Below are 63,096 nucleotides of genomic sequence, written 5' to 3'. Positions count from 1 at the left end.
CTAGGAAATATGTTTTAGGCGGGAAAAGTTGGAGTTTCGCATATTTCATTTAGTAAATAGGGGATTCATATCCAAACCAAAACCAAATGTTTCAGATCGGATATTCGATCTAAACTTAACTTTCGGATCGGATCTCCAAAAATTCAAATCGAATATCGGATCGGTTTGGAGAATCGGTTTTTTTACTCAGCCATACGTTCCATGTATATTTTGTATGGTTTCTTTTTCGGTTGAGCCCTCATTGTTAATTAGGCCCAAATTACAATTGATGAGGTGACTGATACAAAGAACATCGGACAATTTATGTCGGCGCTTTCAAGTAGGAGGCCCAAACAATGTATTTCACAGGCTACAAACTATAACAAGATATTCATTCATATGCTAATTTGGGCCCTGTTTACGAAGAATTATTATGCTTCACAAATTACTAGATAAGACCATTCTGTTATTCAACCTGTTAAACGTTGTTGATAATTTGTAATGACTTTCCTAATCTACCCTCACTCTAAACCTCTCATCTATTAACCTCTATTTTTCAAGTACGATATTTCCGTCACCACTGCTTCAATTCCGCCACCAAATTCAAGGAATCGACGACGCAAGTAATCAAAACTAGTTTAATTTTTTTAAAATTTGTAATTACTTAGTAGATTTCGGTGGTTTAGAATAGAATCGTTATTATTAGAACGGATTAGTGATTATCGATTACCGCGCCCATAATTAATCTAAGTCGAAACATAATTTTTTTTTTCCAGACAAAATGTTTTTTCGTTCAGACAAAAAAATTCTTCGTCCAGTCAAAAAAAAAATGACCGGGAATTTTGTTTTTCTCCCGGTCTGGACGAAGAAATTTTCCGCCTGGACGAAAAATTTTCCGTCTGGACAAAAAAATTCTTCGTCCAGGCCCTTTTTCGACACATTTTTTTTTTTAAAAAAAAAAGTTGATAATTTCCGTCTTAGATTAGTTTTGGGCGCGAGGATCGATAATCACTAATCCGTTCGTCAAATCATAAACTTAAAACGTAAACATATCTCTTGAACATTGTTACTAACTTGATCATTCTTACCGTCATTAGTCGATATGATTAAAACCATTTTAATCGAAAATTTCGTAAATTAAATATGATTTTTTCCTGAAAAACCGTCTTTTTTTTGTTTTAGAAAGATTTTAGAGAGAGATAAGGGGGAGTTAATGGGGGCAATATTGGAAAGATGTGTTAATAGTCGACGATAATTGGTAAAAGTGTCGATGATATTTAACACAACTCGTTTTGACATTTTGCACGAAATGCCCAATATTTTCATCCGAAAACTTTAAGAGACCACAACTCGTGTTTACAAGTTCAGAAAGTGACTATTTTTTTCCAAACCGATCCTCTTTCCGAGAACTACGATTTGTAAAAACAAAAAATTGTCGTGTTTGAATCATATGGGCTAGTACTTGTTCTAGCACTCCGCTTTGACTTGAACTCGGAAGACAAACGAATCAAGTGTGCAATAAACGCGCCTAACCAATATAAGAAATATCAAATGTCGTAAATGTAGTACCCAATACATATATGATACCGAAAGAAGGTCGTTCATAATGAATTAACAAGAGCACGACCGCTACCGGCCAAACACCAACACAAATGTATGAGCGAGATGCCCGACATCACTAAAGATTGAATTGTGTACCAAAAGAACGCATACAAAACTCCAAAATCTCTTATAAAAAAGAATCATGGCCAAATGTATAGTCGTACCAAATTGTTTCGAAAAAGACACCAACGCCATGAACAAAACAATGTCTTACCTTGATATAAAAGAGTCACGAACACTACTAACATGCCTACACAAAGGCAACATTAATCCAAGTCGAAACCAAAAGACAATGTTCTAAGTGAGCACAAATCACCCATCTTAGGTACCAATGTTAGACTAGAAAGTCCGACCCGACAGCTGCAAAGAACGAACTCACGTCAAAGTTCCAATTATCCCTTACGAGGTCCTAACAATTCTTTTTCAAGATCCTAAACAGCTACACATGGAGTCCAAATCGCCCTACTACAAGGGGCGTAAATCGCCTCACCGAGGCTTAAAAACAGATGTTGGTAGCTTATCTTGAGGATCCAATAACTTGATTTGTACAAGAGCAAAACTCAACCTTACCATCAACACTACCATCCTTAAACAAATAACACAGCAAACCCAACAATAACATGTCAACTTTCAACTTTTCGCTCCCAACATATTTTCTCCCTCAACAACTCAAATAACTCCTAAAATACAATGCGGAAGTAGAAGAACCCAAGTTAGAACCTTGGATTCTAATACCCATTGTTGTAACAAAGGCGTCTTGTTACCCAATAGTACATTAATAGTGGTGATAAGAACATAATAATACTTTGTAACAAATAACAAGTAAAGTTGACGCACATATAATGGTTCACCAGCAAAGTCATTGGTTACGTCCAACCGAGAAAGACTACAAATTCACTATAGTGGAGATAATAGAATGATAGTAGATCGGGATACACGCGCTCAATAGCTAACAAACTAGAGCGAGAAGTACTACCCAAATTAGATAAACCAACAAATTAGTAATCTCAAGGGATAAAAGAAACAATCTTAAGATTGAGTTCTACCTGGAAAGAAGTCAACAACGAAATGAAGGACAAATGATCTTGAGCCACCAAGATTTGAACAAACTCCAACGATCTACAAATGCAATCGAACAACAACCAATTATATCGTCCTGTAACAAATTGAGACATCCTCCCACAAGGAAACCTCACAATCGTCTCTCATAAGATTTTACTCACCAATTATATACATCACTCTTAATATAGCTCTATTCCACCCTAAAAATGAGATATGTGGTAACCATGAAATAAAGACTGATCAAATACATATGTTTCATAAACAAAATCAAAGACCAAAAACAAAGCAAACCGAATTCTATTGGGAGACAATTGTTAGGTCATTCAAATCCTAACAGTGACACCATATCGAAGTTATTTTTGTAACGTATTAAAAGAACAAAATATTAAACTAATACATGTTTTTTTAAGAATAATACGGATATATTTTCCAAATTACCCCATTTAAATTAAACTCCCACTTTAGTTGATTTATACTCATCCATGTTGTTTGTCTCACGCATTTTATATATGAGTTATGAGCTTACGATGAATTAAACTCATGTTTATTACTTTCCAAAAATTATGATTATCATAATCATACCTCGGTTATATGTCTTGAACTAAATAGTTTCAAATCTAAATCACGATTATGAATATTCAACGACTTCTACCAATACTATTAAATAACAATTGCATATAAATAAGATTTAAATTTTTGAAAGGAGAGGGGGTGGGGTGACACTTATCAATTATCATATTTGATCTAAATCTTAATTACTTTTCTATTTGCTCGATAATGTAGACATCAATACATGCAACTAGTTCATAAATCAACTAGGAATGGACATGACAAAAGTAACAATGGGCTAAAAATAGCTAAAACGTGAATGAATAAAGATTAAGTTATGCATAAACAACTAAACATGCATAATGGACAACGTGGATGCACCTATGGACTGTCAATCGCCCTCAGCTTTCACATGATCGAAGAAGCTTAGCTCATTTACGACTCCCTAACATCACTTAAACTCAATTGTGTACGTCCGACTTATCTCAAAATTAAGATAAATACTACGTACAACCACTAACAAATCCCACTATATGTCGTACAACTGTAGACTTAGTATCACATTAGTAAATGCAGTTGATCTGAAGACGATCTTACACTGATATAATATAAAACAGATAAAAGAATGGCTACAAAAGCCAAATAAATACGATTATATTCGTTTTACATGAATTTTTGTGTAAAGCTACCTAACCCTCCTGAGTTTAGTAGGACCCTTTTAATTTTATTTTTTTTAAAAAAATCTCGGGCGGAAATGTAGGATAGTCCAAATTTAACATTTGATATATTTTGACAATCCGATAAGGTGTCATCAAGTGGTACCAAATCTCAGATACCGTTATGTAGGTCCACCACATTCTGGTGGTCTTTTACATAGTGTACGTGAAAGAGTGGTATCAAAATTGTGTATTACTCGATGACATCATCTCATTTTCCTGTATAAATATGCAAATTATTAATACAAAAACTCCATTTAATGACAAAATGTATGTTGAAGCTAAAATTTCATCTAAAACTAGTTTTAGTCCCGTGCAAAAAAATGCACAGATTTGTCTTCAATGTTCCAATGTACAAAATAAGTTGTAGGCTCTGTTTGGTAAATAACGGATTAATATTAACAGAAGCAGATTTAACTAGCATAATGATTTAGCACGTTTGACTAGCAGATTTATTTAGTAGAATTGTTTTAGAGGTGTTTGGTAATTGACAGTTTTAGATTAGCAGATTGTTTAGATCTTTTGTAAAATGACAAATAAGGATATGAATAAATTATTTATTAAATATATAAAAGAAAGGTTAATATTTTTCAAGGGGATAAAGAAGACAATTTTTCTTCTTTCTAGGAGTGAGTGGTGGGAGAATTAGGGCTTGCCTGGAATTCATGGAATAATCTGAGGGTAAATTTTAATTGGATGATAATTACCGGAGAACTTAATTACTTGGGTAATGAATTCATTGATGACAGGTTTGGTATATAAGGGTAATGATTACTGAGTAGATATTTTACTCCCTTAATCATTACCCGGGGGGAGGGTGAGTAATGTATTACCTTTTCATGAGGGTAATAGATCCAAGACTTGAATATTACTCTCATGCTAAACATGGAAAATGCAACTTACCTATCACTCCCTTATACATTCCCCAGCCCTTCTTTTACCCACAATCCAAGCAAGCTCTTAATAGTGAAATAAGGAGAGAGGGAAATTAAATCTTGGTGCTTGAGAAATTAATTCTTTTTTTCTCCCTAATTTTCAGGGATCAATCAGAAGCCTTAAAATGTTTTGGCTTTTATATATAGTAAAGGGATTGTTCATATTTTGTTAGAAAACTTTAGTGATAACTTTTTATTAAAAAATTACCACATTTTATTGTTAATGGATAACATTTTCGCCGTCTTAACGAAAACTTGTTGTTTTAAAAATAGAAAAGATTATCCTTTCCACCAATCTAATAAAATATTATATATATAATAATATTTTTGTAAAGAAATTTAATTGGGTTTTCACAAATATATAATCGGAAAAAAAAAATCCAAGAAATTGGGCTCCTTTCAAGCTTAGGCCCTATACTACTGCCCCTTTAAACCAAGCCTAAAGTTACTTTATACAGAATCCATTTTTGAAATAATGGTCAAAAATAAAATATTTGTCGTTTTGGGTCGGGTTTGAAAATATTTGTCAAAATGGTGTCCACGTAGGCTCGGGATTTCTGGACCTAAAACACGCCACTACCAATGGCGTGTTTATAATGAGTACGGAAAGAAACTTCATTAAAAAATGGACTAAAACAAACACGTCATTGGGAATGGCGGGTTTCGGAGGGGAAACACGCCACCCCTAATGGCGTGTCTTATGTAATTTATTTATTTATTTATTTATTTATTTATTTTTTAAGTTCAGTCAGTTGAGGAAAAAAATTGTTGTAAAGACACGCCACTACTAATGGCGTGTTTCCTTCACAAACACGCCATTAGTAGTGACGTGTTTCAGGTCTAGAAATCTCGAGCCTATGTGGACACCATTTTGACAAATATTTTCAAAACCGACCCAAAACGACAAATATTTTATTTTTGACCATTATTTCAAAAATGGACTCCTTTATACAAGAATTTGTGTGTTTCTACTTTATACTACATACGAGTATATACTGTATAATCATCTGAAAGTGGTATGAAGAGGCAAGAAAACATTACTACTTGAAGTTGATCAATTTAGATAATAGATTTAAGGATGTTCCTTGAAATATAACAATTGAATTGTCCATAATATTTTAGATCAATGTAAAGATTCATGTACTACGTTTGCAATAGGCTAGATTTAAAACACATTTTATTATAATTTTAGAATTGATTATTTGTCTCTACAAAAGAGACAGAGATACACCGTAATTATAGCCTGCCCATATGGTTGATTTGCTTCTGATTTGCATTGCATTCCTAATTAATATGTACTTTTGTACTTATATTTCTTAGCTTCCTAGTCATTTAATCTAATTAGCTCCATGTGATTCAACACCACCTTGCACTAAGAGTTGCCACTTGCCACTGATTTGGTCGTCAAATTGGGTGGACACCCAAAAAAATATTGTTCATTAAAAGTATTCCTAAGAGAAAATCAATTACAAGTATTTGATAAAAAGTGAACCAAATTGAGGCTCCGTTTAGCACGACATTTCAGGTAGCTTATTTGACCAAAGTAGCTTATTTAACCAAAATTTCAGTTACCTGATTTTTTTGCAAGTGTTTGGCAAGTAGCTTATTTGGTCAAATAAGGTAGCTGAAATGAAATGCTACCTCAGGTAGCATTTGAGAAATCAGGTACCTGAAATGACTTATTTTCCATTTTTAGCCCTTTTTTCTATAATATTAAATAATTTTCATATCCTTTTACGTCATTTTACCAAAATCAGCTATCTTTTCAGCTAGTTTGTCAAACACATTTTTATATAATCAGTTATCTTATCAGCTCCTAATTTTCACTACTTTATCGATTTACCTTTTCGGTTTGATTCCTTTTCGGCCAAACTACCTTTTTTCGTAGTTTTGCCAAACAGAGCCTTGTGGTGAATCAAATTGTTCATCAAAAGTATTCCTAAAATAGAAAAGATAAACAATTGATTGAGACACAGCCCAATGTAAAATAGGCAAACAAATAACCGGGATTGAAGGCAGTGATGGAGGTACCCCGGTGGTTGAGACTTTTGAAATTTTCAGTTAAAGTTTTTGAATTTTTTTCCAAGTGTATTTTATATTATTACTGATTCGCCCCTTCTTAAAATATTTCGTCTTTTTGGACTAAAATCCTGACTCCGCCACCGAGGGAGTACTGAATAAGAGTGACAATGAAGTATGTACGAAGATCTAATAAGGTGCCTTGCTTGAATTGAATCCATAATCCATGCATTAGTAATTCTTTATCACTAATTGGACCATCACATTAGTAATTGTTTATCATTAATTGGACCATCACAATGACATAGACATAATTACTTACTTGAAAGATTCATGCATGTCTTTCGGTATTTAGACCCATAATAATATTACGTAAGTACGATTTTACTAATTGACTGAACTATAGTCACTGAAGATTATTGATCGTCTAATTGAAATTGGTTACTCCAATAACAAACTAATCATACTTAAAGTTGGTAATTACATTTGTAACACGACAACATTATTATTGTCTCAAAGGCTGACTTTAGTTGCTTCTTACTTGAGGTAACATGTGTTTGCGTAATTTTAGCAACTATATATTTACATGTCAAAAAGTCGGTTAGAAAGCAGCCACTCTCGCTTGTGACTTCTCACAATCCTCTCTCTCACTTTACTCTGTTACTTGCCATTATTTTAATCGGTCTGAGAGCTTACAAGCTTGTGATCGTCACAAGTTTATGACCGTCACAAATGAAAATTTGTAGTTAGAAAATGTCTTGAATTTGTTAAGTTATTGCGAACGACCCAAAATATGGGGGCTCGTATTGTTTGAACTTGTTAAATGTTAGGAGATACTAATTGTCCTTGGATCCCTTTGAAGGCAAAGTCGATCTGTTGTAGAGGAGCGTTTGATACATATGACTAGGGATGACGATGGTTAAGGTTTTATAAAACCCATACACGTATTTGTATTCTCATGATGTACTCATATACCTGAGTCATACCTATCAAGGTCTGAAATTTATAGATCCATACATATAATTAGGGATGGCGATGGTTAGAGTTTTATAAAACCCATACACATATTCATGTTCTCATGATTGTACTCATACCTGACTCATACTCATCAAGGTCTGAAATTTATAGACCCATACCCAACTCTAATGGGTCTGGCTAGGTTCTCGATCTACCCACAGGGCCGGCCCTAAGGTCTGCTTGGTGGGTTTTTTGACAAGGGCCCATATCAGATAGGGGCCCAATTGCAGAACTAGAAGTCCACTATGTAGGCTATAGTCTGAGTCCTTTTGTCAATTAGAATTATTACATGTAGAACTCACAATTAGGAAAGTAGTCTAGTGATAACCATCTCACCAAATTGTAGATTGTCTTGTGTTTTATCATTCATGGCTACTTTTCATAATTTTTTTTAAGAACTTTACTGAATAACTAAAATGGAGTAATAATATATAGTCGAATTTTCCTATTGTACACATATGTAGATTTTAAGTTTTAACCATCTTGTAAAGGTCGCCACTTGAATATAAAAAAAGTATTGGTGCAACACACACGTTCTTTAATTAATCAATGTCGCTAAAGATTTAATTGTATTGGAAAATGACACGTGAATTACTTGAACAAAATTTTTAAAGGGACCCTATTTTGCAATTTTGTTTAGGGCCTCAAAATGTACAAGACCGGCCTGTCTACCCATAGGTAATCTCATTTAATTTATCATACCTTTTTTAACTTAAAATCACTAAAAAAACAAGTTAGTTAATTAGTGATAGAAGAATCCCTAGCAAAAAGAGTAAATCACTACTCTTAACTGAACTGAATAAAGTTGAACTGAAATTACGTCTAAAGAACATGGCCTTAGTGTTACAATACTACTTCCTTTAAACTTGCTCCAAGTCTCTAACACATTCAAAACTGTGTGCTAATTAGCTCCTTGAAATGGAAATTAAATTTGAAACATAATTAAGAAATGTCACATCAACCATAATAGAAGGTTTAGTTTAGTGGTATACTTAATAATCAATGATAATATTTGTAGAGTAAGGATGATAATGAAAGTGAAGTATGCATTGTCTCAAAATGGAAGAAGAAATTGATTCTAGCTTTTGTAGTTCCAGCAGCTATTTATGAACATCCCATCCCTTTTTTCCCTTCTAATTATAATATTATTTGTACTCGTGTTATGGCTACTTACGTCTAATTATTTTGCATTTTGGGTAAATATAATTGATAATAGGATCGATGACGTTCTTAGTGCAATCGATAGGGACCTCTTTTTGCTTTATATAAATCGGTTTTTCTAATTATAATTATAAATTTGTTCCTTATGAAATGGGGTTTTTACTTTATAATTATCGATTTCTGCTTCATATATAACGGTTTATCTAATTATACACTCTCTTGGAAAGTCCATAGCTCATATCTAACTCTAGTTTCCTTCATGTCTAAAATACCTTCCAAGATACGAAAATTACACATAAGACATAACTAAAGCTCTAAAATAACAGTTGGTCTTACTTGTGACGGGTACTATCCATCACAAGTTGAAGACGGATAATAATGGAAGTTAATCTTTGAAATGGTGAAAAATATAGTAAAACGGGAGGTATTTATGAAACAGTCAAAGAGTGAGAAATGAAAGGTTATGAGGAGAGTTTCTCTCCATTTCCTAAAAAGAAATGGAGAGGCCATTTCCTTTCGGTGTTCCAGATCGTATTCTGGTATTATCGAATGACTCAAAATTTATGTGTAAAAATAAAGGGATAATAAGGTTTGGTGGGAAAAATATTATTAAATGTGCAAGAGAGGAAATGGAGAGGAAATGGAGAGAAAGAAATGGAGATGATCCATTTTCGTATTTTAGAGACCGGGGGAATGTAATGAGGACTCTCTCCCTTTCCTAAAAGAAATGGAGGGTCCATTTCTTTTTAATGGACAAGATTTCATTTGGGAACGATCCAACGATTCGGGTTTTATCACGATAAATAAAGGAAAAAGGTAATAAATAGAGAAGTGCAATATAAATTACATTGTGAGAGGGAAATGGACTCTCCATTTCTTTTAGGAAATGGAGAGGATCCATACTCGGGGGAATGTACGTATTCAAGGCACAATAATATTGAAGTAAATTTTAGTTATATTACCCTTACTCTACCTATATTTAGGGAAGGTATAACGTCACTCCGAAATTACTAATGTCTTTCATTATTGTGAGACGGTCAATATACTAACATGCTCTTAGACTTAACTTGTATTGTTGTGTCATTAACAATTAGTATAGTGACAATATCATTTCCATATATTTATCTATTCCATACATTATGATTTTCACATCACACATAATTACGCGCACGAAGAATAACATCTAGAAAAATCGAAAAAATATTAACTCAAAATAAGTACTCTCTTCGTCCCGGTGAGAAATTATTTCCATTTTGGGATATATTAGTGAATAGTTATCTATTTTCATTTTTGGCATATTTTTATGGGCTCTTTTCCAGGCGTGAGTGGAATAATATATTTTGTATGGTCTAAATCACTCGTCTTTATTTCCTTAATTTTTGTGCCAAAAACAATAGATAACTATTAATCGGGACGGAGGGAGTAATTCGTAACATTATCTGCATGAGCTTTCCTCCTCTTATTGTCAGAGAATAATTAGGAGATAACTAATAATTCTTTGTATTATTTAGTCAATATTCTTTGCATTATATTAGGAAGTAAATCTCATGTAATTAGGTAACAATAATCATCTAACCTAGCTCTTCTCTTCTATAAGTAATCTGATTGTATGGCTTGTAAATCATCACTTTCAATAATAATCTACACATTTCACATGATATCGGGAGAAAGCTTTGATCTCCCTACCAAACCCTAAACCAAAATCGTGCTATTCGATCCCCAACATTGTCGGGAAATACTATTCCTAATCAAGCCGAGCCAAATAAGCCACTCGTTTTTGTTAACATTCACACCATCATCAAATTCGATCGATCTAACTACCAACAATCACTAGTAGAAAAACCCCCTACGGTGGCGGTTATAAATGACCTTTTGTGGCGGTTTTTAGAGATTTAGGGTGCGTCGTTTATCGCGGCGTCGTATAAACTTTACGGCGGTTGTAGATGGTTGTACAACCGTCATTATAGCTCTCCTATAGTGGCGGTTCTTATACAAAACCGCCATTATAGACATATATCATACGACGGTTGTTAGACAAGAACCGCCACTGTAACTCATCTATAGTGGCGGTTATTGTAAGAAAACCGCCACCATAGATATTTCAATGAACACTTTAATTATCTATGTGGCGGTTTTTAACTTAAGAACCGCCACCATTGATTTATCTATAGTGGCGGTTTTACTTAAGAACCGTCACTATAGCTCGTGGCGTTTCTAACTTAGAACCGCCGCCATAGATAGGTATTTAAAAAAAAAATTGCTACCTAAATTTCTGTACCAACCTCCCATAAATTTGACACTCCAATATTGAAATGAACAAACAATACATACACAAGAATGCAACCAACTACCCGAAAACTTTCATATCATCCGGCAGAACAATAATGTCCATGTTAAAAAATTTTACATCCAAGTGTATAAATAATCGCATACACATCTTATTTAATAGACTAATCAACATTTACATATACATTTGGTAGCCTACACCCCTTTAACATTCTTTGTCTCATCAATTGACACTCTTACTCTTAAATCTGCAATGATACGGTAAACAAAACCCATAGTAAGAAAATCAAACTAAGCATTATTAAATCAACGTCTAGCGTTGTTGCTAAAAATCAAACAATGAAAAAAAGGGTACCTATATAAATAAATATATATATAAAGAAAGAACAAGATAAAAAGCTCAAAAGTTTGAATTATAGCACCACATACCATATATATTTCATGTCAGAATAAAATGAAAAATGAATGCCTAGTCTCAGACTTGGTTTCTAGCTTTTACTAGAACAACAATGAACTCCACAACTGGAAAAAAATGGACAGATTAGAACAATTAATCGAACAATGCTCACTTGGTAGAATAATATATTAAAACGGAAGGAAAAAGAGTAATTCAAATTCAAATTTTAACAAAAACTTTGATCAAAATATGCAAGAATAAATCTTTCACCATTAGCCATGGACCGTGTTACTCCAAGCACTTGCTCTGATTAAGATAATTGTGCTCGTTGGCCATTCTTATGTTCAATTTACCTGCACTGAAAATGACATTCAAATGATGCTGATAACTACCAAGATCTTTTAGCGAATGACATTAATGTTAGGCTGGATAGTGAAAAAATGGAATATCAAAATAATAAGGTGAGATTTGAGAGTTGACACTTGATACACATTACTAAGAGATAGAGTGTAAACACATGAAAACCAACGACGACTAAATGCTCATGGTCAGAATACTCTATTACACACACGTGAACAAAACTGTAGGCTTAAAATTTATGAAGTAAAGTAAGAAGTGAAGGAAGTAATCACCTGTATGTAGTAATATAGTTCTGAAAACATTGTCCAGGACTTCCATTAATGCTACAGAGAAGTGTAGCAGCTGATGCCACGTGAGTCGGGAAGGCTTCCTGAAACCACAAAAAAGCCTTACAACTCTAATAACCTCTAAATTTGGCATATGCCTATGAACACTGACCACAACACTGACAGTCATAAGGCTATGTAGATAAATCTTTCAACAGGTAATAATATGAATATTCCACCAACTGAAATTTTTCTACTTTCGTTAAAAAAATCCCCTTCTTCGATGGACATTATTCTACGGATAGCAAAAATTGTCACGTAACAAGATTAGTAAAAAGTGATGGCAATTTGAACTTGGAAATAAAGATGTTGAAAAAGGCAAGTACATCGAGATATAGAGCGGGAGGGGCATGCCTATGAACTTAATTGAAATGGATCTCGCATGGTAACAAACCAAATCGACACGAAGGTGGGAAAATATACGACATGGTAGTGGGCTCAAAGACAGATCTCTGTGATAAGAAACCAAATCATCCATGTTCTCATTCAATTCATTGCAAATTCCTTAGATTGGTAAAATTAGTGCCTTAATAGACTGGCTTGAAAGCCTTAATACTTGAAAAAATAATACAAGGCTTCAGGAAGATTCGGTAAAACAAGAGTATACATAAGACAGAATCCATGTCGTCTAGCACAACAAAGATTGTGAACATGCTTAATATAAAAATGGTAACATAAATCAGCAACATAAATCTGGGGAGGGGAGAAATTAAACCAGCAACTAATACTTTTCAGATCTACACAAAAGCACAACCTTCATACAAAAGCCCCAAAAATTTTGTATCAACCCAAAGATACTACAAAGAAGATCGCATTTGCTCGGGGTTCTCTAAATCACGACTCGTTAAGAGCGAATTCTATCCCGTCGTTTGCTAAAAAATACATATTAGCACATATTCTACAAGACCGGATCGTGAACTGGTAAAGACGTATTCACAAACCAATGATTATGTATCTTAGTATTTCCAATATCCATAATTTTTTTCAGTTAGAAGGAAACCAAAAGAAAGGGTCCAAAATTAAATGGTTTCTCATTGAATTTAATCATCCAGTATCTAAACAATGAATTAAAGGGAATTTGCAAAACTTTTTCATCAAGAATTCACAAGGGTTTAATCTTTCTTTGAGGAGGAGGGGAGAGGGGCTAAGCTTCATATGCCATTAAAAAAAACAAAGAATTACTAAACACAAGAATATAGGGGAGGGAAATTCAGATACTGAGAAGGCCGCACCTGATGTTCTGCAGACATCTTATCGAATTCATCAATGCAACATAGTCCACGGTCTGCAAGTACCACATCACCTATAGGAAGCAGATGCTAGCATTCAGAGCAAGCATACTTTGATGTCCAATAAAAATTTGAATAAAAGAATACGAGTCTCAAAGTAGAAGCCATAGACAGTGTTAACACTATTCACGGATTTAAAAATATTGACTTCCTGATTTACTCAATTACATAACGCGATTACATGACTAGTACTTAAGCTTAATGCTGCATCAGATAAACATTTATAAGAGTTTCTGTGGTACAAGAGAATAATACAAACAAAGTCAAAGAAAAATATACTAGATGATCCATCAAAGGAAGCCTTAGCCTTACCTCTCTCATAGTCTCATGTAGTCAATAATTTTCCACAAATGTGTTGGAAAACGGAACCTGCTTTCAGTCAGAGGACATAGCTTAGATAGGAATTTGTTACGATCTAGGACTTAGTTGTCTACCCAAAATAGGAGAGCTTTAACTGTTTAGGTGTATCACGCCAGTCAAAATATGCAAGATTGAAGACTTCGTTATGCAAAATATTACTTGTACTATCTCCCATCCCAGGAAAAACAATTAGAATGAACACTATTACATGGTTAGACGTATTCAATTACTCTTCCAACATACTACATTAGTACCGCAGTTGCTCGGGGTTCTCTAAATCGCGAATCATTGAGCGAATTCTATCCTGTCGTTTGCTGAATATACATGTTAACACATATTTTACAAGACCGGATCGTGAATGGGTAAGGGCGAATTCACAGCGAATCGAGTAACTCGCCAATCAGGATACAAAATCCCCAATTTTAATAACCATAATTCAAAAAAATATTAAATTACAATCTGAAATTTACAATAATTACATAATAAATCAACAAAACACTTCCTAAACTATACTAATTATCATAAAACAACATATAAAACACAAATTAAAAACAAAAATAGCTTTATAAAAGAAGAATACTAACCTTTAAATCAAGGGTAGTGACTGGTAGTGATTTAACGGCTTGGATGGCAGGTGGGTCGATGATAACTGAAAACAAAAGGATGAAATAAAATGGTGATTAATTAGCCGAAATCGATTAAACCATAAAATCGATGAAATAAAGTATGTGACTAACCTAATGACAAGGAGTTTACAGCGGCGTAATGGTGTCGAGGGCGGCTAAAGGAAAGGATGTTTTGGTTGCTGGAGTTGAATTGTGAGGGGATTGTGAGGTTTTGGCGGTTGGAATGAAGAAGACGACGAAGGAATGAACTTCTCAATACTGAGTATAATGTCAAGGGTTTTTCGAGTTTTTTTTTTTTTTTTTTTTTTTTTTTTTTTTTTTGTTTTTTTTGCTATTAAAGTCGGTTTTAATTAAAAACCGACACAAAAACATATTATGGCGGTTTTTTAGCACAAAAATTTGTAACTTTGTATTAACTTTTAGCGTCATTCTTAACGTCGGTTGTTAATAGAACCGTCACAATTGACCTATGGTGGCGTTTCCTATTTCGAACCGCCATAAAAAGCTTATGTTATCACGTCGGTTCTTACTTAAACCGCCACTATAGACCTCCTACATACATCAAAATTTCCTTCCCGCCAATTTATTCGGCTTTTCGCGTCGTTTCTATTAGAACCGCCATGATAGCTGCGTCGTGATAGGGGGGTTTTCTACTAGTGAATGGCGACTACAATTTGAATCGTTATTACAAGGCTATGATCTATCCTCCTTCATTGATGGTACCGCTCCTCCGTCTAAGTTTCTTGCAGAAAAAGACAAGGCTCCCGTCCCCAATCCGGCGTACAACACTTGGTTTTGGCAAGACAAGTTACTTTTAGGTGTCGTGGCAAGCACCCTCACCCCCATCCATCAGCCATATCCTTAACCGATTAACCACCACAAGGGAAGCGTGGGATGCTCTCGCTTCATCTTATGCCCTTCCCTCTCGTGGCCACATCAAACAACTCCGTCATAAACTCAAACACAACGCCAAAGGCACTTCTTCCATCACCGATTATATGAACAAAATCAAGGCAACCATTGATTAACTTGCTCTCCTCGGCACTATCATCTCCCAAGAAGATGTCACGGATCAAATTATTAACGGCTTGGAATCGTCTTATCAAGCCGTCATTGATGCGGTCAACGCTCGTGACACTCCTATAACCTTTCGGGAATTATATGAGAAATTAATTCGTCGTGAACTTACCATCCAACAAACCAACGACTCCACCTCAAACACCGCCTTCACCCACATGGCCCACCTCACCTACACCCGCTCCTCGCCTGCTCCACCCCACTCTACCCCTCGCCAAACCACTCCTCAACCAGCCACTACAACCGTTAACCAGAAGCGCAAAAATCCGTTACGGGGCAAGTGTCAATGATGTCATATTCAAGGGCATACTCTGTCTTACTGCCCCATCTTTAAAGCTCTCTACCCCGACATCCAGGTTCCTCGCTATACTCGTACACCCTCTGCCCAAGACCAAGCCAACCCTACTGTTCTTGAACCTCAACCCATGCTCTCCTCTTGGTTGCTTGCAACTGTGCTTCGCATCACATCACGGCATACCTCGCTAATCTCTCCCTCCATTATCCTTATGATGGAACCAATGAGATCGTGATTGGTGACGATTCTGGTCTCCCTATTTCCATCACCGGTTCGGCCTCTCTTCCTTATTCTTCTTCCTCTTCGTTTCATTTAAAACAAGTTTTACATGTCCCGCAAATGCACAAAAATATAATTTCAGTCTCTAAATTTTGTGCCGATAATAATGTTTATATAAACTTCACTTCTGACTCTTTTGTTGTGAAGGACTTTAATACCGGTGCATCAATCTTCACGGGACCAGCCAAGCACAGGGTATACTACTGGCCGTTGTCGTCATTTCCGCAAGTTCAAACCATTGCCCTCAAAGATACGGATTTTCATCATCGCTTTGGACATCCACATTTATCTGTTTTAAAGCATTGTTTCTTGTTTTAATGCTTAAGACTATTGTTTCCAATAATGAATGCAATACGTGCCATATTTACAAAAGTCACAAGTTACCTTTCGATGTTTCGTCTCTCAATACTCAATTTCCGCCTGCAGTTATTTTTAGTGACTTGTGGACCTCACTAGTTCACTCATTTGATCAATACAAATACTACGTAATTTTTGTTAACCATTTTAGAAAATTTACGTGGTTATTTCCTCTTAAAAAGGAATCCGACACACATCGCATTTTCTTAAATTTTTGTGCCTTTGTTGAGAAACAATTTTCTTGTCTTATACTCACACTTTATTCGAATAATGGTTGTGAATTTGAAAAATTAAAACCCGACCTTGTATCAACCGGGATACAACATCTAACTTCACCGCCACACACCCTCGAACATAATAAAGACGACATCGTCACACCGTAGATACCGGACTTACGCTTCTCTCGCACTCCTCCATGCCCCTAGCCTATTTTTCTCTTGCCTTTCAAACTGCAGTTTATCTCATAAATCGCATGCCCACCCCAAAACTCCATAATCAATCTCCATATTTCCGTCTCTTTCACACGTACCCAAAATACACCAACTTTCATAACTTTGGCAGTGTGTGCTATCCCTGGATCCGTCCCTACACTCACCATAAATTAGACCCTCCCTCTATAACATGTGTGTTCGTTGGATACTCTCAATCACAACATGCATACCTTTGTCTTGATCCCACCACAAACCGTATATACAATTCTCGTCACGTTCGTTTTGTCGAGACCACATATCCCTTTCCACTCCTCTCTGCTGCACAACTCATCCCCAGCACTTCCTACCTACGAATCTTGGTAGTGTCCATTCCCCTGCTCTCTTCTGCCTCACAACCTCTCCAACCCGACACCTCACCCTCCTCGCCACCTCGTACCCCACTTACCTCCCTACGACAACTCCCATGTCCTCCCCAGACGCTCCTGTCATCACCCCTACCTCTCCTCCCACAGCTCCTGTCACATCCCCATATCCCTCACCCTCACTTGAACCACAACCACGTCCACCCCCGCTCATCCCCATGTCATACGATCCTCGAACAACATTTACAAATCCATCGACAAGCTCAACCTTGTTGCCCAACTCACCTCTACCGAACCCAAAACTACCAAACAAGCTCTTATTAACCCAACTTGGAGAGCTTCCATGGAAGCCCGATTCTCCGTGCTTCAAGCCAATGGCAGATGGGAGCTCGTCCCTCCTTCCCCTGATCAAAACATCGTGGGTTGTAAATGGATTTTCTGCACCAAATACAACACCGATGGCACCATTCACAAACATAAAGCTAGACTTGTTGCCAAAGTCTTTCACCAGCGACCTGGCCTTGATTACAATGAAACCTTTAGCCCCGTTATCAAACCTACCACGGTCCGATTGTTGCTAAGTCTTGTCGTCTCCAAGAACTAGCCACTTGGACAACTTGACATTAATGACGCTTTTCTTCAAGGCACTCTCACTAACACGGTCTATATGGCTCATGAACCTCCGAGATTTGCATATCTGTCAACCCGTCTCATGTATGTCATCTTAAAAAGGCCATTTATGGCCTGAAGCAAGCCTCCCGGGCATGGTATAATGAGCTCCGGTCATTCCTTCTTAGCACGGGTTTTACGAATTCTGTCTCTGATACATCCTTATTTATTCTTTATGGATCTTACAACTTGTTTGTCCTTATATACGTTGATGATATTGTTGTTACAGGATCGTGTGCCGCTCGTGTTAACTCATTCATTGCATCCCTTGCTAGTCAGTTCTCATTAAAGGATCTCGGTCCTCTTGCTTATTTTTTGGGTGTTGAAGTACAACCATATTCGCAAGGTCTCTTCCTCAACCAACGTAAGTACACCAGCGATCTCCTTTCTCGAGCCAACATGTCTAAGGCCAAACCAGCCTCCACTCCCATGGATGCTACAACCAAACTCAGTCTCCGTGATAATGCTCCTCATGACAATCCAACTGAGTATCGTGCCCTTGTTGATGGACTCCAATACCTCTCTCTAACACTGTAACACCATCATATATCAAAGTGTCTTACTAAGGACCACCTTAGCATATAAGAGTGCTATCATCTTGGTTGCCCGAGATAGTACGCATCATAGTAACAATAAAGAAACAAACTTAAATAAAAGAATGTGATAAAGTTTACAAGTCTCAAAAACAACTCCAAAAGAACAACTGAACCAAAAGTAATAAGGTAATCCAATGTCGGCTAAAACACGTGACGACTCGGTGATGACAACGCTCATCTATGCCTCGCGAGTTATCCCATCAATCATCAAGAATCATCACCTGCTAAGCCAACTGCTCACCATCCCCGAATGGATCACCACAGTTTTGAAAACATAAAACGGGGTCAGTCAACTGTATAACCAAATCAATATATGCAGCGGAAACAATATAACAATACAACAGTCGATCTTCAACTCCAACAATCATCAATCACTGACTACACACTGAAGTGTGTATCCCTGCCACATTACCCATCGCAACAGGTAACCCACACCGCTAGTGCAGGACCGCAACCTTGCCCACCAAATCCCCGCTCATCGCAACGAGCGATCTCAGCTCCTTAATGTGCACACCCCCTTGTGACGGGAGTCACAAGGGGCGAACATGGGTATGGAACCATCTCCCGACATTAGTTCCACAACAATCATCCAACAACAATACCAACCAACCAATCTCCATCAATTCAAACGATCACATGGCAACAATCAATCATAAATAATCAATTAAATTATACAGCCAACTGAGTAGGAAACCCTACCTTATTTGCAATCCAAACAATCACAGCAGCAAATCAGAAAGGCTCCTCTATGAACTCGTCACCTATACACACATCAATCAATCAAAATCTACCCTAAACCCCCCAATAAATCTGATTAGGGTTTAACAACAATAACACTATGACCATAAAGACAAAAGTATGATGCTTGCCGATGAATCGACGCGAAATAACGATGTAAAAAACCCCCTTAAATCCGGCTTTATCAATGATTAGAGAAGTTGTACGTAGTTTAGGTATTAAAAGAATGATTAGAAAATGATTAAGAACTGATAAGACGTCTCTTTATATACTTCCCCAATCATTATAATCAAAATTGCGGATAAAACCCAGTTAGACCAGCAACTCGACCGAGTAAGCCCAACTCGACCGAGTACCAACATACTCGATCGAGTTCTGACGTTCCAGAACTCAACCTTAACACACCCGGCAGCCAACTCGGCCGAGTAAGCCCTACTCGACCGAGTTACCCATGATCAGAAATCTATGGTATTACAGACACGGCACCAGGCGTGGTTGAACCATCTACGATGAAGAGATCACTGACATCGCCTTCACCGTCAGTAAGCTTTCTCAATATATGCATCAACCAATTCAATGGTGTGTCATTGGTCTGCATTTAAGAGGCTGATTTGTTACCTTGTTGGCACTGTCTCTCATGGTATTGTGATTCATCGTGACTCTCCTCCAAGTCTACACGCTTACACGGACTCCGATTGGGCTGACAATCAGGATGATCTCACTTCAACTGGTGCTTACATTGTTTATCTTGGTCGAACACCCATCTCATGGAGGTCTAATAAGCATTGAACTTACTGTTGCTCGTTCTTTTACGGAAGCAGAATATCGTTCCATAGTCAATGTCACTACCGAACTCACTTGGCTTGGTCATTTACTCACGGGGCTCTGTGTCGTGCTCTCATCTGCTTCCGTGGTCAATTGTGACAACCTTGGTGATACTAACCTCGGTGTTAATCCCGTCTTTCATTCTCAAATGAAACATGTTGCCTTGGACTATCATTTTATTCGGGAAAAAGTTCAATCTCGCTTCGTGCGAGTGGTTCCTAGACGCTCTCACCAAAGCTCTCCCTCATCCTCGCTTTGATATGTTGATGTCCAAGATAGGACTCTCTACTCGGCCGTCCATCTTGCGGGGGGATGTTAGAGAATAATTAGGAGATAACTAATTACTATTTATATTATTTAGTCAATATTCTTTGCATTATACTAGGAAGTAAATCCCTTGTAATTGTAATTAGGTAACAATAATCATCTAACCTACCTCTTCTCTTGTATAAGTAATCTGGCTTATAAATCATCACTTTCAATAATATCAATTTACACATTTCACACTTACTTCTTCCATACGTAAATTATACTCGACTCAGTAAGTGTTAGTAACGCAGTAACGCAATAACGCAAAGGAATAGTGTGAAATTTATTAGTTATGTTCATCCCCTCGAACACATCCACATACATGTTGATATGCACAATTAGTACACAAAAACTAGTGTGTGCTTCGATAAATACTAGGGCACTAAACAAACAAAGCAGTCGTAAGCTGCTCAAACACTAGTTTGGTCTAAAAAAGGTCTAAAAGTGAAGAGAGAGTCACGATGAAAATTATGATTGCCTCTAATAAAAGAGTAAAGATCAAGTTTTATAATACTTTCTTACTTAACTTTTCCGATTTCTTTCCGTTGGAATATAATCTCACATGTGAGTGTTCCACGAGAAAAAAGATTGTATCACTTTATAACCAATGAGGCTATTCCTTTCTATTAACAATTGGTTTTAGGATGATTCTTTCTTGTGTTATTGAGTGGCCTGTCTCTCCTTCATTCGGGTGTGACCCGACCCGTTTACATGTTCTAAACTTTCAAGGAAATTTGTTAATAACTTTCTTATGTGAATAATATTCAATGAAATTTGTTTTAATTTGTTTTAAGTTTTATTGAAGCAATAATTTTAAATAGGATTATATTACAAACGGAATGTAATGACAAATTCATACATAGTAATTTCATGCTTTCCAAAATAAGAAAGTGTCACGAAAATTAACTACAAAAAATTCAATAAAATTACATTACTTGTATACGTGACACAAATATACTTACTTATTGATTAGAATATATTAAAAGACGAAGAAAAAGTATACTATTAACATCCAATTAGTCTTGCTTATAACCGTTGTAAATTATAACAAAGGGGTGTATCAGCCTATCACCTCGAAAAAAAGTGTTGGTTGGGATGAATTTATACCTCCGTTGTAAATTATTCTTATTTACAACGGATGTAAACAAGAATTTGTGATTAACATCCATTTTATGAAAAACTTATTACTCCGTAATTTGTGTGTTCTAGTTTTAGGGGTTGTTTGGTTGATTAAGGAACTTAATTTTCCTAGGAAAATACAATTCATGGGAATTAAGTTCCCTCATCCAATTCAGGTGAATTTCGGAAAAGTGTTTGGTTGCTCATGTAGGAATTAAATTTCACAGGAACTTCCAATGACCAAGGGGGGAGTAAGTAAGCAACTTTCCATATCATGTAGGCATTGGAAGTTTTTGGGAAGTTCTAATTCCTACATTTTCTAAAATTTATGGCAACCAAACAATCCATGTTTTTCAAAATCATGGGATTTCCAATGCCTATTGTTCCGGGTGTAATTCCAGAGCAAGTATTGTTACCACCCGTGGCTTGTAGAATAATGTCTTTGGTTGAACCCCTCTCGCTCCTATCGCCTCTCTCGGCCTTTCCTGCAACAATGAACGAACTGAGGGCTTGGCTTTGTGCCAAGCGTACTCACTCCGACGCCCAAGTCAGTGAACTTAGAGGTATAAGTTGTATACTAATTGGCTAGGAATGTATTGTAGAGAGATAAGGGAGATATTACCAGATGAATAGTGTATTTTAGGTTAAGTTGTGGGATCCTTTCCTCAATGAAGGTTGAGGAGTATTTATAGGCTTTCACCTTTTGTCGCGTAGTGGCCAAGTGGCCAAGTGGCTTATCAGGTGGAAAGACCGTTCTACCCTCGGCCGATGGACCTACGGCAGGCCGGCAGAGGGTCTTGGATGTGAGTACGCGGACATGTGCCCCGGCTGGCGGGTTGCCATGCCGAGACCTGGCTAGCGGGCCGATGGGCTGCATCGGCTAGGCGGTCTAAGTCGTTGACTTGCTGTGGATATCTTTGTCCTTGCTCAGTGTGTTGACTTGGTCAGCGGTGCAGAATATGCCCCATCACCTATGTTTTCTAAGTGACAATCAAACGACCCATTAATATATGAATGTGGAGGTTTCACATACTTTTAAGTTTACTTTTCTCCATTGCATTAAAATATTTTCGTAGCCAAAATACATTAAGAAAAATGCTGAAAATTTGTGAAAATAAGTTGAGCTTATAGAGTTATAGGATTATACTATGTATATATTATTACACAAAATCTCATTGAAGACGGCACGTATCCGTCACTTTGAAGTGACGGATACCATTTCCTCTCACAAATGACCCAAATAGAGGAGAGAGTGAAGCACATGAGGGTGCCCCCACCTTGTCCCCCCTGTCCGTTTTGTGAGTGGCATTACCCGTCACTTGCTCCGACCCGTCTTCAGCAAGACTAACTGTTATTATTAATCGAGTTTTAAGTACGACTAGTTAAATCAACCCAAGTTGAGTGACTATCATTCATACAATTATATGGGAAATTGACAATATGTTATGTCTAGGTAAAGAAGTTTAGTTTTTATATTTATGTATTTAACAAATCTCCTAGAAACATTTAAAAACTCAAATGGACTGTTTGATTGAGTATGATTCTTGCATCCTTATTTATCAACAAAGATCAGATGAAGAAATTCATGGTGTACATCAATTATTAAACGTAAACAATTGTAAACAAGTATAGGCATTAGCCGACAGTAGTGGGTCCAAAAATTGCCATGACTAAAGCCGACAAAGACTCATGATATACCCTTCAATTTGATTCTAATTTAATTAAATTAGTTTTCATCTTTGAAACATTCATGCTAAGCTAATTTATCTAAATGTCATCTACTCATCTTCCTCCCACTTTCAATCCTATAATAGGTTATCGAGAACAAGAGTTAGCTTAAGTGATAAAAGCTCTCTTATCTCAATTATGAATATTGGAGTTCGATTCTCATCCGCGACATAGCCGCTTATATGAACCCAAAAAAAAGAAAAAAAAATCCTATAATAGGTTATTCCAATCAACTGCTAATAAAATTTCATTAAAAATATGCATGTACGTAATTTTTTGTCGGTTTTTTCTTTTACTTTTGATATTATTAACTGTGGAATCTATTATTACTATTGTAGACGTGTACAGTATAAGGACTAAGGTTTCCCCTCGAGTCACTTTTGGCCCGGTCCGCATGCAGCCTAGCCCAACCCGCCCCCTATCCAGGCCGTTCCGGGTCCCGGATATTAAACCCGAACCGCCCTCAACCTGGAACTGCCCTAAGCTCGCCTTAAGCCCGCTGCTTAGGTCACTTTTCGCCTGAGTCGGTTCCAGGTCCCCCTAGCCCGATCCTCCCCCAAACCAGCTCGGCTCGGTCCGCCCGTTTCACCACCCTAACGTGGAGTATATTCTAAAACACGTATTTTGAAAATTTTCGAATTACTTTTATTATCAAATCATAACCATTTAATAATATTGACTTGAAAATAATATTATTATCAAGCTATTTTACAAGACTTTTTTCAATATTTTAATTGATCATTTGTCTCCAATTATTTCCATTTTTGGAACCCTAAAAACTATCCAATATGTCTTTCTTCCTTACCTCATTGCTTCCATTATAAATTGCATGCATTCCTCTCATAATCTCATCCTCATTAATCACAACCACTACTTCACTATCCCTTAGCTTAATCATTCCAAACAACATACATAGCCCCATCCTTAATTAATATCATCCATCTTGTACGTTACCATACATGGAGTTTGAGCTTAACACTTCTCTTTATCTAAGCACTTCATCAACTACATCATCCAATAATAATGAATTTATCAACCTTAACCTTGTTTTAGATCGTTCATCCTCATCCTCATCATCATCCTCGACCAGGACTCCTTTAGAGTCGAGAGTGTTCTCTTGCACTTATTGCAAGAGAAAGTTCTTTAGTTCTCAAGCTTTAGGAGGCCATCAAAATGCACACAAAGTCGAGCGGACCTTGGCTAAGAAGAGTCGAGAGCAACTTCGTGCGATTACTAAGCCTCACTCGAGCCATGCTGGTTCGAGTGAGGACGATCAAGAGATTGAACACCTCGATTTGTCTCTGAGGCTCTAAATATTTTGGTGCATGAGTGAAAGTCATGAGTATGTTAGTGAGTACCTTAGCATGGAAGATCTATTATCCTGAGCTTCGTTAATGTTGTGGACAAAGTAAGCTTCAGCTTAATTAGTTGGTAAAGTCATGAGATCGGGTGATGTTCATGACATGGGTTCAAATCCAGTCAGCATCAAAATCGCCTTTGTGGCTCCGTTCAGACCAAAAAAATAACATTGCTCAAATGTTTATTATTCTAGAGATGCCATAATATAGATGTGCAAATATATGTGCACCAATCATATACAAAAAAAAAATATTTATTTATCCATCACTTATATTCTCTGTCCTTGAGTTCAGTAACATTGTTTTGCTATTCTCTCAAATATGGTATGAAAATTATAATTGTGATAAATATGAGATGTTAACATTACTCATATTTGGAAAATACAAATTGTAAATGAAAATAATTTACAACGAGAGTATAAAACGAAACAATATAAATGACATGGAGGCAATAATTTAAAAGTATATTAGACGGCTACGTCCATGTCATTTTACCAACTAAGGTAAAAATAATGCAATGTAATAATATTCATATTTAACTTATCTAGAGAAACTAGTTTTAATCTTATAATTTTAAATCAGTTGTATTTTATATGTTGAATTAGTTATACTCTGTATTTATTAGTATTAACATCGTCGCCTGATCATTAAAGTAAAATTTCACCATGACAACGATGAAGCAATGAAGGCGAGGGTGACAGGTGCGCCAATGAGGAAAAGGAGGAAAAACTCCGACTGGAAATATACGGGAGAGGGATCAGTGTCGACAATGATAAATGATGTGACAGGTCCCATGCTCGACAATATTCGCAAGCGAGCAGAGAGGGCAAAGCGGAGAGAGGAGGATTCAGATGGATCACATCTCAACTATCCAATCTCTCAAGAGTTGTTGGTTTGGAGTTTGGACATTGAATCTGTTCATACTACTTGAAGACAGCAGACATAAGATTGTCTATTTGTAATGTTGATTGTGCAAATGAGTGGATAGATAGATCTGCTTCTGTAAAGTATGATTGTGCATTTCTCAAACATGTCGGATCCGTTTTCGTGTCACCAATTGACAGACCACCAAACCTGATACGGAGTACATGTTTTTCTTCTCCTACGTAACCCCTGCTGAACTTGTCTAACCATCCATTTCGACCAACTTAACCCGTATAGCTCATTAGTCATTTTACATAAGGTTACGAATCCTTTATACTGGCATTTTAGCAGTGTTCGACATATGCGAAATTTGTTTTCCTTGGATGGTTAGCTTAGAAGTTCCTACCACGGTTCATAGAGTCAAGAACCTGAACAACCAGCAAATTCATATTCATCCGCCCCGTTCCACTACGACTTGTTGACGGATACACAGAAAACCAACATATGAATATCATCCCTCCGTGATTATACGTACTAAACTCACAGATATCTGTTAATCCGTAAATTCATGAGAGAAAACGGAAGAATGCATTCAGAAAAGAAGGGAATACAGGGTGAGAATATCAGGTTTTCAGCTAGAATTTCTCCCTAGATCTCAAGGCTACATAAAAATAGTGCTCTGCTATCATGAGTGATTCAAGGGAAGGAGGGAAAGGATTTTAGAAATAACAGGTTTCTGAAATACAATACACTGCACAGGAGAGACTGTACAAAAACAAAATAAAATAAAATAAAATCGTCTCTATATGTCCGCTAACTCACAGTGATAAACAGGAAAGGCCAGGCCTGAATGGAGCTTACACTCAGAAGTACGTCAACTCAGTCATCCAACTCAACAAGTTGAGCACGCCTCTCGGCCGCTTTTTTCCTGATAAAAAATCCCCACCTCATGGCCGCCTTGATCTTCAGCCAACCAACAACTGCTTTACCAGGGCGTGCCCGATCCTCCTCATAAGTATTACCGTATGTAGAAGGTGTCGGAATGAAGAAATTGTCTTCAGGCATAGTCCCATGACCTCCCATACTGAAGATTCTCAGAAGTTGCTGCATATCATCACTCTCAAGCAACTCATGACTTCTATTACGAATATCGTCCTCGGTAAACGGGTTTTGCGACCAATCATCGTAAGGGTTGATATTGGGTGGTTGTGATGGTTGCATGAGTTGAAACCCGGAAGAAGAGGGCTGGGGAGGTCCGAGGGCTAACCCTCCTTCCCTGTTATTGCTTACAGGGAGAAGAGGATGATGTGTATTGCCGAGGAGTTCTTGCTGGGAGAACGAGGTTTGGTCAAACTGATTTTGTGGGTTGGAATTCATATGGTGTGACTGATTAGCGAATCTTCCGGCTAGATTATCATTGTAACCTGAAGCTGAAAATCAAATGCATTGTTAGGAACTTAAGAGTGCAATGACGCAAAAGGCTATTTACCAATTTTAACAAGCAGAATATTTATGCGAGCGTCAAGATACCAATCATTCGATGCAATTCTCGATGTATAGTTCACTTGGGACCTTGGAAACAACCTATATGTGTTGTTAACACTAGGGTAAGGTTCCATACACGAAAGTACGAAATCCCTTTACTGTTTCGTTTGCAGAAGCCCTCTAGACTTAAAGGTAGTGGTGTTAAAATAGCATCAAAATGAAACCAATTAAAACGAGTTTCGCCATCAGCCAAGACAAACATCTCCTTTTCTTTCCTCAGCTTTACCATTGGTCAATTCATCTTACAAGATCACATATTTGCCGAGTGCATAGGCTTAATACTATGACATTCAACTATGAAATCTTATTCTATCTGACCATTTAATGAAGAGTTACTTTTTAACTCCCGACATTTTATATTTCTCATTTAAAAAATTCCTACCTTGGTAAAACAAATTTCAAAACTCCCAACTTTTACGAACATTATTTTCAAATCTCCAACAAAAACCCATTTTCACCAAAATAAATGACATTTTCCAGCAAATAAGAATCATAAATGGTCGTTCCCTCGTATCAAGACAAAAAAAAACTACTTTACATCAGGGTTACCGGATTCGCAATTCGTTCAATTCGCTTTCTTAATTCTAATTCGCGATTCGCTCAATTTAGCGAATTCAATTCGGTGGCGAATTACATTATTTTAAAATTCGGTAATTCGTCGAATCCAATTCGCAAAAGGATTATCCATTTATATCAACAAAGCTAAAAAAAAATCATCTTCCTGTCAGAAATCAAAATCAAATTAAAGCTAAATCTACAATAGTGAATCAAATCATTGTGCTTGGCTTCAAAGTTCAAACTTCAAAATAACAAGGTATCTTGTCTATATTTCAATTTTTCCTGATTTTTTTTTGTTTTTAGCATAATCATATAATTCGCTCATCTCAGCGAATTGGGACGAATTAAGATGAAAATGAATTGCGAATTAATTCGTTCGAATTAATTCGCAATTCGGATGGGGACGAGCGAATTAGGTAACCCTGCTTTACATGATCGATATTCGTCAAAAAAATGTCTTATTTGGACTAAAAAGTAGCTTTGGATAGCAGATTTGAAGTAAATGTTTAGAAAATGTACGTGTCTTTTTTAAGGAAAAAAAATAGAAAAGGTGGCAGGAAATTATCAATAGATTCTTTAACCAAAAAAATACACAAATAGTAACACCCCTTCACACTTCTTTTGGTTCCAAATCCAAGTTGTCGCAGAAAACTGTATCTAACCCCGTTTTCAGCAAAATTAGCTGATTGGAAACTGACAAAGGGAGGCAGTTGGAGGAGAGGCATGAACTGCGGTCAGGGTTAGGGCAGCGTTGCTGGTAGACAGGTAGAGTTAAGCTGTTAGGGTAGGGGAAGGTTGTGGCCGCACTGGCCGGATGTGGATGATGATCGCAGTGGGGGGGTAATGTTGATTGTCGATACAAGTGTATCTTGTGGCTCTCAATAGCCCCTACCCGTGTCTATTTACATTCCATTTAGGGCCTTCATTTTTTTTAGTGGAATAAATAAATAAATTTTGTGTTGACTGAATAAGAATAGACACTTGATTCATGATTCACTAAAAATTAGGAAGGGAGTTCCACAGTGAAGAGTAGATGTCTGGGAGTGATAGAGACACTTGATTCACATAAACCCTTTGGCTAGGGGATTTTGGAGGGAAAGGGAGGGGAGGGATTTGGAGGGCAACTATCTCCTTTGTTTGGATGGCAAAATTGAGATAGAAGCGTTTGGAGGCGAGGGAAAATGGATCCCTCCAATTCCCTCTTCTAAGCCAAATTATTTCCCCTTTAGCCAAGGAAAGATTTGGAGTTCCTCTCTCCCTTCCCCTCCCTTTCTTACCTTCCCTTTTGCTTCTCTCTTTCCCCCTCCCCTCCCCTTCCCACCATTTTTTGTATCCAAACAAGGCCTAAGAGTGTGTTTGCATACATTATTGAGAAGGAAAGGAAGGGGAGCGGGATAGGGGTAAAGAAAAAGGAGGGATGTGAAGGGGAAGGGGAATGGGAATGGAGTAGGTCTGTTTCGTTGCAATTTCCCTCCAAATCTTTCCTATGTTAAGAGGGGTTATGATTTGCCTTGGAGGAGGGCAAATTGATCCCTCCATTTACTTCCCTCTTCATTTCCATCCTACCTTATTTGCTAAACAAACAAGGGAGATTGTATCCGTCTTTCTCCCTCCCCTCCCTTTCCCACTAAACCCTTCCATGCAAATAAGGCCTAAATCATCAAGAACTACTCTTATTTGTCAATTTAGAATGTATTATTTTCCGTATCAACACATACTCCAAAAACTTATTTTCAGCTCTGCAATTCAATTAAAAAATTAAAATAAACAATTACCTGGAGGTGCAGCAACACTATTCTCCACCAACTGCTGCTCAGCAAGGGCTGGAACGGGCAACCGGGAAAGAGACAACTGATTATCCATTACGGCATTCGGATAGCCTATAGAATTCATTGGAACTTCATTCTGAGATGAACGTGTCCTTCGAGTTTGCTTGGAATTTATAAGGGCCTTGCCATCATACTCTATGACCTGATGCCAGTTGTCATACGCTTTCTTCACAAGAGTATCAACATAAACCTGGATGTAAATTAGCCCCGTTAAAATTCATGTACAATGGCACGAGTGCTTCAATTCATCAGGCTCCAGGTGTTCCACACATGACTCTTATCCTACTAAAAAATTCCACCTCCGTCCAACTTTTTTGTCCATTTGACTTTTGATGTCCACTAATGTTCCCTTTAACCATTAATTTTTCCAAAACATACATAAAGACAAGGTAAAATATGCATTTATCCTAACCATTATATCTTACTGTTTTCAAAAGCTTATATCTGTTGTGAATGTGACAACATCAATCACATCATTTAACCACCAAGTCAAATGAGGTTGATATAAATAGGTAGAGGGAATAATCGATATATACTCCCTCCGTCTTATGACAAGGTTCACATCCCTATTGGTATAGAATTCAATACGAAGTTATGAGGTCATATGCAAGTGGGAACTAAATAATGATGGGTAGGCAAGTGGAACAAATTGAGCGATATTTCTTGTAAAATAGTGAGAAAGGGTATGCAAGTAGACATAAAAGAGTGACATATCTTGTAAGTATAAAGTGTTTCATTAAGATAGAGCTGTCCAACAAATTACTTGAAAAGGAATAAAGCAAAGTCTGGAACCTTATTACGAGACTGCACAAGATAGTGTCAACCTGATTGTGAGACACAGCGACTATTTAGGAGAGTTTATGCCAATTTTTAAATTGTACGAGTACAAAAAATGTCGAGACTATCTAGGTTTAGTCAACTTCTCTATCACAGGTATCACCTTGTGCCTCCAGTCTATAGTGTAACAAATAAATCTGCAGGAGAGACGGTAATAATTTTGAAAGAGGTAGACAAACCTTCTGGCTCTCAGTTAGAGTATCAGCAGTAAGATATTGGTCTCCAGCAATGAGGCCACTTAGTTCATATATATTGTTGAATGCCACACCAACATTTCTGGTATCATCGGAATAGTAAACATACAGTTTCCCGCTAAGAACACATGTCTTTGCATGCTCCATGAGAGCCTCCCACATCCTATTAGACATGCCACTTCCAAGAATCTAAGAAAATGAAAACATTATATCAGAAAAAAGCAACTATATGATGGATAGAAGATTCAAGTACGACAAATAATAACATCAAGCATCACAAGAATATACTGACATTTCTTAGTTTTTGTGAATCTTTAACAGCAAGACGAAGAAAATCTTCCACGACATAAATTCCAGCAGTATTCAGCCTCTTGTGGAAAGATCCATCTTTCCCAATCTTCTCCAATCTCCACACTTCATCAGTCAATGCTGGCGGATAGTGCTTCTTGTATACTGAAAAGGAAAAGAAGAAAGTGTAGATTGTAATACTACCTTGACGGCTCGACCTCATATTTATTGTCCACAATTTACTATGGTGGTCAACTGGTGTCAACTTTGACCATTAATTTCTCCAAACTTATGTAGAGATACAATGGAAAAAATTTCAAGTTTGATTAATTTATCCAAACAACTATTTCCCCATGTCATCATTTGAAAAAAGTGTAAATATTGGACATTTGTGGTAAAATTATCAGTTAAAAGCGACATCCTTTTGATCAAATGGGGACAATATAAAGGGAGGGAGGGAGTGTTCACCATTAAGTTAACAAAAAAAAAAGCATGCAAAAAGAGTTATGACATTAACACACATACATTCCCCTCTGTGATCCTTGACAGTGAAGGCTTCTGTTTTTGCCTCCCGTATACGCACACCTTCACAATATCCCGGGGCCACCTTCAACCCCAGCCTAAACTTCCTGCTTCTTATCCAACTTGAATTATCAGTAAATGTAAGTTCACCAAGTGTCCCTACGCCCTCTTTAAGAGTCACCTGCAACTACGAAAGATGTCTAAGGTTCGAATCCTCCCATCCCCAGATATTGTAGTGCCCTTGTGGCTCATTTGATACCAAAAAAAAAAAAAGAGTCACCTGCAACTCCCCAGTTAAAAGTGGTCTTTTCCCTTCACGTTCTTTGACTACGTGGCTTTCAAACTCTTCCTGAGACCAATCTTCATCATCTTCGTTGTTAAAATCACCTTCAAGAACGACAACATCAAGCTTTATGGAGGACTCAGGACCAGATGTGACCACATGACCTGTAGTGGCATCGATTAATACAACATGGATGGTAGCACCCTGTTCTCCTTCAACTTTGCCTCCAGTAAACAAAGGGAGTGATAATTTGGATTTAAACTGCAGCTGCAAGTTCCTTCCATCTGAGCCTTCAATTCGCTTTGGTGAAGCCCTGATATTTAGTGCAAATAGAATATTACTCCTTGTATTTCCTCTTTTGTTAGGATAGCAACGCACAGTTAATAGAGCAGCGATCTTGAGGACAAATAACTTGAAATGTAAGTACACGTCATGTAAATATGATGTGCACTCGAAGTAACAGATCAGAAAACAGTGATCTCAAAAATCATAAATGTTATCCAAAAGAAGGATATGAATTTTTTTTTTTTTTTTTTTGTAGAGTTGTAGAGAGTTATGCAACAAGGAGTCTTCCAAGTAAAAGGGCGCAAAAAACTCTATTAGATCTAAAAGATGACAGCCAATATGCCAAAAACTTCTAGAATTGGAAAATATGTACATTAACTTTAAGAATCCAACATATGTACATTAAATTAAAGAATCCAACAGTAACTACACAAATATAGCTTACCTCCCATTAATTCTCGAGGGGCCTAGCCGTGCCAGAGCCCTCTCCACTTCTTCACTCACCTATATTATATAAACATGCAAGCCAGTCATTTAACTATTATTCACTGATGAACAATGAGAACTAATCAAAACAAATCATGCCAAAACAGATGTCCTTTGAAAGGCGAAAAATATAGAACTACATAGATAAATCTTCCTCCATAATTACTACGATACACACAGCAATGACAGCATAGTATAAAAGGATATCTATAAACCGACAACTCATAACTAGATACCATCTATTACAAATAAAATGTCATATACAGCAATGATCCTACCCTCTTCTTGAAGAAATGATCCCTTTCTTTACTCTCCCTCTTAAGGAGTTAGAAGAAAAGGGTACAGTTGGTAATGAAATAATTCACACAAAGCTCCGAGATACAATAGTAAGTAGACAAAGAGAGAAACGGCCAAATTGGAAGAGGAATATGAAAATATCAACTGCTAAAATGCACACAGAAAGATAATAACTAAACATAAACATCAATCCACTTACAAAGGGGTACACATTTCAGAAGGTGTAAATAAAACAATTAAGAAACCACATGTGTCACTTGTAGCCAGCTGCGCAAATCGACATTTTGAGCTATATAAGATTTGTATCTATGTCTATAGTAAGAACTTGTGAAAAGAAATAAATTTCACGCAGGAGCAATAAATGTGCCCGGCTAGACAGATGACCAAAATGATATTTTGAGTTGTAAGACAAAATTCATGCATGAACATATCATCTGGACTAGTCATTTATTTTACCACTCTACGAAGTATAGGTTCCAATGACGAGCAAAGTTTCTGCAAGCTGTCCACCTTCAAAGCTTCAACAATCACACTGCAAAAACACGAATTTTTAGGAATAGAAATAGCAAGTGCATGTTTGAAACAATTGTCCAATTCTAAACAAGAAAAGGTTCATCATCAAACATAAGCAAGATATTAACCAGATAAGCAGAGTTTCGATTTTTGACATACAGAATCAGATATACAACAGCAACATTACCATAGTGCCTCAATGGTTCCCGCATGTGGCAGGATAAGGGGGTTGGATGTACGCAACCTCTCTGTTGTAGTGTTGTGCTAGAAAAACAGAGAAGTTGTTGCCAAATGAACCCACGATGAACCAAAGCTATGAAATTGAGAATGGGGATAAAATCACTATATATAGATAAAAAATCATAGCTCAGCCGACTTCTGAAGTACATCATAGTCAGCGAAAGACGAAAATAATAAATACAGTTACTCCAGATGAAGAGGCGACCGGTATTATGACAAAGATACAATATGATTTCAAATACTTGCTAAAAGCCAAAGCCTCATTCAAGTATACAACAATCAAATAAGCTCATTAAGAGCATTCAGAATGAATTATGGTACGCATTCATCAATAGGCCATTCCAGAACATCACAGATCCTACACCAATGTAACCACTCATCTCAAAAAGCAAGTGCCTTTCATTGACCCTATATCCACCTGTGAATTCATATCAACCAAATACAAGAAATCATCATAAAAAGCACATGGCCGAAACTCAAAAGGAAAACACTATTGTCATACAACACCATATTGCTTATTATCAGAAACACAATACAACACTAACTTGCAATAGAATCATCAAATTTCAAGCTTTCTGCCTAACTTTAACACAAATACAGCTGCGCAATTTAACATGGAGAGAATTGAATCATTATTGAAACAGCCAAAGAGTTACCTGGCTAAAGCGGGCCGTTTTCGCTCAGGCTGTTCATCAGCACCATCACCATTACTACCACTATCATCCAAGCTCCGTTTTCCTCTCATACTATTGGATCTCTCCATGGCTCTTGTTTGCCTCTGCATTTTTCTCTACCAGTTTCACCCACCAACAAGATTCACAGATCTAAACCAACAAACAAAACCCTCATTATTCTCAATTTTTCAATTGAAAAATTAACCCAATTCAAGCTCCACCAAAGATCAATAACTACCCAGATAACATTAAAAACTTACACACAAGCAATTATAATAAAATAATCAATTCAATTCAACCTTCACCAACTTTTCCCCAAAATTAAAACAATCAACTTCAAATTTCACCTAAAATTGAAGATCCAGAACAAAATTCCATCAATAGAAACCTAAACACAATTAATTAGCTCATATAACAGCTAAATAAACACCAAAAAGATGCAATCTTTGATCAAATTTCCCCAAAATAAAACCGACCCACTTAAAAATTCACCAAAATAAACATACCCAGATGGAAAAAATAACAAAAACACAACATTAATTTAATAATACCATAAATGAAAAAGAACAGTTACCAGAAAATGAAGAACCCTAATTAACTCAGCAACAAAATAACCCCAACAACAAATTATAATTAATTAAAAATATAATAAAAGTAGTGATCAAAGTAATAATCAAAAGAAATTGAAGATTTAGATAAGAATTAAAGAGAGTTTATGTGATTGAATTTGAGTTATAATTGTAGTGGACTTTGACTAATAACACTATGAGTACTCCTAAACAGTTGCTTACCAGTAAACGTTTGTTATTGGTTTTTGTTCGGAGTTGGTCATTCTTTTATTTGGCTGCTGCGTTGTGTCTCACAGATTGTCTCATGTCCATATATAAATATCCATCTATCAGATACGAAGTACTTCGTATTAATTTATACACAAATATTGTTTAAGACGGGTATTATCTGTTTTATGCTTTAGATGGGTTAAGGATAATACCACTTATATATAATACTCCCTTTTATTCACCATTTTCTTCCCATTTCCTTTTTGCACAAGAAATAAGAAATTGAATTTGAACCACATAAACACACTACCCCACATGCTATTGAATTTGCACCACAGAAGTCAACCCAAAAAATGAAATAGGGAAGAAAACGTGAATAATCCGTAAAAAGAAATACGGAAGAAAATGTTGAATAGGAGGGAGTATAAATTAAGGGAAATGATAAATACAACCCACCGTGGTGGGTTGTATTTAAGCCCTTCTATATTTGCCATTAATTTAGAAATTAGAGAGTAATTACACTTAAATCAATGCAATTAATGTATATATTAACTATTTATTTTCTCTTTTAGTTACTTAAATACAACCCCAATGGGTTGTATTTATCATAACTCATAAATATATTGTTATTTTTCTTATATATTTATATACAAGTGGTATCTCAGCCCGTCGTCAAACTTAAAACGAATAGTATTGTCTAAAGGGAATTTACCCTAATTTCTGATATTATGGGAGAATTAAATTAAGTATACTTTTGCAAGTTGGTACCAAAAGTATCTGTTTCCCTATTGGTTGTTTGGAGCCTTTTTTAAGTTGAATCTTCTTTAGCCTTAGGTTTTGTTTTGTTAATGTGGTGTTTAGTTTTGGATATGTTTGTGTACTTTCGGTTTATGTTTGAATTTTGATGTTCATCAAATAGTTTGTAGTTTGTCATGGGAAAGATGTAGGTGAACCGTCATTGTTTTCAGGGTGGTAACAATTCGTTGCCAACCCAAATTCTTATTAGGATGAAGATAATCCATTTTTTATACTCCGTACAAGTAGTTATTAAGGCGTCTGATGGTAAGGTAGTTCTTGCCATTAAATTTACCTTTCGCTTACATCATTTTTTGAGAAATTTACAACCATTTTAAGCTAGAATTTACTCTAATGGTTTAGTCAACTTATTACTAGCTTAATTGGACCCACTTAATATACTCCTCTATTTATTTATTCAATTTCCAAATTTCCAAAAAAAATTAAAACTTTATTAATAGGATCATTATTTTCCTATTGGTTAAATTATACTTGTAGGTCCATTTAAGCAAGTAGCTCCATAGAGCTACTAGCTTGAAATTTTTTGGGCAAAGCTAATCTACATGGCCAACTCCAATGGTTGAAATTTCTTTACTAGGCGCAATTTTATGAAATAAATATGAAGTCTGCCCAAAGATTGGAGATGCTCTAAATAAGCCAAATACTTGTCATTTAGATAAATGAGGTTAAAAGCTAACAACATTCTTTCTACGAGAGTTTTCGTTGGATGCCCTTTCATTTATGTTTGCTTCCTGATTTTCTTTTACTGTTTTCATCCGCAAGGATGGTATAAGTTGATTTTCGATCAACCTAGTTTCTTTACCTTATCAAAAAAAAAAAAAAAAAAGAGATAATAATAATATCTTCGTTTAAAGATAAAGTGTGTTGCCAATTGAATTGTAGATTTTTTTTTGGGTTATTCTACGTAGTAACCCTGTGTTTTTCTGAATTCTAGCTGGTAACCCTTTGTTTTTCAACTGCCCACATGGTAACCCTGAACTTATGAAAAAAGGTTCTCCATGACCCTCAACTTTTATTCCGTTAAAAAACTCCGTTAGTTTGAATGTTTATCGAGACTTGAGCTTGTCTTTTACACTTCAAATGCTTAAATGACCAAGTAACTATGGTTTTCTCAACTCAATTAAAATAAATAATAAATAAACCACGAATTTTGCTAACAAATAATTATATTATAGGTGTGTTAAGAGTATAATTCATAACATTTTTATTATCATTCTTATTATTATCATCATTTTTATTGCTTAGCAAAGAATATTAAAGTAGTAAATATATTGAAACACATCTTACTTTTATTTTTGTTATAAATTATATTAGATTATAATTGATATTAGATTATTATTATTTTTATAAAAAAAACAAAGGTAAGATGTGGATCGGTATTTTTACTACTTTAATATTCTTTGTTAAACAATAAAAATGATGATAATAATAATAATAATAATAATGATAATAAAAAAATTATGAATTATACTCTTAAGTCTTACCACTCCTAGAATATAATTATTTGTTAGGAAAATTTGGGGTATATTTATTTAATTGAGTTGAGAAGACCATAGTTAGTACTTAGTTGGCCATTTAAGCATTTGAACTCTAAAAAACAAGCCCAAATCCCAATAAACATGCAAACTAACGGAGTTTTTTAACGGAATAAAAGTCGGGGGTCACGGAGAACTTTTTTTGATAAGTTCAGGGTTACCATGTGGGTGGTTGAAAAATGAAGGGTTACCAGCTAGAATTCAAAAAAACACAGGGTTACCGCGTAGAATAACCCTTTTTTTTTTTTTACTGACGAGATCAAAAGAACGTGTTAGTTGCATGAATAGGATTACTAGTGTGGGCGTTTGACACTTAGTTCTTATTTCAATTAGTATCGACATTAGATGTTCTTTTCTTGACGTCTTGACGATAAGACCTAATCTCAAGTATTTCCGTCAGTACACAATGAACTTGTAAAAATGAGCATTGGTTATTAGCGATGAGCTAGATCACAAGAACACGGAAATAATTAGATTGTAATCAAACTAGTATAGGACCCGTGCTACAGCACGACATTTTTAAGATTAGGTTTATAAAGAGGAGAATTCAATAAAATAGTTTTAGCATAAAATATATGATACTTTTAAGTTAATGTTATAATATAGTAGATATAATATTAGCAAGGGGGAAAAAAATAAAGTTTATTACTGTAAAAGTATAGTTGAAACTAAGTTAGTCTTATTCAAACTATTAATAATAATACTATAATGTTAAATCATTAAGGGGAACTAATTTATGAAATTAATTTAGATGTAAATTATAATTAAAAAGACCTATTATCATTATAAAAAAAATGGTAGAAATAATATACTACGCGTTTAAAAAGACGATTTAAAAATCAAAGGGAAATCAATTTGTTTCTAACGTTAGAATTGTTAGTAATGAGATCTGCCAAATCAAAGGGAAATCCATTTGTTTCGATATATGATTGTTAATTATCAATGTCAGAATTTTTTTGGTTATACGTTAGAATGTTAGTAATAGATCTGGCAATCAATGGAAAATCAATTTGTTTCTATATAGGATTGTTAATTAGAAAAATCAAAGATTATTTTTAAATAGTGGGCTCAACATAGAATGTGATTGTGGTGTTTTCAATCCATAAAGTAGGCCCATTAAAGTAGGGAGCACTTGGCGGAAAAATACTAAGAGAATTTTATTCTCTTAGTAGTAGGGGAGATGTGGATTGAAACAGAGGGAGTATTGTACTTCAAAATCTATAATTTGGAAATTAAATGGTTTCATAAAAATTAATTTCAATTTAGTTTTTATACACCATTTTTTGTTTAAGACCGTGTTAAATTTAAACAGCTAGTTTTGCTTGTGACGGGCTAATTCTGTCACAAGCTTGTGACCTCTTATAAAAAGGGAGAGGGGACAAGGTGAGGCACCCCTCATGTGCTCCCCCACTCACCTCTCATGGGTATTTTGTGAAAGGAAATAGGTCAACGGGTCGGGGTCAGGTCGGGTCAATTCGGATATCTCATTGAGTTCGGGTTAATTCGGGCCGGGACGGGTCTTTTCGGGTTCGGGTCTGTTTCGGATTTGTTGTCAGGTCTGTTTCGGGTCAAGCAGTTCGGGTTGCTTCGGGTCGGGTCATTTTCGGGTCTTTGAATAATAGAGAAATAGTCATTTCAAGTCTTTTTGGTTCAATTAGAGTTATATTTTGTCGGGTCATTTTCGGGTTTGGTGGTTTCGGATCGGGTCATTTTCGGGTCGGGCCAACACGTGTCAAGAAAGCTCGGGTCATGTTCGGGTCGGGTCAATTCGGGTTTTCGGGTCACATTCGGGTGATGTAGTTCGGGTCAACTTTTTCGGGTCGGGTTGCTTTTGCCAAGTATACAAGGTGGGGCATCCCCATGTAGGGATGGCAGTGGGTTGGGGACCCGACTCAGACCCTGAGGGTCGGACCCTAATGGGTCGGATATGGGTCTCATTTTTTCAGACCCAATGGGTATGGGCCGGGTATGAGTCTTAAGAAAAATTTTCGGGTCCGGGTCTAAGTTATGAGATCCATACCCGACCCTTAGACCCTTTATTAAAAAAAAAAAAATCAAAATCACAACTGTTCTAAATTCATACTGGCAAACCGTAGAAACCAAATCAACTAAAGTCTCTTTCTCTTCCCTCATCCCATAAAGTGATAAAACCCAACCAAACTCTTCTGACAATACCACCACTTCACCACTGACACAAGGAAACCACCACCACTGATACGCGACTGGCAACCACCTCTCTAATAGGCGGCGACCGACAACCACCATTAACGACAGCCAGCGACGGTCAGATGGAGACGGCTATCAAGTACGGTATTGATTTTAGGGTTCCGAGTTTGATTCTATCACATGTATTTGGAGGTAAAATTAATTTAGGTTTTCTTTGTTTTTCTTAATCTCTTTGGTATGTATATTGGATTTGGTAGTGTACAATAGAGATTAATAAACCCGTAATGTTAAAAGATGATTTTTTTTTTTTTAATATTATAGACCCCATAACTGTTAATCCTGCTATTAAAGTGGCTGAAACTCAAACCCGCGGGTAGACCCAGACCCGACCCTTACCCATATGGTCCGGGTATGGGTCCTCAAATTTTAGACCCTTGCGGGTCTGGATCGGGTACGGGTCCAAAGGGAAAATCTCGGGTCCGGGTCCGGGTCTGGGTGGACCCGACCAAGACCCTACCCATTGCCATCCCTATCCCCATGTGCTTCCCACCCATCTCTCAATGAGTATTTTGTGAGAGGAAACGGTATCCGTCACAAGCTTGTGACGATATCGTCCGTCTTCAATGAGATTTGTTGTAAGTTAAGACGGTCTCAAGCAAGACCAAGTCGTTTTTAAATGTAGACGCTCAGGACTACTGGCAATAAATGTTGGAGCTCAGTATAATTGAAACAAGACAAATGGATACCATATTTGATAGTAGTTGTTCATATATTCCTGACAACTATGACAAGTAAAACAAAGAACAGAAACAAAGCATCATACTCAAAGTTGCAATCATACTTCGTGTGGAATACTTTGCAAGTTGCAACTTCCAAGAGAATCACTATTGTGATTTCTATGTACTAGTGCTGCAGGTCTGCAGTCTAAGCTAGATAAGCTACATTTCTAAGCAATCTTATCTCCCACAAGCTCTTGCTGGGGATATAAGTGAACTCAATTTTCTGTAATTCTCGACAAAATTATCATCATCGGTCATTCAAAAGCCATCGCAAATCTGATAAAATAAAGAATACATTTCTGAAGCATTCATCTTCCAAAATGAAATTCCAAAGAGCTGGAGCAAATACAATGTTAACTCTTCTAGCAGTTTCAGTGCACAAAAGGAAAAAGAAAAATTAATCAATACTCATTCACAATGCTACCTCCTCGAGCAGTTTCAACGCTCAACGCTCATTAGCTTGAGCTTTACTGCTGCTTTTGTGAAACTCGTCGATTTTCTGATACAATTTCTGAAGCAATTGGCTACAAAGATGAGGGGGTGTGCAAGGTCCGCACATGAGGTAAAGCACGTTCCCTAAGGGCCTCATATATATGCCTTCCTCACGAAGTTCTTGAACCAATGACATTGCATAAGTCGATGCATACCTGCAGCGGAAAAGGGACTTCATAATTCGTTCATGAATGGATCTATTTTTAGAAGCACAGCACATTAATATTGGTCTCACTCTCACACCCTCACCAAATGTCATCTAACTTAACTGGTTAAATCATAATGGTTACAAATCAGATAAAAAACCGTCAGCATCAATCCCGCGTTAGTTACTTCCTTGACACCAAAACAAACTGTAATAGTGGTCTAAGCAATTTATCATGCACAAATTCTCATTGAAGACATGATATATCCGTCACAAGCTGAAGACGGATACCATTTTACCTCACAATGTACCCACTTTTTCTCTCTCTGTAACACTATTCATGTGGTCCCCTTTCTCCACTAACTCATTCTGTTACCATTTTATCTCACAAAATATCCGTCACAAATGGTAACCCGTCACAAGGGAGACCAATTGTTTATCATGTTGTCTTGATTTATACTTCATAGTAGTAGTAATCTTCGTGCCTCCCTATAAGGAAATCAAGAACCCCTTGCACCAAGACTTCCGAGAACCCATGAGAGACAAGTTTGCATATAGATAAGCGATAAGAAATTTCTGCTCCAATTCAGTAACTATTTTGTAGATTCCTTGAAAAAAAAACCTTTAATTGGATCAAACAAGATATTATTTTAAAGCCAGCAGGTGGATTGGTCAGCATTTCGACCTTGTATTTATGGTGTTAACGGCAAAAACATCTAATTAAGAACGGAATATTTATTTCAAAAGCATTAAAAATCTAGTTCATGTATAGCAGTATTACCCAACATTAGAACCTTCGGCTTGGAGCTCCAGCGCAAAGACAGTCCCCAGCATAACCAATCTTTTGATTTGTGGATGCAATGAAATTTTGTGCACAAGTTCTGCATCCCAAAGCTGACCACCATTTTTTCACAAAACAAATTATGAGAAGATGAACAAGAGTATATGGTTTTCAGAATTTTGATGAAGAAGAATATATGGTTCTGAAGTAACAACTAGTTATGTTAAATCACCTATCGGCGATCACTCATTTACAGATTTTTATACCCTCCCCGGTAAACTCAAAAGTCATAACTCTTGAGCCAATAACTCACAGTAATTTTTTTTTTTTGGGTGGTTATATAACTCACAGTAAATTGACAGTAAGACGACATACACCAACATTTATATAGCAGCCACCCACTTGGAAAATTAGCATACAAGGGTCTTGTGCTCTGGCAAGTTGTAAAATCTTGCACTTCTACTTATGACGAGCATGAAAAAAAGTAAAAAACTATGACCGCAGAAGTCCAAACCAAGCTTATTACTCACCTCTCTAAGCAATTCTCCTTCAGGTAAAATATTGGGGTTTTTCTTAGGGTCTTTGAAACTCTGAATAGCTGTAACAGCAGCAGAACACCCCATAGCATGCGCAGAATAAGAGTGCCCATGCAAAAGCGCCTTCAACTGGAACAATATAGTAGACAAGATATATAACACAACAGAGTATTAACGTTTGAACAGGAAAAAACAATTAAAGATCAGCATTAGTGCGTAAGATTACGACACAGAAGAGATAGAGATGTGAGGAAAAGTGTCCTAAATATTCATGAGACATCATGGGCGAAGATCAAAATTCCTACTTTTAGGTAAATCAAGCAGATCATGTGGTTGCAAAATTTCCTATGCTATGTCAAAATTTCCAAGGCAAGTGGAAGGTGGAATATTGCAAGCAGATAATGACTAAAAAAAAGATTTAAAATAACTATTGTAAAAGAATTTGACAAAATCATCACTGCTTTTTTCTCAGTAAGCAAAATACTGAAGCAACATTGACACAGCAAAAAACACAGCCTAAGTGGTAAACTGATTTTGGCGTCGCCTAACATGACGTATCTTTTATCACCATCTGCATACAACACAATAAAACGGGATAGAAGGGAAAACGGGATGATATCCTAGAGTAGAAGACAAGAGACCAATAGGAAGAAATTCATGAATCTCAAAATTATTTCACGGGAGTAATGCTGTTGTAGTGGAACATGGTTTATTAGTTAAACTACGGTATAATCAAAAGAATTTACCTTTGAGTCATCAACAAAAGTCTTGAAAACATCCTCAGTTGCCACTGTGGCAGCCAAAGGTATGATCCCACCAGTCATAAGCTTTGCATAACAGGCTATATCAGGTGTACAGTGAAGTAGTTCGGCTGCAGACTGACCACAAACTTTCAGGCCAATGAATTATAAACACAAATAGGAGATACAAGAGAGAAATCAATAGCTGGGCAACTAACCTCCACTCCCAAGCGCCAGAATCCTGTGAAGACCTCATCAAATATGACGGGAATTTTTTTACTTCGACACTGTTTGACAAGCATCCGTTGAAAAAGTGGATCAACCATATGCATACCTCCAGCACCATGTATAACTGCAGGACGGTTTCAAAGGTCGTTAGCATAAGACCATACCTACCATTCAGAATAACCCTTCCCCACATATCCTTTAATCTAAACAGGCACAAAGTCACTATCAAACCTAGAAAACCATGGGAGCACCAACACTATCTCACAGCAGGTAAGACAAGGTTACACTTCAAACAGTTTTCATGTCAATATCAAATGGAAATACATGAACCTTTTCGAGTAACTGTGCATCAGATCACATCTGGCAACCAATGATTGTTTTTCACGTGAACGTCAATATTGCCAATTATATGTACTGATATAGTAGGGGTCATACTTATTGCCATCTAAAGATCTAATTTTTTAAGTTGGTTTTCATTTCCAGTGTATAGGGCAACTAAAATGTTTTCTTGAACAATGCATATGAATATATGATGTTACTTTATACCATGATATTATTATCAGCAGATACATAAAGGATTTTCAACTCACCGTACCAATATTTTGAATGCATAAAGGAGTGTAGAAATATGGCAGAAATTTGGCTGATAAGAAGTTCAGAACCATATTTGACCTATATGTTTGTTATTTGACTGACATGAGTACATGACTGATACTTGGCTGATACATGGCAGATTCAGCCACTGTCAGACCGAGTAGTGCTTGTCATTTGCCCTCCCGTCTATCAAAAGTTAACTCATTCTATGGTGTTATGTGTGGTGGACCATAGAAGCAACATATAAAAGAAAAAAAAAAAAAAGATAATCTCTGGATAGGTCGTTGGCTCGTTGCCTTGGTATTTGTTCCCTGAGAAACCTAATGAATTTTATTCTAAACAACTATAAATGACACTTTGATTGCGTGATACTAAGCTCACAAGGAATCATTGTACTGTTCTCAATTCTGTGAAGAGTAATCAAGCAGAAAAGTATGGAATACCAATAGAGGGGCATAAGCTACAACAGCTAGAAACAATATATCACAGTTAGATGAATCTGAAAATCAAAGTCCACATTCGACGGTCATAACTCGTAGACTCAAATAAACAGAGAATAGTATTCTTGCCTGGTTCCATGATTAGTGCTGCTATCCATTTATTCTGGTCCCTTCCAGAGTATGCTGATAGTGCTTTTGATATATAAGAGGAATATATTTTAGAGACTTCTGATGCATCCCTGCTTTCTAAGAAAAGCTCCTCTCGCAATTCGAAGACTGGCCAAATTATGCATATGTTAGGTACATACAAACGTGAAAAGGAGGCATAAATACAGAAAAAGAGAGCGACAAACTTACTCAAATCTTTTAGCTTAGGCCCTTCAGATTGAACTTCGTTTGGTAAAAGTATATTCCATTTCCCATGATGCATGAAGACAGTTGGTGGATCTATGAAATGGCCTCTGCCAATGTACCTGCACAGATCAAATATGTTGTCACAATAAAAGTCAATAAGAAGCTGCAAGCAGTATAATGAAGTTAATGAGTCACAAGTATCACATACTTGCATGATTCAGACACAGGAAATATGTTTTCAAAATAAGACACTTTAAAACCCGTCCATCCCACATTCCCGCCTCCACCTCGAAAAAAAGGAGCGCATGCATGATTTAAAATTCCTGGGTGGAAACTAAACTTTTAGGTGAAGCTATAATCTCCCAAAACTTTCATAAGTTGGATAATTCTAGGTAATCGTGGAAGCAATGCAAGTGTTAGTAACTTAGTATTCCCTTTAAGTATTTCGTGACAGCATACCATGGTTGCTGAAGAAAGCCTGTGTAAGATGATGGCGCTTGCGCTTCCATGGCTCCCAATGTGTCACCGTGATAAGACCCTTGGAGAGCCAGTACCTGTTTCATAACAGAAATTGAGAGGCATGAGAACTTTTGATGAGTGAAATAAAATGCACGAGGATAATTCAAGAATTTTAAAATCTAATCAGATGTTGCTATAGTTGCAATAGGTATTTTTCAAATCAAAACCTGCCATAAGTGACAAATGTCTTACTACAAAAGCCTTAATATGATTCCAAAGGTAACAACAAATTCTTGAAAATTAAAGTTAACGACACAAAAGGAATTATGGAGCGCAAGAGAAACAAGTTTTCAAGTAACGGGTATAGCGATTATGACTAATGAGTATTTCATGAATGTAATTATCGAAACAGTTTGTGATCGCTCGGTTCATCTGGTTGTCTTCCCTGTCTATCCGACTATCCCTAACCCAGTTTGTTCTTTCTACTTAAACTTATAGCTGGGAGTTAATTGCACAACAAAAAGAAAAACTGAACACAATAAGGAGATGAAAAAAAAAAGATGGCTTACCCTAAATTCTATAGATTGTTCCGATTTCTGGTCTGAAAAATCAACAACCTTTTCATGATCATGCAAGAATTTGCGAAATGCCATCTTAAGAGCAACTTCAACTGCTGTTGACCCATTATCTGAGAAGAAAGTTCGAGCAGCCCAACCTATCCACAAACAAGTCCGACCAGATTACTCAGAACTAGACACTGTACCCATGTTATACTTCCAAAGAAACATTCAACACGATAGATCCACTAAAGAAATTCACCTCAACAAACACCACAAGTCCTGCAACGAAAAAGGTTATGATATGGAGTATCTAACACAATAAATTTCTCTAAGAAATTTGATATGAATAAAACTTAAGTCCTGCGGAGAAGACAAGTTAAGTGTGGCTATTGTTTTACGGATAAAAGACTAGTGACTTCTCTAATTGTCAATCTCTGTATGGCATCTAATGTAATTAATTACTTCGATCAATTTAATACTAAATAATAAAGCTAACGCAGCCAAGATAAAGAAAATTCTCCTGAAGTGTTCACATTTTTCAAAGAGCAATGTTTGTCCTTCTATTTCGTATGAAGAGGAGGGAAGGGGAATTAACATTACCTTTCCCAACTCCATCAAGCAAAAGTTCTGCACAACGTAGTGCTGGTTCATAAACATTCTCCGGAAACATCACATGGCCATATCTAGCCGCAGCATAGCCCATATCTCTAGCCAATTCAGTCTGAAAACACCTAGATCAATAAAGAACATTAAAGAACTTTCAAGATATACAAGAATATTTCTTTGATTATAGTCTCAATCATTTGCTGTCTTTACATTATAATCCACTTCACCAAGACAGAATTAGTTCATCAAACTAGTAGCAAGAGTTATTCGTCTACAAAAGTTGTATATGTACTTTGTTTATAGTGCAGAATAGAAATGTGACTATTTAGAATGCTAGTTCATAGGATAAACGAAAATTACTAGTAGCAGCGGATTCGAAAAAACAAGATTATTCATGACAAAGATTGACAGAACAACATAACACCGCTATATTGTCAAAATAAATATAACACCACTATATTTGTTCATACATTTAAAGCAATACAAAATTTAGCATAAGAAATAATCCTTATCAACTGCAAGTTTGCAACCAGAATACCCAAGGACAGTGAAAGAGCAAATGGACTATAACCTGTAAGGCAGAGTCAGGGCCTTGCGTCCACCAACTAGCACATGCATCAAACTGTTCAGCTATGACATTGACATTGTGATCTTGAACCTGACAAATTAGGACTTCAGATGGTTAATTTTCAAAAATAAGCTTGATGAATTGATGAGGAAATGACCGGATTTAACTAATTATGAACTATTATGAGGAATGGCGAATACGATGCCAACAACACAGGCTCAGTCTCTCAAATAGTCATCTTAAAGAGTAGGTCACAATGTTGATTTTGATTGGTTGCCACACAGTAATATTCAACTTAAATAAAGAAGCAAAAGCCAGAAATGTAAAGTCACCTTATGAATAGCAAAATTTTCGCCACAGCGAGAATCTATCACAGTGATCTTTTCTTTGGGTACAAGTTGATGCTGTGTAAAAGGCCACCATAAAATATCTCCTGCCTTCTCTCGCATCACATGCAATCGTTGTACTCGGTCTGAAAATGTTGACAGAAGTATTTGCTTGAGAGATGCAAATACATCCTCGGATTTTTCAAACCATTCCATCAGGTTGTCAGATGGATCTTGTGGAATAGGAGGTAGTACAAGAACTGGGACACTAGAGATAATAGAGCAACATCAGAAGTGAAATAGCCTAAAAAAGACTGAATAGGAGTCTCAATAAGGAGTAAATTGTCGGTTGCATTCTACCACTCATACAGCATTATAAGCTCAGGGGACATATTACCCATTCTGTAGATAAGACGACAAAGAGATCTCATTGGCTAGACCGCCATCTTCAAGTATAACGGCTGCAACATCATAGCCTCTGAGCTTTAAGGTTTCATATGCAGAAACAGTTCCAGAAATACCACCTAACTTTCCATCTCCAACGAGAATCGCAGGTAAACGAAACGGTCTACAATTACAGAAAGAAGCCAAAAAAAATTAATACTCCGTATGAAAGGCTCCGATTTAACGGAAATACAAAAAAGAAAACCTGCTCACTTGCTCAGTACTTAACACTTCCCCTCACCTACACTTTCCGAACTCATTACTTTTCTAAATTCAAGTACGGAGTAATAATTTAACCTTATATGTACATCCAACCGTGCCATTTCACTCAATCTACCGTCATACAAAACTACCCCTTATAACATCAACATTGAAGAGTGCAAGAAAAAGCACTCTTCAGACAGTATCTTCAAACGAGCACCATTCTACTACTCCTTATCTACAATCAGAATGCCATACAACTGGATAACTTCCTCAATACATGGGTGAACCTTATGACAATCTCAAATATGAGACTGTCACATATAATTGTGTAACACAATATTGCAAATCACAATAACCAACTGACCCTTAAAACCGTAATGAATAGTTAGGTAGCGCGGTTTTACAATACTAACCCGGGTAAAACAACACGCTAATTAATTCAAATGCCACCTAGAAGATCATTCCATAAATTACTTCCTATAGGCAAATATGAGACTGTCACATATAATTGTGTAACACAATATTGCAAATCACAATAACCAACTGACCCTTAAAACCATAATGAATAGTTAGGTAGCGCGGTTTTACAATACTAACCGGGGTAAAACAACACGCTAATTAATTCAAATTCCCCCTAGGCATCCAATACCTATAAAGATCATTCCATAAATTACTTCCTATAGGCACGAGTGTGCTGTAGATAAGGTTTTCACATATAAAACGGTTTTACACAAGACTTAATTGCGACGTAAAATATACCTATAGAGATCACACTGAAGAGTACCAGAAGGACCAGGACTGGCAACACCACCAGCAGTCTCAATCAACCCCCAAACCTCCTCCTCCTCATTTTTCTCTTCACCATTAACACCATGATTACTCTCCCATAAACATTTCTTCAATTCCTTCAACAATTCTTCATCTTCAATCCTCATCCCTTCCTTTTCAACCGCCAAATGCGGCGAAACCGCCTCTTTCCACGCATACAACGTCCTACACTCCACCACCCCTCCTCCCACCCCAACCCCCACCTTCCTCTCCCTCCTACACTCCCACAGCGCCTCCGCCTCCGTCACCGCCGCCGACACCTTCCCCACCTTGTCCTTCAGAACCACACCGCCACCGCCGTCGCAACGGCGGCGGTGGAGGTCGTATACGGCGGAGAATACGAACCGGGAGTCGGAGTCGACCGGGAAACCGGTCTGTACCGGTTTGATGTAGCGGAAGTGGAAGGAGGAGGTGGCGGAGGGGGAAGCGGCGAGGCCGGCGGAAACAAGGGTTTTTCCGAGGCCGGTGTTGGAGGACCATACGGTGTAGATGGGGTGGGAGAGAGGGAGGGTTGAGAGGTGGCGGTAATGGTGACGGTGGCGGGAGAGTTTGGTTAGTGAAATTACGGTTGCGTACATGGTGGTTATCGGAAGACGGGAGAGAATGTTAGGGGTAAAGATGGAAATGAGGTTTAAATGGGGTTTTAGCGCTTAAGGAGGGATAGGGTCATAGCCCGGATAGGTGGAGTTAGGTGGCCTATAATAATAAGTTGCGATGTTTTTGGAGTTGGTCGTTGTTTGTTGTAGGACGACGCTTAATTGGTGGTTTGCGTATTTATTCCAAGTTCGGGTGAAAATAAGGGGAGTTAAGATCACATGTCCCATTTTTATGTCTCATCTTGTGTTCTAGTACCTTAAGATTTTAACACATCACACTTCAAAGGATAAAAATGACAATAATAAATAACAAAGTGTTTATGTGTCATCATCAGGGGACACGAAATGGGACAGAGGATCTCCATTGAAATAAGGGGTCGTTTGGGTTATCCGGTAAAAGAATACAGGAACTTAAATTTATGTGAATTATCAATTGGGTAGGTTGTTTGGTTACCCAAATTTACATGAAACTAATGCAGAAGTTACTTATCTAAATTCTAGGTAAGTAAAAATGCCTACATGAATTAGTGAATTACTTTGTACCAAAAAAAATAAATTAGTGAATTACAATGGTTATATGTAACCAAACAATAATTTCTAATTCACACAAACTCTAAAATCATGTGATATATGACACTTTCTATTTCCTAAGCATTGTAAGTTCTCATATGTAACCAAACGACCCTAATAAGTGTTCGTTTTAGTCAAAACACCAAATAACAAAATTGGTAGAAAAAAGTAGATTGGTCCTCTTTATGATAGGTACAACCTATTTCATCCTTTTGGATGACTCGGGATGAGGGAGGTAAGCTAAAACTAACGATTTTCAAATTAAAACACTTCGAAAGAGTTGGACAAGAGTGTCCAACGGAGATCGAAAAATCAACAAATTGGTTAGCCTCACAGAAGCAATGTCGAACTATCACTTCCTCAAAGAAATTAAGGTCTAATTATTTCATATATATACTTGATAATGCTTAAAATTTATCAGGAAATTTACCAAATGCTACGAATTGTGTTGATAACACAAAGATTGTCACCTTCAATTATCAATTTCGAGACTCCTATAAATTTACTAACTAAAATGCCTTCTTTTAATTATGCGAGAGTTTTTGCAACCAAAATTACATTAGATCCACGAGATTTAGCTTCTAGCAAAATAACTTTACCATTATGATCTCTTATAAAATATCCCAAAGCAGCTTTGTTCCCAACTATTTTTGATCCGTCAAAATTTAGTTTAAGAAAACCGTTTAAAGGTTTCTTGTAACACCCTCATATACCAAGGTGCCTTACCAAGACCACCCTAGCACATGGAGATGCTACCATCTCGGTCACCCGAGGTATAATAATCAAAGGAGACCATAAAGAAACGTACTTTAAGTAATAAAGTTGAATGTGCGTACAACAAAACCAAAATCGAAATATAAAAATACAGTGTCTCGAACCGAAATCCAACTAAAGTAAAATGTCATAACAACACAGCGGAAAACTTTCTGACACGTTGTGACTCCATCCCCAGCTATATCTCGTGCGTACTCCAAAGAAATACCTCTTAATCAACTGTTCACCATCCCCGAATGGATCACCACAGTTTTCAAAACATTTAAACGAGGTCAGTTACTGTATAAACAAAATAAGCAACAACAACATCCAATTACACAATCACATTCCTCCAACTCCATCTCATCAGCAATCACCTGACTACACACTAAAGTGTGTAGCCCTGCCAGAATATCCATCGCAATAGATATTCCACACCGCCAGTGGGGACTACAGCTGTACCACCTAAGTCCCGCTCGACACCATAGAGCGAATAACCCATGTCCATTAATGTGCACATCCCCCTTGTGACGGAAACCATAAGGGGCGAATCAAGGGCGTGAAGTCACTCTCGCAAGTGACTTCACTCAGCCGAGGGCGCACCTCGCGAACCACAGACAAACAAACAACCAATCCACAATACCAATGTAAACATGTCAATCCAAAGTACGATAACAATAATCATGCCAATCAAACAATCATGCCATCTTATATTATTTACGCAGTCAACTGAGTAGGGAAACCCTACCTGAAACGGAATCACCATCAATCAAAGCAACGGATCAAAAAGGCTCCTCTACGAAATCACCTCCTATAATCAATAATCACATAATTACAAATCTACACATAACCACTCCCAAAAACCCCATTAACTATATGACATAAAAAAAATATAGAAAACTTACCCACAAGATGACAATCACAAAAGTATGATGAACTCAGAAATCCGACAACCCTAGCCTTGATTTGATAGCAAAGAGAGAAGAGGATTTGAACGTCGCTTTGTTTTTCTTTTGTAAAAAGGTTTAGAAAATAAAAGTAAAAGTAAAAGAAACTGTGAAATAACTTTAAATACCTCTTCAGGCATTACTATCAAACCCGACCGAAAAACCGTAAAACACGACTTACGTACTCGATCGAGTACCGCCTACTCGATCGAGTTGCCCTTACTCGATCGAGTGACTACGAAGCAGAACACTCTCCAGAAAGCGTCAAAGACTTACTCGACAGAGTAAGCCCTACTCGATAGAGTACCCAACAGCTCAAATATCCGAGGTATTACAGTCTTCCCTCCTTAAAAATGAACTTCGTCCTCAAAGTTCACACCCATACTGAAAAACAAACTCACTATACTCAACTATAACGCAACGACAAAACTATAACTCAAAACAAAAACTTAAAACACAACTTAACAACCCAAAACATATACTAAAATTGACCAAAACTCACCAAAACCGTATCAGAACCTTATACGATCATCTCCTACCCCCTTTAAAGAAACATGGTTACGTCCCCGTAACCACACATACCTGATCAAAAAGAGATGGATAACGCTCTTTCATAGCTTCCTCGGCCTCCCAAGTTGCTTCCTCAACGTTGTGATTGGACCACAAAACCTTTAGCAACACTGTCTCCCCAGTTCTAGTCTTGCGAACCTTGCGATCTAGAATCTCTTTTGGTACTTCAAGATAAGACAAGGATTCATCCAACTCGATGTTCTCAACCTCTAGCATATGAAAAGGGTCACTCACATACCTCCGTAGTTGAGACACATGAAACACATTGTGTACACGATCCATAGCTGGTGGCAAAGCTAACCGATAAGCAACCTCTCCCACACGATCCAAAATCTCATAAGGGCCAGTGAACTTCTGACTTAGCTTCCCTTTCTTACCAAATCGCATCACCCCACACATAGGTGACACTTTCAAAAGAACCTTATCCCCAACGTGGAACTCAATGTCCCGACGATGTAAATCCGCATAACTCTTTTGTCGATCCTGGGCCGCCTTCATCTTTTGCCGAATCAACTTCACTTGTTCAACCATATCTTGTACCATCTGTGGTCCTAAAACCACTGTCTCTGCGCTATCATCCCAATAAATCGGACTCTTGCATCTCCTCCTATACAACACCTCAAACGGAGCCATCCTAATACTCGTATGCTAGCTGTTGTTGTAAGAAAACTCAATCAGATCCAATCTATCTTCCCAGCTACCACCAAATTCCATCACATAAGCCCTTAACATGTCCTCCAAAGTCTTGATTGTTCTCTCCGTCTGCCCATCTGTCGTAGGATGAAATGCAGTACTCATCTTCAAAGTAGTCCCCATCAATTCCTGCAACTTTTGCCAAAACCGAGAAATGAATTTCGCATCCCGATCTGACACAATGTCCTTTGGCACCCCATGTAACCTCATTACATTCTTCTTGTAGCCATTTGCCAACTGCACCTTACTCCACGTATCTTTCATGGGAATAAAATGAGCTGACTTGGTCAAACGATCAACGATCACCCAAATCATGTTATTACCTTGCCGAGTCCTCGGTAATCCCACAATGAAATCCTTGGAGATAGATTCCCATTTCCACTCAGGTACCTCTAGAGACTGAATCTTACCTTGCGGTCTTCGCTGCTCCCCTTTGACTCTCTGGCAAGTCAAACATTGAGCCATAAACTCAGCTGTCTCCTTCTTTATCCCAAGCCAGCAAAACGTCTGCTTAAGATCCTTATAAAGCTTATCGCCACCTGGATGCATTGAATACGGAGTGCAATAAGCCTCTGTCATGATCATCTTTTTCAGCTCCTCATCCTTAGACACACACCATCTCCCATCAAACCGAACACTCCCATCAGAATAAATAGTAAACCAAGACTCTGTTCCCTTCTCTACTCCAGCCCTTCACTCCTGAATCTTAGGATCAAGAACCTGTTTCCTGCGAATATCATCATAAAGATCCGGTTCAACTGTCAAATCTCCCCTAGCATCCCCCTTCTGTCAAATGTATCCCCATCTTGGTCACTTCATCTTTTAACCTCGTCAGTGACATAGCTGCGTATAGAGAATGCACACTCTTCCTACTCAACGCATCAGCCACAATATTCGCTTTCCCTTCATGGTATATAATATCCATGTCATAGTCTCCAATGAGCTTCATCCACCTCCTCTGTCGCATATTCAACTTCTTATGAGTAAAGATGTATTTTAAACTTTTGTGATCAGAAAACACCTTAAAGGTCGCCCCATATAGATAGTGTCTCCAAATCTTGAGAGCAAAAACAACTGCACCCAACTCTAGATTATGCGTCGGATAATTCTCCTCATAAGACTTCATCTGCCTTGTCCGAGTATTCTATTCTCATTGAAATGGCTATGTTTAATTCATCAGCACTGAAAAGTCTAATTCTTTCTGCAACTGTTTCATCGCCTGTCATTTGCTATTGCAACAATAATCTGCCATTTTGCTCAAAATTTTTAACTTTCGGCCTAATAATCCCTCTTTTTTATTAACCAGTAAAGCCACTGGTCTATTAGCAGCATAATTATTACTCCCAATGATATTCACAAATATAAAAAAAGGAAACAAGAAATTAATGCAAAGGATAATCTTCCAATTGTTGCCTGTACAGAATTTCATGTTATACTGCTTTGACACTTGAATTTGTTGGAGTATCATCTGCGCACACGACATTTATTTCCTAACAAGATATGATTATTTCCTAACAAGACATGAGAACTAGCCACTTCATAGTTGGCCAAATAAATAAATAAAAGGTACATTTGAGAATTAAAAAATCACCTTTTTTCATATAAACTACCGGAACGCTCTTGAGAGTGTTAGTGTCTGATATGGTGGCTGAGTGTTTTTGTCTGCATAGCGATGCTGGCTCACCTCATGTTTGTGGAGCTTTCACATTACATAGAACCTTATGGAAAGTAAAGGGTATCCACGTTATTCGAGTAGAGGAACATATATCCACATTACAAAGAACCTTTTGTATATACTGGTTCTTTCTGACTCGCTATCGTATTCTTCATATATTTTTGAGTTACTGCTACTTGTTGTTTTACGATTGGCTCCTGGTTGCAATTATTAAGAGTAGACTTATTATGGTACATGAGTTAAGATGATGTCATTGGGCAATCGTTTGTAGGGTTATCTCATTTGAGTTCTCTTAGTAATTAAAGAAATGGTTGTGTATCTGTATCTCTTCTTCATCCCACTTTCCGTGCTCTAATTAGGTCTGCATTTTTTCAGTTCCCGAACCGTCAATCATCTTAGCAATGGCCCAGTCACATACAACGCTAACAGGATTTACACGGTACGAGATCCTAGTTGTTTGAGATTTGGATGTCTATTGTAGCTATTTTATATAGCGGATATAGTCGTTTGTTGTTGGTTACACTTGGTTCTAGGTAGCGGGTGCTACCCTTTGTTATTAGCTAGGTGCCCTTGATGAAAGTATGTTTTGGTATACTCACCAACATTATTAGCTTGGATCTTCAATTTTGTGTGGATAAAATGGTTTTTGCTGGTAATCATTGTTCTTGTGTGTATTCTCGCTGGTCTCACAATTCTAAAACTTGGTAAAGTTTCATGTGGTAATCATTTTGCTATCAGCTCTTAACAGTTTATTTATTTTTGTGCTGTTCATTATCAGTTGTTGGCTGGATGAGATTTTGACTCTTCTATTCACTTATATTGGATTGTCTACATATTGTAGTAATTAATAGATACAATAGTAGCATTCTAGTGTCAGAATCACATTGACCTTTTGCATGATTTAAAGTAGTAAAAAGAACAAAGAGAGGAATGAAAGACAAATTGAAGTGGGGAATGGACTTTGTTAGACACTTTAAGATGTAACAGCTAACTTTTTTGCGAATGTTTCTGATGGGGCATATTCTGCACCGCTGACCAAGTCAACACACTGAGCAAGGTCAAGGATATCCACAGCAAGTCAACGGCTTATGCAGCCTAGCCGATGCAGCCCATCGGCCTGATAGCCAGGGTCTCGGCCAGACAGCTCGCCAGCCGGGACACATGTCCGCGTACTCACATCCAAGATCTCCGCCGGCTGCCGTAGGTTCATCGGCCGAGGGTAGAACGGTCTTTCCACCTAATAAGCCACTTGGCCACTTGGCCACTACGTGACAAAAGGTGAAAGCCTATAAATACTCCTCAACCTTCATTGAGGAGAGGATCCCACAACTTAACCTAAAATACACTATTCATCTGGTAATATCTCCCTTATCTCTCTACAATACATTCCTAGTCAATTAGTATACAACTTATACCTCTAAGTTCACTGACTTGGGCGTCGGAGTGGGTACGCTTGGCACAAAGCCAAGCCCTCAGTTCGTTCATTGTTGCAGGAAAGCCCGAGAGAGACGATAGGAGCGAGAAGGGTTCAACCAAAGACATTATTCTACAAGCCACGGGTGGTAACGATACTTGCTCCGGAATTACACCCGGAACAATTGGCGCCGTCTGTGGGGATAGACACTAGAAGCTAGTCACATTCATTCCCAAACAAAAAAAAAAAAAAAAAAACCCACCCAAAAAGCTAAGAAAATGTCTAAACAACAAGATGCAGTCGTAACCGACGAAACCGCATTTTACCAAGATGATACTTTCAACAATTCTGGAGTCATACAGCCCTCCACCGGTGGTGTAATCCAACCGGAGTTCGGGATGCCATCAATACCCGACACGCCGCTGCCAGCCAACCAGGTCACCATCATGGGACGTGTGGTTGATGTAGCCAGGCTGAAAATGCTCCTAGACCTAATTAGTAACACACCTGCTCACACTGTCACGCCGACAAGAGCAGCGGAAACTGTCCGGGAGACCAGGGCCCAAAACGTGACTCCGAGAAACTTGAACGGAGCACTAGGAGAAAGCGACCCGGCCAAGTCGCCGGGAGCCCAAAGTGGGCGCGGTAGACCTAAGTCCTTCCCGCACTCGTGGGAGGACAGCGTCCCCGCCACACGAACGAGGCTCACCCCGAAGGAGCCAGAGGAGTCCGACTCAGCAGAGTTGGAGAAGGAGTCCGAGCCGAAGAAGGAGCCCCTCCCGCTACGGGGGGAGGAGCCAGGTTAGGGACGCAAGGAGCCGATCGCCACGTGTCGTTCGACACGTGGTCAGGCAGCCCCTTAACGCCTACGTCCTAGAAGTCCCGGTGCCAAATAAGCTCAAGCTGCCACCCCTGTCATACAAGGGGGATGGTGATCCAGTCGACCACGCTGAGGCCTTCGAGTCTTACATGTCGGTATGGGAGCAGCCCGATGAGGTCTGGTGCCGAATTTTCCCAACAACTTTGCATGGGATGGCTCAGAGCTGGTACAAAGGGCTTCCTGATGGCTCGGTGTACTACTACGCCGACCTGAAGGGCGCTTTCCTAGCCCAGTACTCCTGCAATAGGAGAAGGGCCGTAGAGACATCTGACCTCCTGACCATCAGACAAGAGGGGGGCGAGTCTCTCCGGAGCTACGTGAAGAGGTTCGATGGAAAGGTCCAGCAGATTCGAGAAATTAATCCCGAGCTGGCGGCCTTCGATCGATGAAGGGCCTCCCAAGAGGGGCCTTAAAAAACGAGCTCATCAAGAGCGGAGGCACGGGCTCGGACGCCGCTAGAAAGTTGGCCGACCAAGCCATCAAGGTAGAAGACTACCACAAGACCTGGGAAGATCCCCGCGAAGCCGAGCAATCAGGAAAGAAGGGTCACAGGCAAGACAGTCAGGACGAAGGACGCCGTGACAACTTAGGCTCGCGGTCCGACAGTAGACGCCGTGAGAATAACAGATCACGGTCGGACAGATCCGACCGGAAGCAAGACTCGGCAGGCGCCGGGTGGAATTCAGGAACGTACCACCGAGGCGGTATAGTGAAAAAACCCCTCTCGTCGTATCGGCGCCAAGTCTTCGCCCGAGCAAAAGCGAGGGCCGAAGTGGGAAAGACCTCCCAAGCCAAAAAGCGACGGTGACACGAGCCAATATCGTGAGTACCACGGCCACACCGGCCATTTAACCAACGATCGCCGCCATCCGAAGAATGCCATAGAGGAGCCGATCCGAAAGGGAAGCCTCGGCAAGTACGTTGCAAAAGGCCAAAAAGACCGACGCCGTAGTTCAGATAGGAAGTCCGTCTTCGAGCGGATAGGCGTGATTCATGTTGTCATCGGGGGCAACGAAAACGGAGGGTCCGCTCATGGGCACAAGCGGCACCTAAACGAGCTATATCAGGCCATCAACTTTGTGCCCAACTCAAGGATCCCCTCTGCAAGCATCCCCGATATAACTATCGGAAGAAAGGACTACGAAGGGATCATCGCCCCCTCACAAACGACCCGCTTGTAGTCAATTTGGACATATCCAACCACCTGGTCAAGAGGTGCCTGATTGACACAGGTGCATACACGAACATCATGTTTAGAGAGTGCTTTCTCGGCCTCGGCCTGAGGATCAAGGACTTAAGCCCCTGCACCAACCCCCTATACAGCTTCTCTGGGGCCGGCCTGGTGCCGCTGGGATCAATTAAACTCCCGGTGACGTTCGGCGAGAAGAACGCGGCTAAAAACATCCTAGCTGAGTTCGTCGTCATCGACGGCTCGTCTGCCTACAACGTTCTCATAGGCCGAGTCACCCTGAGCGAGGCTGACGCAGTGATGTCCATCCGGGCCCTAACACTGATGTATGTCTCGGACCGGGGGGAAGCGCATAAGCTCGTCTCCAAAGACGAGAAGGATGAGGTGGTCAACGTCCAGATAGCTGCCCGAGGTTGCAACATGCAATCCCTCAAAGAGGCGAAGAAGTCCGAAAAAGGAAAAAGCCCGTCCTTACAGCAGGGGGGCGACCTCATGGATACGACTAGTGGCTGATTTGGGGGATGTACCTGTGATGGGCCGTTAGGGCATTGGTAGTCTTGTAAAATTTTATGTAGCTACGGAGGTGTCCAAGATGGCTGTGGACACCCCAACGCATGTTTTTACCTAGTGAAAAACCATCCACGCCTTCCATCAAAGCAAAGTTCTTCCCATCAGTTATTTATCAAGAAACAGACGCCGGCTCACACTGTCATACCGACAAGAGCGGCAGCCTCCGTCAAGAGCCTAGCGCCGTCGCAGTCACCCCAAGTAGTAGACGCCACGACAGTCACCCCAAGAGGTTTGATGCCGTCGCAGTCACTCCAAGTGGTAGACGCCACGTAACACGCTATCAAGAAACAGACGCCGGCTCACACTGTCATACCGACAAGAGCGGCAGTCTCCCTCAAGAGCCTAGCGCCGTCGCAGTCACCCCAAGAAGTAGACGCCACGGCAGTCACCCCAAGAGGTTTGATGCGTCGCGCATCACTCCAAGTGGTAGACGCCACGTAACACGCTATCAAGAAATGACGCCGCTCACACTGTCATACCGACAAGAGCGGCAGCCTCCTCAAGAGCCTAGCGCCGTCGCAGTCACCCCAGTAGTAGACGCCACGGCAAATCACCCCAAGAGGTTTGATGCCGTCGCATCACTCCAAGAGGTAGACGCCACGTAACACGCTATCAAGAAAGACGCCGCCACACTGTCATACCGACAAGAGCGGCAGGTCTCCTCAAGAGCCTAGCGCGTCGCAGTCACCCCAAGTAGTAGACGCCACGGCTAGGTCACCCCAAGAGGTTTGATGCCGTCGCAGTCACTCCAAGTGGTAGACGCCACGTAACACGCTATCAAGAAACAGACGCCGGCTCACACTGTCATACCGACAAGAGCGGCATTCTCTGTCAAGAAACCAGTGCCGGCCCACACCGTCAATCCGACAAGAGCGGCAATCACCCTCGTAAGGCGGATACCATGACAGTAACGGCCATCGCACACTACACTCGCAAAAACAGACGAAGTGTCTTGGAAGCGTTGAAACACAGTTGAGATACGCACTCTAAAACGGCCACGGCCAAGCCGAGGCGGAAACAAAAGGGGCGCTCAATTAGGAATACAGGAAGACAATTCTGACAAAGATGAGGTAAAGACCTCGGCCAAGCCGAAGGCGAAAGAAACGAACCATTATTAGAAGATAAGTTACAAATTACAAGTGAAAAGAATACGGACGACGGCCGTCCCCATAGGGATAAGCCAAAACACAACCTACCGAGGTTGTACAAAAAGAAGACAAGAACTACTATTATGTTCACGTACAAAGAGATAACGGGAGGAAGGGCTGAGTAATCGCCCCGGACACGGCAGATCTCGTCAGTAAACTTGTTCTCATCAAGCCGCATCTTCTTCGGCGGGCAACCCAAAGAGCTTTTCTAGCGGCCTCGGCCTTGGCCTCGGCATCCTCAGCTGCCCTCATCCTTTCGGCTTCTTCCTTAGCCACCCGAGCCCTCTCAGCAAGAGCTGCTTTCTCCGCGGCCGCCTCCCTCTCCATCTTTGCCTTCACCGCCTCCTTGGCCTCCCCCACCGCGGCTTTCTCCTTAGCCTCGAGCTTGTCATCAAGCAACGCGTCGAACCCGCCCCCACGGAAGGAACCATCAAGAGGGAAAAGCTCCCCGATAACTTCCCAAAGCATCTTCGGCCAAATCCCGGAACTTGGCGCACGGTTTGGGAAGCATGTCGGTTTTAAAGCATCTCGATGTCCGCCTCCTTCTCGCTTGATGACGGCATCTCTACCCCGAACCACCTCCGCCTGAGCCTTAAACAGGTCCCGGGACTCGTTCCTCTGCTTAAGGTAGAGGTCAGCGCGCCCCTGAGCGAGCTCACATTTCCTCAGCAGTTCCGCAACTTCGGCAGCCGCAGCCTCGGCTTTAGCCCTCTCAGCAAGGACCTCCTTTTCAGCGTCCTCCCTAAGTTTTCTCTCGGCCAAGAGCGCTTTCTCAGCTTCTACCCTGAGCCTCTGTTCATTAAGGAGACCCAACTTCGCCGCCGCGCCCACCGCTTAGAGGAATTACGCTCGTGGACAGCCCGAGCCACGGCCTTCTCTTGCTCCCTGAGACGAGCAGCGGTAGCCACGTTCCACTTCGCCAGCTCCCTAATAAGCTTCGTGCCCTCCTCTATAAGCTCGGAGACGGAAGCCTTCTGGGATGAAGGGACGATGGTGGCAGTTTGGCCACTAGCCTGCGGCTGGGAGACGAAAGCCTTCTGGGATGAAGGGTTGACGGTGGTGCCTTGATCACCAACCTGTGCAGAGGACCCCGCCGCCTGCTGCCCAACGTGAGCAATAGCCGATTGCGGCTGATCTGCAGGAATTCAATTAAAATATCAGTATCAACACCGACTTATCAGAAACACCTAATGGTTCGGCCAAATTTAGGCCACAAGCCAGATAGGTACCATGTTTGGCCCTCTTGACCGGAGAAGGCACTTCCTTGCCAGCGGTAGAAGTTGTCCCTTTCCTCTTGCGGATAAGGGGAGATCCCTCTGCGTCAGAATCCCCCTCATCAGGAATCTCAACAATCTCCATCTTCTTAAGGGAGGGGATGGGAGTTGAAACCGGTGTCGACGCCGTTGCCACCAAGGGCCTTGTTTTCCGGGTCCGACGCACCACGCCGCTCACAACCCTCGCCTGCGCCTCCTCTTTGCTCAAGACCTTTAGCCGCTGTTCCATAAGATCATTCGGCGACACCCGGCGGTCATCGGCTGAAGCCTTGGGGTGCAGGTTAGCGACGGTTTTATCTTTGTGCAGCCCCATTCTCCGAAGAAGATCCTCAGATAGGTCCGGTCCAAAGTGGTCTACAAAAGAAACAAAGCAAGAGTCAAGAGGAAGAAATGAACCGAGATTCGAAAATAAAGAAACATCAAGAGCGGCGGTGGGCCTCACACCGACCCCACTCACCCCGTGCTAGGGCCGGTATGAGGCCGACATAGCAAAGCGGCTCATCCTGAAGAATGATCGCGTCGGGGGAATCCATCTTTCGGCACCCCACCCTTGTCCACCTCAAAGAGCCTCATGGCCGCCTTCTCATCCTCCTTCGAAGGACCCCGCTAGCATCCATTTTAAGACGCTTCCGAGTGACCCATCTGTCATGCTCCGCCCTAGTCTCACACCGCAAATTAACCTGATGCTGGAAGGAACGGGGCAGCGGATAGTCATTCGGCACTTTAACATACACCCACCGACCCTGCCAGCCCTTGCAAGAAGAGAGTTTGTCAACAGAGACGTAACCCTGCTCGGTTTGTACGCTGTACCATCCAACGCGGCCAGGGAGTGACGGTTTGAGATGATGAAGACGGCGGAATAAATCCACCGTCGGAGCCTCTCCCTTAAAAAGACAAAGCCAGACGAAACCAATTATGGTCCTCATAGCCAGCGGGTGCAGTTGGGCAAACAAAGAACGTTCATGGCTCTAATTATGGCCACAACGTACCCATTCAGCGGAAACCGGAGCCCGTACTCCAAATGCCGCAGGTACACGCCGGTATGGCCCGGCGGAGGGCAGCATACAGCCTGACCCTCCCCAGGGATGACAATTTCGTATCCCCTACCAAAGAAAAAATGATCCTCGAAAAGTTTCCGCACGGAACAACGGGCAAGCTTACGGGACCAAGCGGGATCAAGGCGGATCTTACGGACATAGCCGTGATCCATGACGCACCGTCTCCCCTCACTAGGACGAGACCTTTCCATATCATCACCAAAATCATCACCAAGATCACCAAAAGAGTCAGAATCCTCCCATTCCTCCAGAATTTGAGGATCAACTTGAGAGAAGGAGACCTAGGACCCCCCGACGCAGGTTTACTAGGCCCAGCATCAGCAGAAGACATGGTTCACAACAAATTATTAGCAAGGAAAATAAAGAGTTTGCTTGTTTACCTTAAAGAAAAACACTCGCCGGATCAAATACTCCGAAGATTAAGAAGAAGAAAACCCTTGAAAGTTTGGAGAGATGAAGATTTTAGAGAAAAATTTTCGAAAATAAAATGGAGGCCAAAATCACGGAATAACTACCCTATTTATAGAGAAAAGCCCATGAAGAAGGACCAATCAGGGCACAGCCCATGAAGCGTCAACCAATCAGCGAACACACACGTGTCAAGCATGCAACCGCGGAATGTCAATCGTCGCAACAGTCGAATGTCAATCAATGCAACAGTGACCAAGCGTCTTCAACACGCCTATTCACATCTCTTCGACTGTTCATCTCCCTCAAACAAATTCCTAGGTATCTAGTCTCCGCCGGCTTCCGACATACCAAGCTGGGAGGCAGGCCGGGGCAATCAAATTCAACTAAGACTCTCACCCTGGTCTCGCCGGCGTCTTGTTCCTTTCCACATCGGTTACCCTTCACGCACCCATGTGGAGGGGGGATATGGTATATGGTACGGAATAACAGGTGCCACGCCGATACACAAGAAGACGCCGATACACAAGAAGACGCCGATACAGAAAAATTTGCGAAATTTACTTAGTGCAGAATATATGCTCAGCATACATCGGAGCCCATACCACGGCATAGACTACGCTGGGGGCAAATTGATGGGGCATATTCTCGCACCGACCAAGTCAACACACCGAGCAAGGTCAAGGATATCCACAAGAAGTCAACGGCTTATGCGGCCTAGCCGATGCG

General features: G+C 39.0%; 2 protein-coding genes and 1 long non-coding RNA gene across 6 annotated transcripts; all 3 read right to left on the bottom strand.

Annotated features, from left to right (window-relative positions):
- Window positions 1–11,993: 11,993 nt before the first annotated feature.
- Window positions 11,994–13,813, bottom strand: LOC141595831 (uncharacterized). The gene is made up of 3 exons (XR_012522306.1): window positions 13,642–13,813; window positions 12,356–12,453; window positions 11,994–12,081 (listed from the first exon to the last, which is right to left on the bottom strand). It is a non-coding gene; the product is annotated as an uncharacterized LOC141595831 (long non-coding RNA).
- Window positions 13,814–26,259: 12,446 nt separating this feature from the next.
- On the bottom strand, window positions 26,260–35,123 carry LOC141597217 (calmodulin-binding protein 60 B). Of its 4 annotated transcripts, none has more exons than XM_074417589.1 (10): window positions 35,034–35,123; window positions 34,225–34,392; window positions 33,272–33,347; window positions 32,478–32,536; window positions 31,745–32,060; window positions 31,468–31,651; window positions 30,947–31,107; window positions 30,640–30,843; window positions 29,570–29,813; window positions 26,260–27,121 (listed from the first exon to the last, which is right to left on the bottom strand). In XM_074417589.1, the coding sequence occupies exons 2-10, from the start codon at window positions 34,350–34,352 to the stop codon at window positions 26,571–26,573; spliced, it is 1,923 nt and encodes a 640-aa protein (XP_074273690.1). In that variant the 5' UTR covers window positions 34,353–34,392; window positions 35,034–35,123; the 3' UTR covers window positions 26,260–26,570. The 4 variants fall into 4 exon arrangements, with proteins under 4 accessions (XP_074273690.1, XP_074273692.1, XP_074273693.1 ...); XM_074417591.1 differs by having other exon boundaries at window positions 31,468–31,645; XM_074417592.1 differs by having other exon boundaries at window positions 31,468–31,645; window positions 34,817–35,048.
- A 5,235-nt stretch (window positions 35,124–40,358) lies between these two features.
- Window positions 40,359–49,391, bottom strand: LOC141597216 (bifunctional dethiobiotin synthetase/7,8-diamino-pelargonic acid aminotransferase, mitochondrial). Its single transcript, XM_074417588.1, has 14 exons — window positions 48,554–49,391; window positions 47,544–47,714; window positions 47,153–47,414; window positions 46,824–46,910; window positions 46,247–46,367; window positions 45,656–45,801; window positions 45,087–45,181; window positions 44,631–44,746; window positions 44,403–44,549; window positions 43,230–43,363; window positions 43,018–43,149; window positions 42,266–42,400; window positions 41,736–41,848; window positions 40,359–40,964 (listed from the first exon to the last, which is right to left on the bottom strand). The coding sequence occupies exons 1-14, from the start codon at window positions 49,198–49,200 to the stop codon at window positions 40,763–40,765; spliced, it is 2,508 nt and encodes an 835-aa protein (XP_074273689.1). The 5' UTR covers window positions 49,201–49,391; the 3' UTR covers window positions 40,359–40,762.
- Window positions 49,392–63,096: the final 13,705 nt, after the last annotated feature.

This window comes from Silene latifolia, chromosome 8 (assembly GCF_048544455.1).
Source record: "Silene latifolia isolate original U9 population chromosome 8, ASM4854445v1, whole genome shotgun sequence".
Lineage (NCBI taxonomy): Eukaryota > Viridiplantae > Streptophyta > Magnoliopsida > Caryophyllales > Caryophyllaceae > Silene > Silene latifolia.
This window is presented reverse-complemented; position numbering and strand designations above follow the sequence as displayed.

What these genes read in the sequence shown, in the direction of transcription:
- LOC141597216 (XM_074417588.1), bottom strand. Translation starts at nt 49,200, where the DNA reads ATGTACGCAACCGTAATTTCACTAACCAAACTCTCCCGCCACCGTCAC. An exon ending in CTTTTGTTGATGACTCAAAG is followed by an intron (nt 42,401 to 43,017) that starts GTAAATTCTTTT and finishes ATATTGTTCCAG; the next exon opens with TTGAAGGCGCTTTTGCATGG. An exon ending in GCCGAAGGTTCTAATGTTGG is followed by an intron (nt 40,965 to 41,735) that starts GTAATACTGCTA and finishes TTTCCGCTGCAG; the next exon opens with GTATGCATCGACTTATGCAA.
- LOC141597217 (XM_074417589.1), bottom strand. Translation starts at nt 34,352, where the DNA reads ATGCAGAGGCAAACAAGAGCCATGGAGAGATCCAATAGTATGAGAGGA. An exon ending in ATTCACAAAAACTAAGAAAT is followed by an intron (nt 30,844 to 30,946) that starts GTCAGTATATTC and finishes TCATTTTCTTAG; the next exon opens with ATTCTTGGAAGTGGCATGTC. An exon ending in TAGTGTTGCTGCACCTCCAG is followed by an intron (nt 27,122 to 29,569) that starts GTAATTGTTTAT and finishes TTTGATTTTCAG; the next exon opens with CTTCAGGTTACAATGATAAT.